General features: G+C 39.7%; 1 long non-coding RNA gene across 1 annotated transcript; it reads left to right on the top strand.

Annotated features, from left to right (window-relative positions):
• Positions 1–4783: 4783 nt before the first annotated feature.
• LOC146320685 (uncharacterized) lies at positions 4784–53460 on the top strand. Its single transcript, XR_014771508.1, has 3 exons — positions 4784–5180; positions 23508–23603; positions 52178–53460. It is a non-coding gene; the product is annotated as an uncharacterized LOC146320685 (long non-coding RNA).
• The last annotated feature ends 11987 nt before the right edge of the window (positions 53461–65447 follow it).

Here is a 65447-nt window from a genome sequence, read left to right as displayed (position 1 = left end):
CTGACGCACGACATGTCACCGTTTGAACCGGTGCCTTAAATCTGATCCAGCTCTGGTTAACCTCTACAGAAACGAAGGAAATAAAAAAATATATACATATATATGAGTCAGAAAATATGAGAAAACATGAAAGAATGAGCACAATAAAGCCTTAGTCTAAATCAAAATATACATATATAAAAACATCATTTTAAATGTATTAATAACCCCAAAATGCCTAAAAACTAACAGAAGTGCGTTTTCATAGGCTCAGATTTAGGCTACAACTGACGCATTTTCTAGGTCAAGTGTAACATCCTATCAAACTTGTCAGTGGCAGTTTAGCCTCAATAAATATATATATTTTTTCAAGTTAATTATACACGTCTATTAAATCTCACACGCAGTAATTTGTATGATTAGGGGTGGGTGGGGTGGTGCATGTGCTCCAGTGGCAGTGGAGGATGCATGGCCACGTTTTCACCATCGACATTCTACAAAACCACCACTAGATGTCACCGTTTAGTCGTCTAGTCGAGTCCCCCTCTAACCTTCACCCTCCTCATCCTCATCCTCATCTTCGGTCTCTCCAGAGCTGTTCATGTAGATCGAACAGACACAAATAAGCCTGTGTACTCATCGACCTGCTGCACGAACATTTTCTCATGGTCAGCGTCAGACTGAGACAGAAAATTCCTCTCTTTATCATTTAAATATGAACATTATTGTTTAAAATCAGATTATAAAAAGAGGGATACTTTGTAATGTAAAGAAAAATACATCAGTGGAATAATAATAATAATAATAATAATAATAATAATAATAATAATAATAATGGAAACTTTCACACATACTGTATAAAGAAGTACATGGACTTCTGTTTGTCCTCTAAAAGGACAAAACCTGTTCATTCACATCTTAACAACTAAAGGTACTGTTTAAAAAAAAAAAAAGCCTGTCTGCTTCTTTAACGTGAAGGTGTTTCATTACACCAATTTCAAAACACTGTTTCCAGTGTCAGACGAGGCTCGCCTTCTCCTATCACAAACTGCACCTCATAGGCTGATGCTGTCTGGTCTAAAAATGGAAAGAAATATCTATTTTAATATTTGATTTTTGCCTCAGTGAGGATTTCTGTAAAGAAAATGACGCCACACGCTTTATTTTGCTCGCCACATTTTAAATGAAATTGACTATTTTATTAAATCTGCAGCTGGTCGAATTATTGACTCACATTACATCTCCATAAGAGAGCATCTTGATAGTCTATAAGAATAAAAAAATATATATATAGCTAAATAAGAAATGTTGTCTTATTTTATTTGTCCCCGTTTCAAGGCAAGTTTTGAGTCTGTAAAACGTGTCTTTCTTGGACTCGAGGACGCGGCCTGATGGCTCCTTTATTATCACAAAAACGCCGTTAAATTAAAAACAACCAACCCCAAGTCAGTTAGTCAGCAGGAGCTGAGAGAATACACGGAGTCCATAAATTGTCTCTCCCATATGTGTATTCAAATGAGGCTGCTCTCCTCTCCAAACCCATCACAAACTCTGCTCCTGTACAGTCTATGTTCAACACCACAAACATGCGTTTTAAAGGATAAACTAAAAGACCTGATGTGTGTTTTAACCTGCTAAATGTTGAAGTTCTGCTTTCCCAAGAAAGGAGTGGTGTTCACGAATTATTCAACCTAAAAAAATCAACCCCATGGCAAAGAATAAGAGGTTACATTAGTTTTGTTATATCAGCTACAAATCACCTCCTTTTGCGACTCTTTCCTATATAAAACTCCTGTAACACCATTAAAAACAAAACAAAAAACGACTTCTTATTAGAGGAAACAGATTTTGTTTTTCTTTTAAAGCAAAAAACGTGAAACAAAACATACTATTAACTCTTATCTAATCGTTTACGAGCTTGCTTTTTTTTTTTTTAAGCTAAGCCAAGGAGTGTGTATTCTTATCCTTATGTATATGTTAGGAGGTGGCAGTGTGATGGAAATGTTGGCAACACAAGAGAGGATGATGAACGGATTATTTAAGCTCCCAGGGAGCAGCCTGAGTAACGTAATGTTCCAATATTTAAAGGTAGGATTTGTCGAGCTGCTCATAAACGCACCAGAAAGATACCAGGACGTCAAATGTCGACGTTTTGGGTTGATAAACGTCCCAAGCACAGCAAAAAATAATGAGAAAATAAGTTAATACATGCAGAGGGCAGCGTCTCTGCAGATACGTACACCACCACACACATTTAGTGCAGATGATGATTGAAAAGGATTCTGTTTATATGAGTCTATACCTTATGTTTTTAAGGAAAATGTTTTATCTTGTGCCTTCAAGAAAAAAGTATCCTAATGAGTGGCCTTAATGTGACTTTTCAGAGTGAGGAGTCCTGCCATCATAGGTGGGGTAACGGACTCCTGTGGCTTTGAATATCTTTACGTGAGCCAACCTGACCAGTGGTGTTGAGCCACGAGCAGTTTAAGAGCAGGGTTCAATGACGAGGGGAGTAGCCTGTAGGGGACTGGATGGATCTGCTGTCTGTGGCTGATAGCAGAAAGTTTGTCCTCTTAGAAAAACGTCCCAACAACTCAACCAAGATACACTGAGACACAGCAGCAGCGGCGGCACAAGTGGATTTTTGTTAATTGGAGGTAAGTTAAAACGTTTGATTTAGGTTGTGAAGATGCATTAAGTGCAATTTGGAAAAAGAGAGGAAATGACAAAGATAATAGAGATGCTTAAATGGAAATATCTGACTTCTACTTTATATTGTGAGGTAATTGTGGATATTTTTCTCTTAAGCGCACTGCACTTGCAGGCGCGTCCCTGGCACCGCTGTGTGCGCGCACGGACGCACCGAGGAGACAGCCTGAGCGATTGTAGCCTAAATGTCAGCGCTGCGTCACTGGATTTCTTACAAACTGGGCAGGAGACTTTTTGGTTATTAGTTTCCACACAAGTCTGTGTGTCATTTCTCTTGATCTGAGGCAGCCGCTCTCCATCTTTAAGTCTCACCTCTGAATCTGCTCTATTGTTTGCCCACCAGACAGCTCTTTGTTCATGCATGCTGGATTTGAGTATTCAAAGGCTTTCGGCGATTTACATTTAAAAAATCATAACTGTTAAGACCAAAATATCGCAGATTTCATGTCATTGCAATCAAAATCACATTAAAGTATAATTTTCATATAAAATGTGCCATTTTATGCAATATATATCATCGCTATAATAGGCTAAACACGGGGTTTACATCTATCTAAGCGCACAAACATGTAAAATAAAGACTGAGCTGTAAGTATGTAATGCAAATCTACCCACTGAATATGCATCAATATTAAAAATAATACGCACACCAGAGCCAACGGCGTCGGAGAATGTGAGAATGGCGGAGCGGGGTCGTCTCATTACGCATGGGCGGCTTTTCCACGCATGCAGGAGCCGCCGCGGTTCCCCTTCTCCTCTTCTTCATGTCTCCCCGTCTGTCCCGTCTGTCTCACATTAGCGAAGCCTCTTTTGGAAAAAACAAACAAGGGCTGTGTCGGCAATCAAACACCCAAAAGAACCTGGCTGCATGGCTGGGGGGGAATTACTCCGACTGCGGCCAGGCAGGACTATGTAGTAAGCGGGATTTGCATATTTTGATGCGCTAATTGCCTTGATGTATTTAAATATGGCTGCACGTAGCTGATATGCTTGTCTACGTCATTGAACGTGCCCTCGCTGTTAAACTAAAACGTGAATCCGGTTGAATCTAATGGATACGCCTGCAATTAGGCAAAGAAGGAGGAGGAGGGGGAGTAATATGAGAAAGGATGCTGTTTGCTGTCTTTTCAGTCACATGATGATTTTATGCCATTTTTGCAAAGAGATTCAGAAAAATAATTTGTGATCGGTGAAAATGAAAGAGAAGGTTTAGTCTGATGTTTTTGAACCAAACGCATAGAGGACTGGTGTTTTTGCAGAGCAAAGACGTTCTAACTCGTTTTTTTTTCTTGCAGAAAAAGTCGAGCTTTATAATAAATTCACAAAAACAAAAAAGTGTGTCATCACCAAGAGAATTAGCTGAGGCTACTGACAAGTAGGTCACCTCATTCTAACTTTTTTTTAGTGTGTGTGACAGATTTCTCTTATCTTTCTCCTCTTTCTCAAGGCTGTGTGTGTGTGTGTGTGTGTGTGTGTGTGTGTGTGTGTCCACTTTTAGGGGGGGCGGGAGTCTTATAAGATTATTAGGCTTCTGGGAGCTAGGTGAATTCATAAGTCCAGTGCAGGCCCGTACTGTACACACACAGATCCAATCAAAGCCTTTTGAGTGAAGTTTAAACTGCTGAGTGTTTTTTCCTCTTTTCTTTTTATTATGGAGCTGATTCCAGACTTAGTTTGGGAATTGCATGTAGCAAATCATTTCCCCCCTCTGTCTGCAAACCGGTAAATGCGTTCCGTTTGTCAAAGCGTGTTAGTGACGCGCCTGCAGCAAATTCATTACCACCCAACTGCGAGGCTCACTTCGTAACCTGGTCAGGGGAGAAGAAGAAGAAGAAGGAGGGGAGGAGAGGAGGAGAGGAGAGGGTCCAGCACGCCAAACCCCGCGAACAATGCTGCCTCAGTTCGTGCGTGCAACAAAAGAACCGAGGGAACTTGTTTGAATTTCAGAGCACGTCCTCTCCTCACACAGAAGGATGGACTTTACATTCCCTCCTCTCCCCCCATCGCATCCCACCTCCCCCCCTCCTCCTGATCATCATCATCACCCCCTCCCTTCTCACCACCACCAACAGGGGGAGAGAAGAAGAAAAAAAAACTTGCACACTCTGAGAGCTCAACTGTGCATGCACTTTTCTATTTGGTGCTTGTAGACGTTATGGGAAAGTTGTCTCTCTCCCTCTTCCCCCCATCCCTCCCCTCCCCTCCATCCCTCCCCTCCTTCTCCCTCTTCTCTTCGTCTATCATGTGCTCGGGATATGCTCATGCCTTGCACAGAGCAGCTGAAGCACGCCTAATGCAGGCTACTGAGTGTTAGCGGCAATTTTAAAGTGATGCTGCTGCCCCCCCACCAAATAATACGGGCTGGGATATTTGAGGGGAACGTATACCACATCACGGTACACACGGACCCAACTGAACGCCGCTCTTCTTCTGCTGCTGGCTGTTTGGGACGCTTTCTGATCGGCTGCAGTGATTTGACTCACCTTTAGGAAGTAAGTGCAACTTTTGTAGCTGCTTTAATAGGCTGCGTGGAGGCAATCGTGTGCGTAAAGGTTCCCCCTTGTGCGCAAAAGTTAAATATGACGATATTGACAAGAAATATGTAATATCTGTGGTTGTTTTGTTAAGGACTGATAATTTGTGGCAAGATTCCAAGTATTTAGGAGGAAATGTGGGGTTTGGAAGTGTGAATATTTCCTCACACACTTTGAAATCAGGGCGCACTGATTAGACTTTTGTGGCACCTTTAATAAGCAGCTCCAACTGACCGCTAACTTAGTAAAGTCTGCCTCAGCTTTATGATATATATTAATGCTGATTACTTTAATATCGTGCACTTTATGGCCTACCTCTCTCTAAATTTCTGCCTCCTTCAATTAAGTTCACTCGCTCGAGTTTATTCGGCAGCAGATGCGTCTCTAGTTATCTGCGTCTAGACCTCTACTTTTAGGGGGAAAAAAAGATCTTGTTAAAACTGGCGTTGCTTAATTTTTCATTATTATCAGGCCAACATACAAGGCATATTTCAATATAAGTGAAGACTTTAGTGTGATCTCGATAGGAAATGTGATTTCGTGAGCGAGGTGTTTCAGCTTGTTTCAGAAAAAAATTGACTAATTTACGCACAAAAGACACCAGCAAATCATAAGAAACTGCAAGATTATCATCCTGTTTTGCTTCAGAAATTTAGTTGTAATGTTGTGCTGAATTAAAAGTCAATAAGTTCGTTTTTACATTGAATGAAAAACGTCACCAAAATCGTCACACAAAGTATTGTAAACAAAGCGTTCATTGTGTTGTTTCTCCATGCGTTATTACGCACGAAAGCCTCAGTTTGTTCTTATAATAACAACTGATAATACGAATATTATTGCGCCCTTGTAATATATTTTTTGGCTTCTCAGCACTGTATCATTAACCTTCACGGAAATCCAGCTTATTATAATTTCAAGAGGATCAGCAGGTTGTAAGTTTAAAAAATGGTGTGCTGTGATTAAAGCGTGGCCTCTGTGTGGGAGGCCTATTCTGAAGCCTCCTTTACCCTAATGAGGTGCGCTTTATAATGTTGATCTTAATGATATCAAGTTGGCCTTGCAGTTTACTATTCATCAGAGGGACAGAATGGTTGTGGATGTGTTAAAATTGGCAAAGCAGAGAACTAAAGAGATGGACAATGTGTGCGTAAATTTGTGAATTTTGAATATTTTCCATAGACACATTTGGACAAATTGAGCCTGCTTGCATCATATACTGCAGATGGAGAGTATTATTTTAGAAGGGATGATAGAAGAAGATAGAAGATAGAAACAAGAATGCAGGAGCTTTGGCTGAACATTTAAGGGAACATTTAAAGTGCTGTTTATAGTAAGTAATCCCTCACTGAAATGCACACAGGCCCTGTGACTCATATTTGCTCATTAAAACACCTCTGCTTCGCCCCTCCCACCCACGAAGCGAGGAGAGTAAACTTGAGAGCAGATCTAAAACTGTAGCAAGTGAATGGGACACCTGAAGAAAAAAAAAAGCTGGTGATGCCACTGACAAATAATACGGCGTTAATTTAATCACCTGATAGTTCATCTCTCCTGCACACACACATATTCTAACTTTTCCCCCTTCGAACATGGGAGTGTTTTAAAATCAAACTTGTGCACATGAAGGTACTGACTCGGTCTAACCTGCAGTCGCATGCTCCTGCGCATGATCCATCACATGTTCCCCAGCCTGTTATTGTTGACTCACTTACAAAGATCCTATATATTGACCCATTTGTGCTGAGCTATCGGTTAACTACTTACATTTCTGTGGGGAAGAAAAGTGAGCGGGGTTAACGCGCGGACAGGGTACGGTGAAGCGCCTGGGCTTCATATATCTACCGCGGGAGGCGACTTCTTCTGCCTTCGCCAGCTTGAATCTCATCATTGTAGTGAAGTCGAGCCTTCGGATGCGACGATGACAAAAACACACGAGGCTGGTGTGGATTTCGACGCAAAAATCGAGACCGTGGGAGCAAATCTTACTCCTCCAGTGGAAATGAGAAGGAGAGCAGTGAGCAAGCAGCGAGCAGCGTGTTATTATTGCGAATAGAAAATATAGAGCCTTCATTGGAGAGACAAGAAGACGCTCAGGCAGCTCCAGGATGCTCTCTGGTTCATTTTTATTGTTTTATCTGCTCGCATCCTCTATTAAAAGCAGCTCTCAGTCTGTGTAAAACAAACATATGGTTTCCCTGTCATCCATTTTCATCCCTGAAGGCTGCTGCGATGCAAGGCGGACTTATTCCAGCGCGCTCTGTGTAATGGATGGAGATGCATGGATAGGAGGGGTGCATATGCGATTTTTTTCATGACATCATCGCAGTTACATTGTCGTGGTCCGAGGCCTTTGACCTCACCGGGGTTGGTCCATATTTTGGCCACCCCCAGCCCCCCTATCGGTTTGGGGATGGCCCTTATGATTCCCCCCACCACACACACACTCTTTTCTCAGACCGAGCGACCATGCAACCTGCAGAACGGACCCTTTTTGGCTCATCGGCTTTATCTCTTCCTTTCTTGGATGTTGAACTTGACACTCTCTTGCCCCCCTCCCTAAAAAAAACCAAAGCAAGCTCCTGTCTTTATAATCCGAAACATTTGCGTCGTAATTCCCTGCGCCGTTATTGCACTTCTTTCCACAGGAAACCGGATTTCCCCCCTCTTCTCTGCCGTGTTTCTTCTTCTCCGCCGGCCCTCACAGGATATCTATTGCTACTGCCACAACGACTTAATAGAGGCGAAAGAGCCTTTTGTGGGATTGGAGCTATTTGCATTGCAAATTAGGGCCCCTGTGCAAGGATGACTGCACCTTACCCGCGATTTTCAAGGCCTGTACTTCAACTCAGTAATATTGGTTAATGTCAAGTGAATATGACATTAACATTGGGATAATATATCATTTTTTTCTCCAAGAATTGCCGCCTTTTTACACCGGGTGTGTAACAGCTCGGGCTGTGCAATAGTGGCCCCTCAATGGCTAAAAGGGAATATATGAGGAATATTGTGACTTTAAAAAGGATCCTGATGACTTTTTGCTCAATAATTGTGACAAACGGAAACTTGGAGATCTCAGAAGAGGAAATGTTCATGTGGATTATTGCTGAAGATTTGGGAAGTGGGTTGTTATCTTTGGTTATCTAGCTGTATGAGTGTTCTGCTCGTCATAAAGCTAGATAACCGAAAGTAAAAACTACTTCCAGACTCGTCGAGGACTTCAGAATTTTCCCATGGACCACAGATTACAGATGCTGCTCATATAACTGACTTTATTTTGAAATTATTTGATTTATTTTGTCATTTGAAGTTTGACGGGGCAGCTTTTATTGTGCACTTAATTTAATTGAACTTTTTTCAGAGCTCATAATGTATGTTATTGTTGTACACACACACTCTCACACACACCAGACTGCTCACACACTCTGAACTTCCCTTCCAGGACAGGACATTGCATGTTAGTATTTATAGCCTTTAACATGAGGTGTGATTTTTACATTTATTTAATTTCAAAGAAATGTAAGATTGGACATTTCTTGGGATTGTGTGAGAGTGACATTTAGGGGACCCACGTGTGCGCCTCCATGCTTTTTTATTTCAGCATGATCGAGTCTGGCCAGGAAACGGCGCTGGCATCCCAAACAGTAATAATTAGGACGTATAGTGAAGTGACAAAAATGGAGAGAGAAGGAGGGAGAGGGAGAGAGGTGGGGGTTAGGAGGAGAAGGAGGGAGGTGGCAGAAGAGGGAGGAGAGGAGGGGATTGTGGGGATGTGTGTGTATGTGTGGGGGGGTCGGGCCTGCTTAATTGATTCCGTTAACCGCAGTGCAGGAGATGTGAACGACTGGACGATCCCATTCCCACGCTCGGTGGGGCAAGTGGCAATGCCATGCCCCGGCCCAATATGACAGACAGCGCCGTGAGGGCCTGGATGGGTGGGGGGGATGGAGGGGGGATGGGGAGAAGGAGTTGGATGGGGGGGGGCGACAGGGGTCATGAAAAGACGTCAAGTGCACCAGACTCATCTGCATCCCCAAAGAAAGAGGCGACGTTTTCCCAGCCCCAGCAGCCGACGCGCCGGGCGCTCCTAAAAACTTGGAGTAGTAACGGTCCTGAATGCGTAATGTCTCACCAATTGTACTGATAATGAGGACTTTGGGTCAATTATCTTAAAACTATGCGGGGTTTATGAATTTGAAAGGGATGTGCTGCAAGTATGTAATCCTGCGTGGCCCCCACTTGAGCGCTGAGAATTAGTAACAGCGCAGATAATGTTGCACAAAGAAAGTCTGGGGCCGTTTGAATAGGTGACATCTAGGTGCATTGTTTGCATTTGAACTTGAACATGAACAGAGAGTAATTTGAGATTAAAGTTGCAGGGAAAAAAAACATTTAGGAGGACATTAATAGTGGGATACATGCAGCAGAAAACATAAAAGTAGAATATTGTTGGATCATTAGTTTAAGTGGGCATCTAAACTCAATTTTAATAGGTTAAATGATTCCGCTCTCAAATATAAAAAAATATATAGTGTAGTTACACATCACGTAGGTTATGCGAGTTATTAAGATGGATATTAGGGTTTAGAGACTCTTATTTGGGAAAATTTACTTTAAAAATAACGTTTTAATAAGAAGTTTTGCACTGTACTGTGCTTATTTTTAATCATAAATAAGTGACGTTGTTCCCCCTGCCCATACACACAGTTTGAGGTAGCTGTATCTGTCAGATGATAGGCTGTTTCAGGCTAGACCACGTGTTTAAAACAGGCCCTGATCGTTTTAATGATGTGCTCTGACAACGCGAGAATAAATTCTCATTACGTTTAATTTCCAGTTTAAAAAAATATCCGATTATTAAGTCACAGTTCAAAGTTCAGCATATGTTCAGATGGCTATTTTGCACCAGGAGGATTATTCAAGTGCAGTGTGTTAAACAGAGTCATGCACAGTGGCTGCTGGATTCAACACCACCAGCCTTTTTTTTTTTTTTTTTTTTGCTTGAAATAAAAAGGTCTCTCGCCGACTTTCTCACACCGTCAGACAAAACTAGTGTCTCTTGTTCCCCGACCCCTGTCAAAGACATGCACACAATACCGGGTCGTTTACCCGAAAGAAAATTTGAGAACACAATTTGGGGCAGAGCAGCGCTGAATAAAACAAGTCTTATTGTCCCCAGTTAAGTCGATTGAAATCGTCGTCTAGCTTTATGAAAGGGAACACTGTTTTCAAGTCTGGGGGGGCCACACTAAATGTCAAACCAAAGAGGAGGGAGGAAAACGTAGGATCTCATATAATTCACAAATGTTTCCGCAACAGCACATTCAGGATGTCTCTTACAAAAACTAAACATAACAGAGTATTTTCTCTACTTATTTTTTTATGACAACAGTGGCCTGTTTTATAAGTTCTTCACACAAGCAATAAATTGCAACAAAATGTGCTCTTTTATGTTGATATTCAGATTATATTTATCAGATAAAGTATATTTTTAGAGGTTAAACAGTTTATACACAATCATCCCTCCAGAATACTAACCTGTAGGTCCATCCTCTAAAGGTAGAATCAGCACAATTTATCCAACTGTTTGTAAACACACCAGAAAGATAGATTGTTGATTGCTGATGAAGTATATTGTTGAATTTTATTCCCAGAAAGTCAGATACTGATGTTTTGGGTTGGTAAAACGTCCAGGACAGAGCAACATAAAGAGAGAATAAGGAAATACAGGCAGAGGGCAGGGCAGATACACACACATTGTATTTATGTAAGCTACACATTGTTTTCTTGAGGAAACTGTTGCATAATATACCTTTAAAGTACAAGTAAAAAGCACCATGGAAGGGCTGGGCAATATGGACAAAATACAGCAATAATTTATGACATATACATTGATATGCAATCATATTGTAGGGATGACTTTTGGTGCTTTTACAAAATATTAAATAATCATCAGTAATGTGGATAAAGTGACTAAAAGGGTTATTGCAAATAACAGAACACCTAAAACAATCTTGTAAGTGAAGAAAATTGCACCACTTTACTGTAATGCAGCCTTTAAAACCAAGAACAGACAACACTTATGCCATATCACAATATAACAATATCCAAAATCTAAGACGATTCCAGAGTCCACCCAGTCAATAGGAAATGCAATGCAATGCTGAGATGTAGTTACTGTTAACAAGAGAGAGCATCATCACATGTCTCAAACAGCTGCAAATCACACTTCATGCATACCCCCCCCCCTCTCTCAGCCACTTTCAGCATCTCTGGGCTGCATGGAGGAGAGGTGCAGTATGGGTTGGCAGCGGTTTGCATGTTTTTTTACTGCCTGTCTCTGGAGATTGAGTCAATCTCACCAATTTGGTCCACATTAGTGCTTTTTATGAACACTGACAACCACAGCTTCCTCGGGTCTTTAAAAATAATGAACTGGAGTCTCTATTTGTGATGATGACGTGGCCTCGATGCCTAAATTTCAAATAGTGTAAAGGCGCATTGCTATTCGTTCCTGTCTCTGTAAGTGAGACTAAATTATTGTGTCCTCTAGTGTGTGAGACGCCCAAAATTATGCTTTTACAGTATATTATTTACAGCACATTCCTGACATACATGCATGCATGTTGCAGAAAAAGAAGGCCCTCCCTGCCATTCATTTCCCAGCGCCCCATTTCCATATATTTATAAATACAGGCGTGTGATTTGACTATGCGTGTAGAAATGGGTGGTGACGGTCCCCCTTTCCTGTTACCCTTAGTAAATGGGGGCTACGTGCTCGGCTGTGTGCCCTCCTTCCATGCTCACACACACATACAGTGTGCTGCAGCCATTGTTGTCACGTGACGTGTTGAGTAACAAAACCATGGCGACCACGGAAGGTGTTTTCATATTCATTGGACGGGCAATCAGCATATTTTATGTGAGCGTGCCCGGGGTTTTTATGTGCTTCCCCTGTGCCTGTGTGCTGCTGTGTATAGCAGGTGCAGCAGCAGGTTTATAATATGTATCGGCCCAGGGTAATTTCTGGGCCAGACAAAGGATATGAATATAGTCGTCATACGGGTGCCATTTGTTAATATATGTGTTGCATGGCTTTGTTTTTTGGCGGCCTTCTCACAGATTGTTCTGCAATAAGAAAGTGGTGGATATGTGGCGTATTTTTCAGCAAGGAAACTAAAAAACATGGAAAGGTGCCAGTTCTATTGAAGCTTATGGGAGATGCAATGTCAATCATCACATTTGGAGACCTACAGCAAATAAATGAATGTGCACATTCGGCAAAATCACTCAGTATGCCATTCTCTGAAGTGTGTTCTTTCATTTCTTAGAAGCATTTCTTCATCGAAGGTCATACAAGGTAGATATTTTGGGTTTTAGTGTCCTTCTCCATGCATCTCCCATAAGCAAACAAAGCATAGTATGTTTGTTAGTAATGTGATGACCCTTTTTTCTTTTTTAGTTTCCTTGTTTTTCAGTAGGAAGAGTTACTGTATTCAGAGCGTCATCTGCGCAATTAGCCAGCTACTGTCAAAATTAATTATTCCGGGTTATCTGAGCAGAAATGCAGGGTTATTTTCATCTTCCTCAGGCTTGCAATGGTGCAAGAGGCTCCATGTGCATCTCCGTATTTGCATGCATGTCTGTGTTTGCATGTTTCCTGTGCATTTGTCTCCACGATTAACTGACCCATGCAGGCGTTTCAGCCAGCTAGTGAGGCCACTACATCATGTTGATGAAGGGGGGGAACAATGGCTGTGTCTCAGTCAACAACAACGTCTGTCTGTCTGGCTTGGGCCATGTCTCTCTCTTTCTGTCTCCTGGACATGAACTTGAACTTGAGACAGGCAGCCAGACACCATCTGTGCACCAGGGGTAATGAATTCAGTGCATTCATGGCTGTGGAGCAAGCCAGGCCACCGCCACCCCATTGATGAGCAGATGACCCCTATAGTCTGAGTTAGCTCTTCATCACTAATAGAATTCAACAATACCAGCTGGTAGTAGGGGAGTTTATTTTGGATGTTTGCCTAAAAGAGAAATAAGAGTAGTGGTGGCGCTCACATGCATGTGTGCAGAATGCGTGTTTGCATGCTTTGTGTGCTTGTCAGTGTTTGAGCGTGTATGCATGAAGCCCGGAGCTGGGCGATAAGGACAGAATTAAAAATGACAGTATTTTTGATCAGGGTTGGGTTAGGTCAATTTGAAATGTAGTTAGTTACTAAACACAAATAATTTTTTGTCAACCAATGTAATCCAATGTGAATACTTTGGGAGTACTTTTGGATTACTTCAAATTCCAATATGGAAAATACTGCACCCAAACACACAGACTTCCTCAAACAAATCCTCCAAAAATATAGTATATTTACAAAGGATGTGGGCAAATTCTTCACATCATAGGTGTTTGGCAGCAGAGAGTCTTATTTTGAGATGATAAGATGTTTCAGGCTAGATCATATAGACAAAATAAAATATCACAATATTTTTAACGAGGTTTGGGTGTACTTTGAAATGTCATCTGTTTCGGAATACAAATGACAATTTTTGTAATTTGTAATGTAATATGTTGGATTACAAAAAATGCAATGTAATCTAAATATCATGGAATTACTTTTGGATTACTTCAAAATCAAACACTGAAAATATTGCACCTTATACTAAAAATGGATGCAACTACAAAAATTTTAGTCTCAAAAATAATAAATATCTCAAAATATTTTTTTTTTCGCAAACCGGAGCTCTAATAGAGTCAAGTCATAGCAGCTTTATCTATATAGCACATTTCATACAGCAGGTGTAAACTCAGTGTGCCTCAAAATAAATGCAAAGACACACGACAAAAACATATAAAATAGCATGTAAGATTAGAAGATATTACATATATAAAAACATATAGGATAAGATAAAACATACAGGATAAGAAGGTATTATTATCAAACACACACACACACACACACACACACACACACACACACACACACACACACACACACACACACTTTAATCCTGACTAAAAGCTTATGATAACAGGTATGTTTTTAGTGTGCTTTTAAAAGAAGACACTGTAGTGCATTGGTTATCATGAAGAAAATGTCATAAATTTTAAATTGTCATCTTATAAAGTTGTAATCAAAAGTGTAATCAAGTAATCCCTGACAATGTAACTTTAATCTAAGTGTACATTTTTCAAATGTAATCTGGGTTGATTGTAGATCATAATATATTATTTGTAATTTGATTACGTAATCCCACTTACATGTCATTTATTGCTACCCAACCCTGTTTTTGACCAAATACCTCATTATAGATATTGCAATACTATTGTAAGGATGTCTGTTGAGAAATTTACACCACTTTACTGTAATTCAGCCTTTAAAATCAGGAGAGGACAACACTTATGCCATGTCAAGATGTAACGATATACCAAAATCTAAGACTATACCTGATCTCATGCCCAGCCCTACATATCGCCCTGCATGTTTTCCCTCCTGTTTATCCTCTTCTCACCATATAACTTATGCAAATTAATCGACATCTACCCTTTCCCTTCCATATACTGTCCCCTTTCCCCATTAAAGCACTGGCCTGCTATTTTAACGACAGCGCCATGTTGAATTTATTGCCCCGATAATTGAAAGGGCCGGTTCAGTATTCCCCCTGATAAAGGGTAGTAAGTGAATGAGGCATAAACGTTAAACAAGCCAGGCACAATGTTGAATTCCTACAGGCCCTCCTTCTCCTCCTCCTCCTCCTCCTCCTCCTCCTCTCCTTCTCTTCCTCCAGCTCGAGCTTCTGTCACAATCACAAGCACACACACGCATGCGCACACACAATAAGGCTTTTCCCTCTGGTTGGTGTCGCCACGGCAACGGTAGGTGAGATCACCGTGCGCATGGCAGCATCAGCCCCTGCCAATGCAGGACAGATTCCTGGTTTCTGTGAGTGTATGACGGTGTGTGTGTGTGTGTGTGTGTGCATGTGTGTGTAGAGTGCTCAAGAAACTAGAATGCCACCCACTCCCTGTCTCCACGGCTCAATGTAGATACATATGATAGGGTTTCCTGTCAGGTAACCAACCGTATATGCATTGGTTAATTGAAGTTTCTCTACTTTCTTCCAAATATTGAGGTCATGATGTTAATTTACCTGCTGAGAGTCAGAGGTTGAGGTCTGCATGAGGCAAAACAAAATCTGAGGTTCTACATTGGTCCTTTCCTCACATACTGACTCGCAAACATTCAAGAGGTGTCACTGGCTTCGTTAATGGTGTCACTGGCGATTAACAGCGATCCGATCGACCTCCCTCCATAACAGAGCAGCCAGCCATAACTTGCCAATAATCCACTGAGGAATGTCATGGTTGGGCCCTTTTTAATGACATCATGCATGGCCACTTGAGCGTCTTGTGGGGACCAGCGGGCATGCTGTGCTCTGCCACGCTGTATGGCCCTCCCCTTCAGCTAACTGTGTGGATATGCATGGCAGACATGTTAGACAGGCACCTTGGGATCATTTACGCACCATCAAAGATCTGTTCTATATGTAATATAATGTGATTGTGATTGAAAGGGAGTGAGTTGTGCAGATTTGTTGTTATTTGGCATGATGAGAGTATTCAGCTACTGTAGTATTGAAATTACCTCTTTGATACATAGTTACATACAGAATACTATGCAGTTATTAGGTGGGTGGTCAAACTTTTACAGTTTTACTACCAAGTTAAACTTAAAACTAAAACTGAGTCCCAGAAAATGCGTCAGTGCATCACTACTTTCATGACACAGATGCTCCAGGACAATTGTATGATTATCTCTATTATGTAAGGCCAAAGTGAAACCAGAATTTTGTCGTCCCAAAATTTATACCACTAATTGATACCTTAGTCTATATTTTTCCCAAACCTTATTAATATAATCTCTACATCAGTTTGCATGCTGAGTACTGAGTGACCAGTATTTGTCAAACAGGCTTAATCTAAAAGGCAAGAAAGTTCAAATGCTCATACAGTTCTGTAACTATTTTGATTTAAGAAGAATAGCAATTTTATTTTGTAAATGAATATATTCATAATCATCTGTAGACATTATTAAGATAACACAGCGGTTATTTTGTCTCAGTGTTTTTCTAATGTATACACATGTAAAATTGTTATAATAATTTGTTTAATTGCAATGTGCAGTGAAAACATTGGTATGTGAGCTGATAATAATGTTTGTAGTACCCCAAATTTTAACATAACTTGGAGTCTGCTTAGAAGTAGGGTTGTAACTAACAATTATCTTCATCATCGATCATTAATCAATTAGTTGTTCGGTCCTTTAAATGTCAGAAAATGGTGAAAGCTTTTAATCAGTGGTAGGTGGTATCCAAAAATGTCTTGTTTTGTCGACAACCCAAAGATATTTAGTTTACTGTCATAGAGGACTAAAGAGAATTTGGGCATTTCTTATTAAAAAATGACTCCAAACCATTAATGAATTGTCTAAAATAGGTTAATTCTTGCAGCTCTTGCAGCAACAATGATGATTCTTGCAGTCAACATACTGTATATCTACTGTCCACATTTTGATACAAAATCAAACCATAAAAGTTACAGGGCTCTAGGTAGAATATGAAACAAACGCCACATTACACACTGTCTACCTATATTTCCAATGATAATAATGCTACAAACCAGTATGATGCTCTTTCAGCTATGTAGCTGCATGATTAGATATCCAGACTGTGGCAGCAGCACTGCACAACAAGGCTGTGTGCATAAGTGCTATTTTTTGCTCTACATGTCTAAAGCTGGCTGCAGCCTGTCTTCTAGGATATCTGTGCTCGGCTGGCTTTTGATTATGCAAATACTATGCACCATAAATAAATTAGTATAATTGCATCTGAAATATGCTTTGAATCTCCCTCGAAGATGAAAGGGTGTAAATAATATATTTCGTGTCACTGCATTATTCATCCTCTATTAATTACAAACTTCGGGGCGCTCAGTCCCAACATGCCATATGCTATACTCTATATTTAAGTGGTGCATGTTGTTTTTTTTATATACAGTACACTGTATGTATGCCCACTATCTGTCAATATCAGGGCACTTGTTTCTAAATTATAATGCTAATTATCTCTCGTTGTATTTCCATTCGTAAACTCTTTACACTATTAGCATAATGTAGTTTCTAAATCTTAACTGGCTTTTATTGTTGAAATAATAATTAATGTTTAAACAAGCTCCAACTCACACAGCATACCTGCATTCATAATCTGAACATCCTGATTTTTTTTCATATTATGCATACGCACAGCTGCATTATGTGCCGTTTCATAAGAGGAGGGGCTTCAGAAAACATTAAATAAGCATAAATACTGTAGACGTACTGCCACCACAATTAAAATATGCCCGTCTTTCCGCTCTTTGTAAAGCATATGGTATTGAGGCCTAGATGCAATTTGAATACGGGGGAACCATTTGAAAAATATATGCTGTTCGGCAATTAAATTATATGGGCTCTCGGACTGGGGAGCCAGTACCAGTGCATATAGAATAGTGAGCAGTAGTTGCTACGCTCGCATTAGCATCTGGCCCTTTTATGTAAATTTGATGAGAAAGGACTCATGCATATACACCAGGGCTGGGGTGTACTCGCCTAATATCCTTATTAGAGAGGGGTGAATTAAATATTTATTAGGGGGGCGAAGGGTTAGGAAGGGGGGCCTGTCCTGTGTTGTCGTGAGGACCCGAGGTGGAAGAAGAAGGGGGGAAAGGGAGGAGGAGGAGGTTCTCTACGAGTGTCTCTCTCTGCCTCAAGGTGCCACCATCTTAAGGCGTTTGGCAGTAGTGAGAGTGTGAGGAGGGTAGACCTAAAATGTCCGCTGGCATAGACACGCGCACGCATACACATTAACGCATACAAATTCTCCGTGTGCTACGTGGACAGGAGCGCACAGCTCCTGAAAGTCAATTATTCAATTACTGTCGTCAGCTGCTCTGCATGCTGAGTGTTTCATTTGCATGTATTAATTCCCTCGATTACTGTCACCCACGAGATCGGCCTGTGTTTAGCTTTCTGTTGCCCGCCGTTTATTGGGTACGAGCGCTAATATTAGCAGCATGGTCGTCAGAGCCAAACAGGTTTTAGCTAATATTTAAAGAATTCCAATTTCTCAGTATTTTCAGGCCAAGAAACAATTACTAGGTTTATTTTTATTGAGTTCAGTTGGACAAATCATTGCAATAGGACACAAAAAGCAATGCAATTTTAAAATATTTCAAGTTACATATATTTGTGTTCATTCACAGTGTTAAACTGTTAATTAAATTATGTGATTACCACTTTTAAGTTCCCTACTACATCATAGAAATAAAAGTCAACATATTGCACATATCACACATGTATCAGTGTACTTAGCTTAAAGGATAAAGGTGCAGCATTTTACCTTTTTAGAACAGTTAGTGATAAAACTTTCACTTTAGTAAGAGTATAGATTAGGATTCACTTTTTGTCAAACTGTTACACTAAAAAATGAGAATTCAAACACTACAGAACAGAGAAAAAGAAAGGAAGTCGGTGACAATATTACCAATTTATGTTAATCAGCACTATAACTGTTCCCCCCTATCATTTTCTGTCTCCTTCTCTTTGGCTCACTCTCACTGTCACACACACACTGTAGCTGACCTCTCCTATCTGTTAATTATCATAAATGTGCTTAGTGAGGCGGCGTACACACTCTCACATACACATATACACACACACGTATTGCAGCGCACAAACACACATTGCTCAGTGAGATACAGACACGGCATTAGCATTCCCTTTCATCCTGAAGTGCTCCTGAGGCATAGCATGAGGAAGAATGTGCAGGAAATTATTCAAGATGAATTATAACACACATCATCGCCATTTTTCTGGCATCGACACACACACACAGACGCAGGCACACACACATATATGCAGTTAAACAGGATAGTATGTTATCGGAGGTTTGATACAATTAGGGTTTTGGTTTAAATAGGTTGTGATGTGTAAATTTCACATCTTTATTGCTTAAGATTCATCTGTATGGCATCATGTTCAAATATTAGAAGTGTGTTATGTGTGTGTGTGAATAGTGTGTCCTTGCGTAGTCACCTTGTTGTCCCTTTTTTACATGCATTAAGTATACATAGAATATCAGCTGTTCTACTTCCCTTACCTCCCTGCTTCCTCTGATGAGTGGTATGCCCCGGCGTGCTGCCAAAGAAGTGAGAATAATTAAGCGGCTGCGTGTTTGAGCCTGGCGTTGGCTAATGGATTGTTACCGGGAGGAAATGAGACAGGCAGCATGGGGGAGCTGGGTGGCAAAGCAAGACCTCGACTTTGGATAATGAAACACTGAAAGCCACCAGGGTGGAGAGTAGACACACACCTCTCGTAAAGGAAATGCTTTTGTTCTATGACTACTTCTTTTTGTCATATAGGTAGGTGCTGTCGGTGGGGAGTCGCACAGTGTGAGAAAAGGCACAGTTATGCATCACTTAAATCAAGATATAGGTAGCTTTTTCCAATCTTCCTTTATTTTATACAGCGTTTTGAATCAGTGCAGCTCACTGAAACATAATATTTCCACTCAGTGGAAATAATCAACTGTGCTTTATTTTACAGTACACTCACCAGCCATACTCTGCATCAAACTGGACAAAAAATAAAATGTTCTTTATTATACAGTGTTAGACCTTTTATAAGACCCTTATTAGACTTTATTAGAGGGTAATTAGGGACATATTACAACAGAGTTGTACTGTAAACTAAAGTGAAATCACATATCTGCTACTTGAGACACCTCTTCTTCGGCTGGTACTGTACAATTGGCTGAGTAGCCAAGACTGATGCCAACTTCTTTGATCAAGTCACATTATCTGCCTACAGTACAATAAACAAAACCTCTAAACAAAATAGTCCTCCACTTCTGTCATTTTGGCCTTTACTTTGTAAATCTGGTTCACATTTTTTTTTTAAATAGGGAAGTAGCAGATATGTGATTTCACTTTAGTTTACACTACAGTTCTGTTTCAATAAGTCCCTAATTACACTATAACGAAGGATTTGATACAAAACCTTCTTGTACTGTAAAATAAAGTGCCACCAAATAATCCTTGTAGGTCTTGTATATATTCCTCTTATCTTACATTGCCTGTGTGTGTGTGTGTGTGTGTGTCTGTGTGTGTGTGTGATATGTATACATATGCAATTTGCATCAGATTTAGCATCATCTGCATCAGCCCCTGTTTTAGAGAAAGCAGGGGTTGATTCTTGGCACTGTCGTCACCAATGTAACACCCACCACCCCCAACCCCTCACCCACCCTACACACACACACACGTAGGCTAGAAGCAGAGTAATGGTGGGGAAAGGGGGGGGGGGGGGGGGGGGGGGGTGGTAGAGAAGCAGGAAGGAGATGGGATGAGACAAGCCACACAAGCCGCAAAGGGAACAGGGTGAAGGTGGAGGGGGGAGTGCTGTATAGTTACCCTAAACCCTGCCGTAGGGCTCGAAACACACACACACCCACGCATGCATACACACACACACACATTGGTTTGCCACACAACCGCAAAACACACTCAGAACAGTGTAGAACATTGCAATAGGGACTATGAGAATATGCTCTGTATAAAGATATCCTAATTGTTCTTATTGGCTCTTCTTGAAGTGTTAATTGAATTTAAAGGTTATGGTTGTCTGACATGTATGTTTTTTTTTTCAGGATCCTTGATTTGAATGCATTTCTTCCATTTGTATTTGATGAAATAACAACATCAATAAAATGGAGAACTAAATCAGATGACTCTTGTGTGCTTGTATTATTGATTATTGCCACGTAGAGCCCAGTAGCATCCTGACATCGTGCGTGTCAGTGCACATGCAAGTGTGTGCGGTGTGTGTGCACTTTGATACGGAGCTCTAATAAAATGTGGCATCTGTCAGTTTGATATTGACATGCCAAAAGAGCCTCACGATCACTTGGGAACACAGCAGGAAAGAAATCCAGAAGAAAGAAACCACATAGAGTTACATACTGTACACTGTATTACTGTATACATCCTCCTAATGAGTCATAACTGCCATATGAAAAAAAAAAATCCTTTTTCTTCAATTGTATGACAGAAAGTGATACTTAAATACTGGAAACTCACTTATCCTGCTCCACTGCTACACTGCAAAAAGAAATGTCTTATTATTTAAATGCTGACAAGAGAATTGACCATTGGAAAGAATGAATTAAGTCAATTTGAAATCATAGGGGGAGAAATATTTCAATCATAGAGTGCATTAAAAGCAGTTTTTGTACTTGAACCTTTTTATGATCAAGTTTTTGGTTTATTTGTTTTGTTTTTGTTGTTTGGTGGCACAGGAACATAGCTACTGAGTGTTCACAATTTAAAAGATCGTCTCCTTGTTGAAGGCATATGTGATAGGCATATTAAATAGGTTGAAATCATATTTAATATATGATCTGTCATTGAAGCAAATTGATTCCCCTGGTCTCCACCTCCTCAGACTTGAGGAAGCTCATGCAGGCTGCAGGAACACTGCAGGAGCGCAGGATGAGTGCAACATTATAATTTCACAATAGCATTGATCAGCTTGTGATAACTGCCCTTTGTCAATGTAAATGCAGTTATCCTGAAAACACAATTCCACTGCTCTGAAAACACACACTCCAGAGTTTAAGTTCAGTCACTGCCTGTCTTCTGCCCGTGAGACTCAATTAACACATTGCTTAATTTAAGCATTAAAAACATCTCCTTCTTCTAAAAGATTATTAATGATTTTTTACAACTCATAAATGGACATTACTCATGTGACAAACATTCAGCATTAATTTGAACTCTAATTAATGTGAAAGTGACAAATTAAAATAGTGATTCCAGCCCAGAATGGAGAGGAAGACACAGTGTAGCTTTCTGGGCGTTACATTATATATGATACCATACATTCGTTTTAAACAGTAATTTGAAAATGTAAAAGACAGTTGTCAAGACATTAAACCAAAGATTTGTTGGTCTTTACAAAACAAGATTTAATCATCTTACAATGACAGAGCTGTCAGTGAAAAAAAAAAGAAATATCTAATCAGATCATGACCTTAAAATTGAAAGTAAAACAAAATTGTGGATTTGGAGAATTGTGACACCCTTCTTTATATGTATTTAACATATTTCATTTAAGTTGTTCAAATAAGATGTTGAGCTTGTGAGCTTATGTGGAGTATATATGTGTTGTTTTGTGTCTTGTTTTGCCATTGAGATCGTGGGTCTATGTTTTGTTGATGTGGAAAGTGTGTATTGTATATAATGAGAATTACACAATGAACTCTTACAGTCTTTGGATAAAAAACATAGTAAAAATAAATCTTTCTAAAGTCAAAAGAGCATTTTTTGCAATTATTGTTCAACTAAAAGAGGATTTTTAACATATGACCAGTTTTTGACTCCAAGAGAGAGAATGTCAACAGTCACATCTGTACAGGGTTAAAGGACAAAATTGAAAACAAAAAACTGAAACAAAAAATCCCCAATTGTTTAAGGATGCGTTCAAGTTCATCGGCATGTCGCTGTCTGAGGTCAAAAATCTCAAACATTTCAAACGCACCATTGCCTGTCGCCATCTATTATAGTCACCTTTGACCTCAAATGGACTTGTCCTTTGGCCTTGACATTTGACTTTTGACCTCCTCACTCCAGCGAGACGAGGCAGAGGTCAAGAGTGGTCGGGTTCAACAACATGGCTGCTGACATAGTGTTAGCATGCAACAGAATTAGCCTGACTGATTAGACTTTGCCACTTATATCAAAATTATCTTACATATTTAAGTATCTATAAATCAATGATGCAACTTCAGACATCTACGATAACATTTAAACAAGGTTTCATGTTAATATTTTGAAGGATGAAAAAATATCCTCCCATGACCTTCAAATGATCTGCAAACCTGCTGCTGCTCATGTGCCATTAAGGTCCCGGGTTTGACTTGCTATTTGTGGCAAACTGCAAAGGTTGAGACGACATTTGCACAAAGTTATTGCCAATTTGAATTCCTGCTGCAAGTAAACTTAGCTATGGTAAATGCTACCTCTGTTTCCTTCTTCTGCCATATAACTGTGCATTTGCTTTCATCTCCTCTCTTTTTACTGGAAACATGTTAATTGTGATTTGCTCAAGAGAAGTTATTCAACATGTAAAGGTTACCTCTTGGTAAATGTATTTACTGTGTGTGTGTGTGTGTGTGTGTGTGTCATTGCTACAGTGATGGAGAAAAGGAGCTGTGGAGAACTACAGGCAGACGGAAGTGGAGGGCCACACAAGATCTCTGGGATTTTGCTCTCCACTGGACCCACATGAGGTGAGCTTAGGTTAATAAACCAAAGTGTGTGTGTGTGTGTGTGTGCAGTATTAGACTATGGGCTAAATTATTGTTTGTGTATTTGCCTGATTTACGTTTTCGTATCCAGCAGACAGCCTAAATTTAGCCTAATCACACAAAAAACTGGGAGACTGGGGACATTTTTACGTCTACTTTCATAAATCACAAAATAACTGAAATTCTCGTGTCATCCTTTATATATCTATCTATCTATATATATATACATATATATATGTATGTATATATGTATACATACATATATATATTTACTAATACGGACATAACTACAATGGTTGTTGTGGCAAGATTTTAATTATTGGAATTGAGTTAAAGGTAATTTTACATTTAAATTTAGTGAAAGATGTTTATTTTCTAACAGAAAAAAATGCACAAACACACAAACATAGTTCTTACATTGGGCCATATTGCTCACCTGATTTTGCAGCCATCATTAAATCTTGTATGCAAGCTATATTAGCAGTTAGTTTGTTAATGTTAAGGTTTTTTTTTTTTTTGTCAACTAACTAAACTAAAAAACAGGGTTCAACATTAATGTCCTTTTCTTCTCCATGTTTGAAAGTCTGAAAATAGCATTTCTACATTTTTTCCTTTAAAAATTACTTTAATGATTACTCAGTTATCAAATGGCTTTACCATTTGCCTGGTCAGGCAAGTGAGTTGCCAGATTTACTAGCCCAACACACTTTCTTGCTGTGGTCAAGCAGGGAATCCTTATTGTTGAGCCTGGCAGAGTTTTTTTTTTTTTTGTTGTTGAAAACTTCCTGAGTGAGAGAACCCTACTGAGCATGTGTAGAGTAAGCGTCATCACTCTAGCTTGTTTCTGATCGGAGGAATTGAGTATTTTATGATTGCCCCTTGTTACAATTGCCCCAGGTCTCCCCCATTATTCCAAAATGTGGGTTTGCTGTGACCTCTGGTAATTCAAGGACAAACTGAGTGTGTGTTTTAAATGAAACCAACTCTAGGAATTTATCAAATCCCCAGAACACTCAACAGATACAATTTGTTTCCTTAGATTTATCTGACAAATGGAAAAAACTTGATTTTAAATGCTGAAAATGCTGCTAAAACAGCCAAAATTCTTTGTTGGCAGGAGTGTTTTTCCCTTCTGTGCCGATTTCTCTGCTGATGTGTGAGTCTGTGTCCGTGTGTGTCTGTTTGCCTGCAGCAAAGTTAGTCCATGTGTGTGTTGGATGAAGGCATAGATGTTAGTAGTGGTCCAGAGGACACAGTAAACAGAATAACAGCGGTTTGAAGGGAGCTCAGGCGATGTGATCGTGGGCAATATCAAATCCCATGACCCATTCTTTGCCCTGTGGTCCATACCAAAGACAAGAAGCACAGGGGAAACAGAGGTTACTGTTCACTGTTCATCATCACAACAACACAACACACACAGATACACACATAAACACCCCCCCCCACACACACACACACACCAACAGTAGCTGCAACCAGGAAGTGATTTCAAAAATTTCCTCTAGCCATTGAAATCCATGCGGTTACAGTAATTGCCCTCCGCCCCGGCATTGTTTGCGTTGCGTGCAGGACATCTTGTTCTATCAATTAGACCTCCAGCCGTTATTGCATGTGACATTTTACGTTATTGAAGAGACAAACATTTTAATGAGCCGGGCTTGCTCTCATGACAAGGAAATATTTATTAAATTAGCGAGCAGCAGCAGCTGATTACCATCTGTGCTTTCTTTATGCCAATTTTGACCCCATTTTTCATCCAAAGAGTTGAAATTATTGACATCTGTCAGTAGAAAATATACAGTGGTACTTAGGATACGCTTATGCTCTTGATGGCGAGAAACAACAGTGGCACCTTTGGTTTGAGCAAATTAAACCAAAGGAAAACACCCCAGTGACTCTACTGTACATGTTCTGTGTTGGGAGTTCGCGGAGTTAGACGTTTATTTCTTGGTGATGCTAAAAAGAATAAGTGGCTGAAGAGAAGAGGTGGTATGTCAGCGCCCATGGGCCTCAGTGTGCGGCGGTGTTACTCATCCTAATTACTCCCAATACTCACACACATTTGGTGGACTGCTCAGAAGGGCCAATTAGAAGGGCAGGGCAAGTCACTGGGTAGGAAAAGTCAGCGCTCAAGTCTGACTATACCACAGAGAGATGGCGTTTTACAGTAAAATCTTATAGCAGTACATTTCCGCAAAAGCTTTTTGTATAGAATCAAGTCTTTTGCTCCAATAGCACTGCTTCAAATGGAAGATCTTGGGGTTTTGTTTATGTCAACTCAACATTTATATATATATACAGTTCTTTTGTATGTGGTCAGGATCATTGTTGCTAGTGTTAATCAAGTTGACCAGAGATGTTAAAGGGGGTAAAGTGAAAACCAGTGGCCCTTTGTGAAAGAGGAAGTTGTTACCTGAGACTTCAGATTTGTATCACTGCATAATAGAGGTGGGTCAACAGCTTGAAATATCCAACACTTTGCTGAAAAAGCTCGCTTTTCAATTAGAAAAAATCTTGTTCAGTTTCAGATTGGTATCAGTGGCCATTCTTTTGCTATAAAATCCAATGAGATGCAGTGAACACCATATCTGTAGAGCATCTTTGCAAACATTTTCTATATATGCAGAACTATCACCTCACAGGCCTCACTCTTGCTGGTAAAAGCCTGGCCCTTAAAGTGTGTCAGGGTCATTAGACTCCTATATCTGACTTTGCATTATTTAGATACATAGGTAGGCTGTTTTTATGCATAACATCAACCCCCCCCACCATCAACCGCTGCCTGGGTGCAGAATATGGCAGGGTCACAGGTTTGGGGTTAAAGCAGAAAAACAGGACAGCTTTTCATCCTTGCAGATACACATGTGCTTTGACAACATCAGGAAATGTTCCCACTTGAAATGAGAATAACAATTTTTGTTGAAGGTTCGTCTTTGCCTTGCTAAATATTAAGATAAGCACCCATGAAAACACAGAGTGTTTGCCATACAGTATAGTTTGTTTACATTGCATCGCCTCATTTCCTATGCTATACTCATAATCATCTATCAGACATGCATATTTGGAGTACAGCTGCTCACTGTTAGGGTGCCAGCGGGGGTGAGTATTTATAATGTGGCGCCCGCGTTCGTGAATATAAACCCTCCAGTGTTGTAGGCCGGCTTCTGTATCATCAGTGCTAGCCCACAGCGATTAATGAAGTCGTCTGCATGTGCTTGCATGATTAAGGAGTGCTAGAGCGCCGGTGTATGAGTGTGTGTGCATGTTGTCTGCACAGATAAAACAACAACAGAGAACAAAAGATGTCAGCTTACAGGAATACTTTGCAATAAACATAAAAAATGATAAAAAAAAAAAAACAATTTTGCACAGTAAAGAAATCATAATAAATGCTTAATTCTTTATGATCAGGCAGGAAACAATTATAAATGATGACTAAAACCAGACAGGAATCCGAGAGAGAAAATTGTGCATTATTTATGAAAATATTGTAAAATATGTGAAAGGTGTTTTTTTCCTTTCAGTGATTTAGTTTCCATCTATAATTTTCCTATTTCCTATTTGTCAAGTAATTCCATATTTCATGCTTGGATGCAATCCTTCCCCCGTCCTATATATTGCAGATGCACATGCCTCTTAGCGATAGCACAATATGTCCTTTCCATGCTTGTTCAAAAATTCCACAAAACTAGAACATACTCATCTTTTTTCCCCCCTCATTCTGATGCACTACATTATCATCAGTGTAGCACGGAATGAGTCTGCCATTTGTGGAGATCTCCTCTTATCAATTTATAATTAAAACAGATCAAACTACAGTTTTTTTTATTTTTTTAAATTTAATATCCAAGTAGCTTTCAGCGGGCTGTGTAATCGCGCCGCGTAGTAGGGTGGGTTTTCTTCTGCATCATCATACAGTCAGAACAAAGGATATGCACATCGTAAAATCATGCAAATGAATGCAAATCGCTGGCAGCAAGCAATAGCGAGGTGGCAGGAGGGGAGTTTGTATAAGCAGAGGGATGCCAAGGACTTTGTATATACAACACTTGCTGGACAATCTTTCTCTAAGTTGTGGCAGATAACTAAAAATATATTGGTTTCAAATCTGATTCTCAATCTCTTCTGCACAGCAAGACTTTGTGGAGTTTCCTCTGCTTATAAATACTGGATAGATCTGTTTACCCACAATTCCTAAACAATATGTAGCTTTGTATTGTTTCCTTTTTGCTGCAAATTTATTTTTTATGATGCAACAAAATGCAGTTGTTCATTCAGGAGGCTGCTCTGAAACATAAATATGATACAATGTCTGCAAACAGCTTTGCAGTATGTGTGTGTTGGGATGATGCAATATTTTGACCGTAGCGCCTCAGAGAAATGCAGAGCAGCAGATTTTAGTAAAACCAGCACTAATGAATGCCTCCTCTCCACCTTGCCTCTCGCCCTTCCAGTAAAAACTTTATCAAACATGTGACATTTTCAAGTGTGTTCAGTAAATGGGGGGATTAGGTGATGACGAAGTAGGTCGGTCTCCATTTTACTTCTGCCATGAAAAGAAAATTATGTTCTCGCATTTATTTACCCGGATATTTGATTTGGTTCTCACCATTAATTACTGAAAAGACTTTGTTGTTGTTGTTCATGTGGTGTGTTAATGCTGTGAAATTCTTGTCATTGTCATTACTGAGGTCGGTTTATCATGAATATGTTCTGTCTTGCAATCGTGTTTTTATACTACTGTTAGTTTTTTCTTTTCTTTTCTTCCTTTTTTTCCTGTAGAGGTTTTTTTTTCTGCCCAGGGACTACAGATTAAAATTAGCTAATAGCTAACTCTGGTACAGCTGATGAGCTGTGCATTGTCCCTATCGAATAAACAACTAAAATAAAAAACTAGCAGGGTTACTGCATCAGGATAATATCACAAATGGATCAGTATAGAAAGTTCAAAAAGATTCATTTTTGTGCTTAAAAGTTAAAAATCAATTTTCTTTAGCCTAAATAACATCTTAATTAATGTAATACTATCACTGAAATGAATACCTTACTATAATCTATGGATGAATCATCTATTTTCATGCTCTGCATGGTTTTTCAGCACATTTGGAATTGTTTCATTGTATTGTTGTTATTTTTATGTTGTTAAATGTTTTGGCTTACTGTGTTTATATTACATTTCTGTTGTTAAGGACCCTATTGAAAATGAGACGTTTCATCTCGAGGGGTTACACCAATAAAGAATCTCAACCGAAAATTATATATCATCCTTTTTATAATTCATAATACAACTCAGTGTAGAGAGTGGAAGTGTGTGTGGGGTGTAAAGTATGCAAGTGTGTTTCACCACAATTAATTTGAATGTTTTATTCAATCCTAATTTTTACATAAATCCAAGAACTAAGTAACAAAATCACAACACAGAAATTTAAGCCATTTTAAAAGCAGGCATATTTTCCTCAAAAGTAATTCCTGCAGCATCAATTCCTTTGACAAAATGTTATTAACGTACACATGCTTTAACAATTTCACATTCAGAGGTTCTCATAGCCGTACAACAATCAGCAATTTGTTTCAACATGCATATGAAAAAAAAATCATATTTAAATAATTCTGTCTTTCAGACACACACACACACACACGTGGACGAACCCGCAGACACAATATGGTGGGGCACAAAAGGGGGAGGGCACAGACAGACATTCACAATTGTGCATAATGATGTTAACATTCCTGCATGTCTAATGCAGGGGATATTGAGACAGACACTAGCTGGTCGGCGGTCTTGCTGTGTGCTGTCTGTGTGTGTGTGTGTGTGTGTGTGTGTGTGTGTGTGTGTGTCTTCATGGGTGTAAACTCTAGCAGTAGCATAATGATGTATTAATTGTGGCCTGCTCTTGCTGGTGGTGTTTGGGCTCCTCGCCGAGGCTACTATGCGGCCTTTGATGCGATTGTTAATCTTATCAAGCATATGCAAGATCACACCGCACTTTATTTTCCAGTCTGCTAGCACAAAATCGTAGGTGAACTGTAATTTTTGTAGAAGGGACAATTCTTGTTTTTGCTTTGTGCAAAATTGCAACCAGTGGACATGTGTTTGTTATTTATTTTCTCAAATAATGGCTAATTTTTGAGTAATTAACCTAGATCTACACAGTACAAAGGGATATTAGTGTGTATCAGCAGGCAGGATTTTAGAAGATAAATGCTAAATTGGAAGAAATGGCATGGCAACAACAATTTAAGACCTCCTCAGTCTGAATTTTTGCATTCACGAGGAAAGGGTGTGCCTCAATTTCAAACGCATGCACCATCAAGCCATCCTCCAATACTGTTTTATGTTTTTTTTCAACTTCCTCCCAAATAAAGAGACACAAACTCGCAGGGAGGGGAAACGAATATGAAAATGGAGTGCCGGCATCATAAAAGATGGAAACAAAGAGGGACAGACAGCATACACTGAGAAGGACAGGCAAAAGATGAAGCTCATTTTTCCGTGGGCACCCAGTGGCGTCTGCATTGCAGATCGCTGAAATCCCCCTCGAATGCGTCCCTGGGCTTAAGGGGGGTGGGGTGGGGAAGGGTGAACAAGGGATGGGTTTATGCTATCTCTGCTTTAGTACACTTTGTTTTTTTTTTCTCCTCCTCCCCCCACCGAAATATATTTTTTCTGTCTGCATCAAATGTCAAGTTAATTTCCTGGGTGCTATGAGGGATGTGTCCTCCCCTTCGGTATGTGTGGCAGGGCGGTGGATTGTGGCAGGGTGGTGTGCGCGCTGGTGTGTGTGTGTGTGTGTGTGTGTGTGTGTGTGTGTGTGTGTGTGGGTGAATGGGGAAAGGGAAAGGGGCATGGCAAGGCAAAGAGAGAGGCGAGAGGTGGTGAGGGGGGTTCAGTACAGTATCTATAAATTGGCTCTCTCTGAAGAGCTAGAGAGGTGTGTTGAAAGTGCACACGCATATATATGTGTGTGTGTGTGTGTGTGTATGAGTGAGTGTGTGTGTGGTTGTGTAGGAATATGATCCAATTATTAATAGATGCTTTTGTCAGTGTACCTATGGCCATGTGCCTGTCCTTATTTGTCCACTCACATGTTCAGATCTTTTGAAAATGCATCCAGATTGAATACTAATGCAACAAAAGGGGGGGGGCACACCATATATTATAATACCTGCTCAGTAATTCAGCGTCGTCGTAAAAAAAAAGCAGAAAATCTACCTAGATTTCCGGGTATTTCTTGACACATAGTCGTTTCCTCATCGCTAACAACAACAAAGCTCATTACCAACTGATATACAGTCACATATTATATTAAAAATCCACGTGTATTAGTCCTCTTTTAACCTTGTTGCTTGGCAATAGCACTCGTTGTGTCCTTCTGCCTTCCAAGGCTGGACCATATTTTATTATTATTTTTTTTTTTATTCATTTCAGGTTTTCTCCATTATCATTGAGTAATTGTGTCCCTCTAATATCCTCATTTCTACTACTTTTAGAGAAAATCCAACCCCTTTCTCTTTTTCAGTGGTTAACACAAACGTAGTAAATGTTGTGGTGTTATTCGCAAACAGATCAAAAATCAAACAAACAAATTTTAAAGAGCACCTGTGATCTACTGTTTATATGTGAGTTCAAATGCACAGATGTCTTTTTGTGCCAGAAGCACAGTGCTTTTTCCAGGGTCTTTGTTGCATATGTTCCACTGTGTATGTCTATTACAGCTGCACAGAAACATAATTTGTATCTGTATCTGTTCAGCCAATAAAATTATCTGTATCTGTATTCAAATAGAAGAAACTAATACTATTGTTAGCATAATGCAAAAGTAAATAATGAAAAAAACAGAAACTTAACCTGCTGGGAATTGGAGGAATACACAGAGTGGAAACTAGGGCGAATGAAATTAGCGCAGATATCAATAAGCAGAATTGAAATTAAGTTGAAAAAAGAAGGAAAAAAAAAATCTGTATTCAGATAGGAGACCGGAAGTGGGCAAGACTTAGACCACACAGAGTCACAGTTAATAGTGTAAATGTTGTATTTTCTAACCTAATGTTCATTGGCAATGCAACTGTTGTGTCTACAAAGCATCAAAATGATTTAATATTGGCATATAATTAAATATTTTCACTTCTTCATACTTACTTTTCATGTACTTCTTTGTATTCTATTCTATTTCTCTCTTTTTATTTTGAACTAAACTAAGTTTTATGAATTGTCTGTAGACCACCACCACCTCCTCTTTAACTGAGGGATATTGAAAAATCAGATATACAAGTATATAAAAATGTTTTTCAGTTGATGGGAATAATCTTGGCGCTTTATATCAGTGATTGATTTAGGAAGATGCAATTTTTTTCTACTATGCTTACATAATCATGGAATGGACTTTTTCCAAATAATATTTAGCAGTATTCGGATAGATGAAATATCTGTTTCAATTGGATCATTTGTGCTTTCCTAATAAGTATGCAGATTCGGGTACATCCTAATGTCTATGCACGCTTACCTGAATGATTTTGTGCATTTTTTGCATATCGCCATTAAATGTGTGGATCCAAACTGTATATTCGGTGTTGCAAAGTGTAAAATGCCTTATTGCAGAGAAAGGGATTATGCATTTGTCAGTCGTGCTTACGCTGATGTATGCTCCTGCCCCACAAATGTCACATCCCATAACCCAGAAAAATTACACCAGTCCCACCTAATTACGCATATTCATGATGCTGCTTTGCATAGTGCTGGTAGCATACTTCTGTTACAAGCCACAGAGCTGAGGGATGTGGTTGAGTGAAAAGGCTTTCAATCCACTGATTCAGTGCGTCTCCGCCACAAGCATCAGCTTGATAACGCCAGCTCCATGCCAATTTTTTTTATGATCTGAGACCATTATGGGGAGAGAGTTTTCTCTCATTTCTTGCAGTCAGTCATATTGCCAGTTGCCTGCAGCATGTGCAAACCTAGTGGGAATTTTTAATAAAGAAATTAGCTTTGTCCTAGATTATGAAGGTCATTTTTGAAAATAGATCAGATTCGACTAATGGTTTTTGAAATACTTTGTCATTTACACACCATCTCTAGTCTGTTTCTCTTTTCTCTGTGTGTTTATTCCCCTCCTACTCTGGTGGTAAATGTGATTCTCCTGGTCAGTGGTGATGCACAATATGTAAATCAGAGGGTGTCAATGCAAGCAAGTGGAAGCAGGGACGGGCGGGAGAAAATCCAAATAAAGTTATGAAAGAAGAAAGACAGGAGGGAGAAGTGTTGGAGAAAAGACAGAGGAGAGTGGATGAGTCTGGCTCAGTGGCTTATTGTAGCACTTGCGGAACAGACTTAATCAGACTTGGCCCGGCTTTAATGAAGGAGAGGGTCCAGGCTGTGCCACTGCTTGGGTAAACAGCGATTGTTTCAGTCCAGGGTTCCCAAACACGGGCAACAATGGTACTATTGTCCCGCCAGCTCTTATTAAGAGGCAAACCAGAGATGGGGTGAAGAGCAGAAGCAGAGAAGGGGAGGTGGGTGAAAAGGGGGCAAGAGGGGAGAAAGGGGGGTAAAAAAAAAAAAAGAGGTGTGGGGGAGAGCAGGAGCGAGTGGGAACCTGACAGGAACAGAGGATGGAGTGGGAGGGGGGAGGAAGAGAGAGATGGAGGGAAGATGGCGAGAGGTGCTTCTCTGATCTTTTTATTTCCACTCTTGCATTATCGTCTTTTCCCACCATCTTCCTTTTGTTTCTTCTTCTATCTTCTCAGCCATCATCTCCCGTCCTTGTCTTTCCCTCTCGTGCTTTCATCCGTACTTCCTTTCTGCATCATCCTACCAGCCACCTACTCCATTCCTTCCATCTGTCCTTTGTTCCTCTTTGTTTTTTTTTTACATTTGGGATGGTGAGGGATGCTTTGCCTGTCATACCACCTTTGCATCACCTTTCCCATCCAGCGCGGGGGAGACGGAGAGAGGGGCAGAGAGAAGAGGACCGAGGAAAGAAAAAGAGGATTGGGTAGAGGGGGAGAGAAAAAGGGGGCCGGAGCGAGACAAAAAGAAAAGATCACGCTGCTTCCTGGCTTAATGAACATGGGCAAAGGATGATCACAATAGAATACATTATGCTCTTGTTAGTAGAGGCAATCAATTAGCAGAGAGCACACCACTGGCACACCATCGTTCCCCGCTTGGGCACTGACTCATTCACAGCCCAAACGAGTGGCCCGAGGAGCCCCCTCGCCTTGCTGTTTTTCCCACCCTCAATGCCCGGCAGCCACAAAAGCTTTGATTTAATTCCCCAATGTGAAAGGCGACAGCGTTGAATTTGCATTTCCGCCACATTCACTCCACGTTATTTGAAATATTGGTCAGGTTCCGCTGCAGTCAAAGGTCTTGGCTCAATGTAAAATGTTAGTGTGTGAGTGTTTGTACATGTAACAGCATTTATTAGCCAAAATGAATCCCCAAACCCTACATTCTTAGAAATAAGGGTTCCAAAGGGGCTCTTCCTGAAGGGCTCAGGTTCTACCCTGAACTATTTCCCTCTGAAGAACTTGGTTTTGGAGAAAGGGTTTGCCAAAGATTCTTTTTAAGACTAAGGGTTCTATTAAGAACCTTTTTTCATTCAAAGAACTGTTTGCGGAAGAAAAACTTTTTCAAGGATTGTTCACATCCTTGAAGAACTCTTTTGTCAAGGATTCATCAAGGGTTCTTATTTATATTATGCATAACCATAATATAAACATTTTGTGTGTTCTGAATACTTGAGTGTATTCTAGATAAAACCTCTGGAATATAAAAAGGTTCTTGGTAGAATCCCCTGAGTGTGTGCTAGATAAAACCCTTAGGGAGAGAAAGCTTCCTGGTGAAACTCCCTTGGTGAATTCTAAATAAAACTCTTGGAATTCACAAAGGCTCTTGCTAGAACCACTTAAGTGTGTTCTAGATAAAACCTTTGGAATATAAAAAGATTCTTGGTTGCACCTCCGTGGTGGGTTCTTGTTAGCATCCTTAGAAGATGGAAAGGTTCTGGATAGAACCCCCAGAGTTTTGGATGGAACAGGTACGCCATAGAAGGGTTCTCTGTAGACTCTTTCATAGGGGGCTTCTGGGTGAAACCTTTCTAGCTAGAACACTCTGAAAAGGCTCGGCGTGCACTACCAGGAACCAAAAAGGGTTCTCCTATATGGACAAAAACTGAAGAACCCTATATGGTTCTAGTTAGCACCTTTATTTTCAAGAGTATATTTAATCGCCATCAGCTGTACCAATAAGAGTGTTGTGATGCTGACTGGACTTCCTCGACGGGAAACAGTCCACTGACAGCACACTAGATCGGCTCCACAAGATGAAATCAGACATGACAACGTCTTTGTGACTGACACTGACAATTGCATACCAAATTGTCACTCAGGTCCCATCAGCAATTCATACAGCGGTTGGGTGAAATTCCTTCATCCTTTTCCCCCCGTGTTTTCTTCTTCTTTTTTGTGTCAGCTAGAGGAATAGCTCCAGATAATGGCAGCAATCTATATTGTGAAAGAGGCAAGGAGTAGTTCTGCCTTAACACAGGCACAAATCACCACTGTCTGGCTGAGGATCTGTAAAAGTGTCGGTGATGAGTAGAACACACTGCTTTCACTGAGGAACTTTGCTGTGATTCCAGGCAGAGGTTAGAAATGGAGGAAACAAAAGGAAATGAAGAAAAGGGGGAGAAAGGAGAAACTGTATTAAGAGTCAGGATGTAGGACTTGTTTTTTCTTTTCTTTTTTTCAGAAGAAGAAGATGGCCTTGGGTTTGGGTTCAGGGAATCTGTTGTTGCTGTGTTTGTCAGGGCATTTATACTCTATGGCCATCTGGAGTGTGTGTGTGTGTGTGTGAGTGTGTATTTCAATTACATTTCCCTTTATGCTGTGGAACATATTACTATAACATAACATAATTTGTTATTTCATCCGTTTCCTGCAAGAGTGATGTTAGATTTTTCATGATAATTCATAATTTAACTTTTTTCACCTAGAAGTTGAAATGCTGCATTTAAAACTGCAGTATGCAATATTATTTTATTATAATTTTGGTTGAAGTAAGTAATTTTGACAATTGCATGTCACTATTGTAACACACAAATACAGCTGCAAGACCATTCGCTACCTGGCCTGGCCCTTTAGGTGAATGGATACTGCAGCTGACTGTACTGGTAACGATAAGTCCCCAGTTCAATTCCCATTCTACAGTCTCTATCCCCTGACATTATGACCCTAACTATGCTCTGACATTACACGAACAATGTTTAATTAAAGGGTTGCTAAACAATGTGCATGTGTGAGCATCTGTCACTTAGTTTTGTTTTTTTCTTCTTTTAAATGTACCCGGTATGAATCAATTAGTCAATCAGGGTTAGTTAACACATAACCAGCCAATCGCAGCATCTTTGCATAAATCAAGATCATCAGAGTTACATGTATCTTGGTGTCTGTCTTACCCCCGAGTAAGACATAACTAGCCAGTTAGAACAGGCGTTAATTTTCTAGCTACTTACAACAGTTGACAATTTCGACATTCTGCTTTAAGCCCAGCAAATTGTGCATGCAGGTTTGGTGAGAGGGGCTTAGTAGGGTGATACGAGGCAGCAGGTTTTGGATGACGGTTTTGCATTGTGTATGTGCCTACCGAAGCTTTAAAGTCTCAAGTGATGTGTTCAGCTAAAGTAGCTGGTAATGTTGACAGTATATTTTCAAATGTAAAGGATATTGTGTTCGTTTTGGAGGACCCTGTGAACAAAAGTGGAAGTGTTTCCAAAACCATAACTACAAAATATAATCCAAAAAGTAAAATTATCTAAAGAGAGATCTCCACCTGCCTCTTTTTAACTGGTGACCTTAAATTAACCTAAGTTAACCTCCGGGTCTGTATGCCATAAAAAGTTTCATCTGCGCTCAAGAAGAATCCTACTTGGTGTGGTAGGCATTAAGAATAACTACACTGTATTAATAGCTGACCTTCTAGCTGATGGTTTCGTTTGCTTGGGTCATATAGAAGCATCAGTGTTAAACTGAGATAGTTAAAACTTCCTGGTAGTACATTTAAGCAAGCTGACAAAAAAGCAGCATGACTATAAGTAGTTTTGTAGCACTACATGTAGTTATGCTAATATTTTGTAGCACTGAAGTTATGCTAATATTTTGTAGCTCTTTCAGTGTAATGTAATGCTTTTGTATTTATCTTATCTTATTTTAACTTTAATATATTTTATTTATTGAAATGTCCGATTTTGCCCCTCTATTGTCCTCTGTGATCCAGACTTCTATTGTTACCTTTTTTGTCTGTTGGTCTGTGTGTAACCTTGTGACTGTGTTAGAGTTTGTGTGTCTTGTGCATGTGTGTTTGTATTTCCAGTTTTCAAATGAAATCCCACTACGCTTGTGTGGTTTGTACCTACACAAAAAACCCCACACGTGTTGATTACATTGTACATGAAATACAAGGCTCCTGCTTACAGTTCACACACACTGTCTATAAGAGCCTCTTCACTAATGCATGGATGAAAAGGAAATGCATCACAATGTACATACTTTCTGTTGTTACCTGAGGAGCTGTAAAGTGGATTTTATCTCTTTTAACATTGAGTGCATGTGTAGAAGTGTTTTGTTGGTCTTCAAAGTGCTTCAGAATAGTGCAGGATTGTGTTTTGACCTTTAAAAGAGAGAAAAAAACACCACATTGCATTTTCCTCAGAATCTCAGTGTATACTGTATGCGTGCTTGTTTGTTTGTATCTGCTGGAATATTAAAGTGCAAGTGCAAAATGCTTATAATGTATTCAGTGTTTTTAGGCTGCAGAGGGCATTGTGTTCGCTCTCCACTTTGAAAGTTGAAATGTTCAACATCTAATGGATGGGGAGCAGGAATGGTAACATAGGGCATGAGAGGGAGGGGTGCACACAGTATTGCATCTGTTTAAGTAATGCATCTGACTGAGATTTTGGAATAATACCTCATGTGCTGATGTTGCAAAGAGCGTTGCTTTAATTAGAAAACACATTAAAAAATAATGGGTTTAAATTTACCCAGTGTGAGTTCAATATATCATCGATGCAATACTGGGTTGATTTTACCCAGCACCAGTTGGTAGAAACTCACCAATCATAACCCAACCACAATAATAATAACACTGTAACATCTAGGTCACAGGTACAAGCAGCTTATTCTGTTTTGTGGGTATAAGTATAGTATATTTCCTACTAACCGTTGTTTGCTAGTTGCTATAACTTCTGGGAAAAAAACAGGATATGCTGGAGATGTCAGAGAGTGAGAAAGAAAGTTACTACATGCGAGTAAACATAATGTGAATAAAAACGTTAATACCTTGTCTATGAACACGAGTCCTGTCAGATAGATTTTCATCAGCTACGGTGGTTGTTTAACAGTTCCCATGGTCCCACATCACTTCACAACGTCATCAAACTATATCTTTTGTTGTCCTTTTAACGTGTGAGAGACCCCTTTACATATTGTACGTTTAAATCTGGAATCATTTAAGGTTTAAGGTAACATCACTTTCTTAAAACCTGGTCTTAGGGTTAGGTGAAGGCCTTAGGGTCTTCACATCGCTCTACTTTATGCACGTCCTTTGCTTCAGTATTAATGTCTGTTCCCCTCTGCTTTATCTGTTTCTTCTTGATTATCTGCTGTGCTCTCTCACCACTGGGATTCCATGTACAGGTAGTCATGCTGCTGACATTTGTGTCCAAGCTGGGCCCAGTGACATGGCCTTTACCACCCCTCGCTGGGTCTCCCTTCGCCATCTCTACCCCCTACCGCCATTCTTAACCCACCAAGTCCTCTTCATCAGCGTGCATGTGAATGTGTGTCTGTTTGTGTGTGTGTATTTGTGTGCTTTGGGACCATCCTGTGTGTACAGTGTCTGTGTGTTTAAGCCATGTCCAGATCAGCAGCGTTCATACTTGCCTGTAGCCTGTGTGCACAGTAGGGGACATGGTATGGAGCAGGCCTCTTTCTCTGCTGGAAGCAGGGCGAGCAAATACAGTCACTGTGGGCTGGGAGGATAGTGGCATGCACATGTGAAAGTGGTGTAATAATGCGATAAATATCTTAAAATGTCTTTAAAGGGACAGTCAGCCAAAAAATAAAAAAAGACTACATATTTTTTTCCTCTGGCCTGTAGTGCTGTTTATCCATCTAGTTTGTTCTGATGTGAATTGCAGAGGTTTTGAGATACTGACCATAGAGATGTCTGCCTTAATGGAAGTAAATGGCACTCCGCTTGTGGTGTTCAAAATGGCAAAAACATAGATTTGAAAAACTCAAAAGCAATTCACCATTTTCACACAGCCGCCATTTTCCTCTGACATCACACTCCCACAAGGTGGGAAACTCAAAAAGCATTTTACTGTTTCCTTATTGTCCAGCGACTGAAAAAAGCTAGTGTAAAGGAGGGACATCCAGCCATATTCCAAGCTAAAAAATATTTGATCATCCATTAGCTATAGATTAGCATTAAACCCATTCCTAGCTTATTGTAATCTTTGATACAATACAGAAAAGCTTAACATACTGCTTCATTTTCAAATGAAAAGACTGGAAAGGGAAAATCTGGAGGGACATTGGGCCATATTTTAGGCTAAAACAACATATATGATAACCAATTAGTTACTGTTGTTAGCACACAACCACTGCCTTGCTAATTACCATTTGATAGAATTACACAATATAATACAAAAAGCATCAATTCATTCTGAAATATCAACACAAATCTTGGACACATTTATTTAACGCCAAGTTTGAGAGTAAAATGCATGGGATGTAACCAAGCTTGCAAGCTAACATTAATGCTAACTCTTAAACAGTGTTTTCACTCAACCTCGGAAGTGACATTATGCACACTGGAACACATATTTTTGTGTAGTGAATACAGATTGAATCCAACACAAAAGTGTGAGACCAGAATTATTATTTTTTTTTTCAAATCTAATAGACCTCTAACCCTGTTTTAGCTGCTTTGCATACTTTGACAAGAGACAACAAAGTTTGATAACATCCAGTCTATTTTACTTGCCAGCTTAATTGAATGTGTCCAAGATAAGCATTGATATTTCAGAATTAATTTATGCTTTTCATGTCGTTGTCTTACAGCAGCTAATGGGTTATCAAATATGTTGTTTTATCTTAAAATATGGCCTAATGTCCCTCCAGATTTTCACCATCCATTGTCTTTTTATTTGATGATTAATTGGTAAGTGGTAATATAATGATTTGTCAGACTCTTCATTCTACACAATACGACATTTGAGCTTCCCACCCTGAGTGTGATGTCAGATGAAAATGGGCACCATATGAATATGGTAAAAGACCTGGTTATTTAAGTTTCATGTATGAATTACTTTATTTTTATATTATTCTTATATTTATTTTTACTGCTTATTATTTCTTTGGTATAAGGAAAGTGCCTACATGAAACTGCTCACAAGGCCTGTGGATTATTGTGAGTAACCAGGTCGTAACTTTTGGAAAGACTCCTTGCTGTTGAGTTTTTCAAATGTATTTTTTGGTGCTTTGAGCACCACAAGCCAAGTGCCAGACATCGCTTTGGCTGGCAACTCATCTCAAAACACACTCGATGGAGAAATAATAATATAATCCAAATGAAAAATATGTATTTTGGATTCGGAGGTGAAATATCCATTTGAAATGTTTAAAAATTCCACTTTTGTAGAGAGCAACACTAATTTCTTCATAGATTCAGTGGCCATAAAATCTCACCTCTATTATTCACTATAGTTTTTTTGTTTTTTTTTTAAATATTTTGACTCTGACCATCTATGTTATACAAAATTTTGGAAGAGCTATTATGTGCAGAGACAAAGTGCAAAGCCTCATTGTTCTTCTTCTTCTTCTACTACTCAAACACACACATGCACAAACATACAGACATGCTCACCGTCCCTGCAGCCATGGGAATGGAGAATGCTGAGGTTCAAGGTCATTTCAAGTATTCAGCAGCCTGGGGCTCTCCATTGTCAGTGCACCACATCCTTTTTGCTCACAAATGCACGCACAAACACACGCACACACAAGGCATTGTTGGTGGTAGGAGGTGTATGTCCTACACACTCACATCCCACCAACAATCGCATCTGAGACGGCAAAGTGCCTGTCAGGTGAGAACATGACACTTCGAAGGTCCATTCACGTACACACAAACAGTCGCAGGTGTGACTCTTGAGTAAAAACACAATCATACATTTTTGTTTCTGCTGAAACACAAAAAAATGAAATCTATGACTATTGGACAATTGCTATATTCTGTCATCATTGCCGTGATTGTTTATTTTTCATGCTCAATGCTCAAAAGATTGCGCTGTATTGTCTAAATTTTGGTTAACAGTTACCATTGTTTGGCACTGACTGATTACTTATATGTGGTTTCTATTCTGATTGAGACTGTGTAGAGATATGGAGTTTTTTGAAACGGAGCGGAGGTGATGGAGGGAGGGAGAGGGAGCAGCAGTGGGTGTGATTAGCTCCTTTGTTGGAGGTCTGTTGAGCTTCATTGGCTCCAGAGAATAGGTTCCTAATGAACCCAGCCAAGCTTGGACCAAACTTTGTGCTGAAGACAAACTAAGTTATGGTGGTCTGGCAGAGCGCTGAGGGCGAGCCGACTGATATACAACGCCTGGACATATGGTCCCCCCATCAGGGCCTCTCCCTGCCACTTTCTCATGTCCTGGCTTCTGTGTGTGTGTGTGTGTGTGTGTGTGTGTGTGTGTGTGGCTTTTGTGTGTTTCAGAGGGGATACACACACAAGAAGAATATTTATAGCGTGATTTTTTTTTTTATATTTGTTTGATAACTCATTGGAACAGAGATACAGAGAACAGGAAAAGAAACACAGGGAGTAAGGGGTGGGGGGCAGAGGCGCGAGGGGGGGAGAGAGAGGCTGGTTGATGCTTACTGAAAGCGACAGAGGAGAGAGGGCTGCAGGCTTTGTCTTTCCAGCTGACCCCAATACAGAATCCTTTCTGACACGTCCTACAAGACATGGAGTAACTGAGTAAATCAGGCCAACCTGGCTGTGTTGTAGCAGTGAGTGCACCACAACAGATGTGATATGCAAGAGAACCACAAGGTATTTTGATGAACTCATAACATAGATAGGAATATGGAAGAAAGCAGTTTAAGGTCCTCACACATGTTGCTACTTAAAAATATTATTTATTTGCTGAGAAGCAGCTGGTTACACGGGGTCAGACTAAATACCTCATATTCACCCCACCCGAGAATCAGCCCACAGTTGGTACAAATGTTCAGCCCACATTATCTGGTAAGAGGAGGGGTCCATAGATCCAGTCTTAAATCTGCTGAACTGCTCACGACATAAACAATTTCCAGGCATATTTAATATTTACAAGTAAAATCTTTTATGATTACACCAGTACTTTATGAGTTAAACTAAAATAGGATCTCAAGAATAGACACGCCGTGTTGACCGTGTCTCTCCAACATTTTCTTTACTCCATCTGCTTTTGTTTTTGTTCTCCAAATATAAGTTGTTGCACCATGTCAGTCTCCACTTTGTTTACATCTGTTTCTCTTTGAGATCACATGAGATTGTGCTCCCTCTGGCGTGATAATCTTAACAATATCTCGTAGTGTGTGATGCACCATTATTTTTAATTCTTGTGTGGATGTTTCTAATTAGACAGAAGTAAATCAGTGAAGTTTTCTTTTTATGTGTGTGATGCAACACGATTTCTCAACCTGATAAGTCTGAGCCCAGCATTTGTAAACAGGGGCCGTATTATCTTAGGGCTTAAAATAGGACAATATAGGATTTTTACCGATTTGGTATTACAGCAGCAAATCCTACCTAACTTCAGTAAATCTTATCTAATCTTACTTCATCTTATCTTATCTCAAGGTAAGACATCCTAAATATTAAATCCAACATCACTTATCAACTTGCATTTCTGTTACCTAGCAGCCAACACGACTTTTCTCATCTCACCAGCTGAACAACTGTGAAACTGTTGTTTTTTATAAATATGCTGGAACATACATTGAAACTAACAAAAAATGGAGCAAAAATGACAGACACTTAACTTTAAGACAGATATGTTGTTAACATCTGTGGGGAAATCCAAAGATGTTCTTTTGGGAACTTGGAGGATAAAAAAAAGAGAGTGGGTTAAGAAAGCAGTCTTTGCTGTGTCCAGTATCTATTGTGTAAAAGCAAAGCATATTTGGTTAATACTCACATTTCATATCCTAAGTTAGTGTAGAAACATTGACTTAGGAACTGTTCATCTGTTTTTTTTTCTTAGATGAGGTCCTAACCCTAATTACCATGGTTACCAAACAGTTAGGATAGGATCTGCAGCTTAGGAAGTTTCTGTAATACAGCCCTTTTGGGTATTTGTGTATGCATTTGTCCGTGCATGTGTGGCAGTATGTAAAGAGCAGGCGCAGGTGAGCCTAAGTGTGGTTTGAGGCTAATTGTTTGGGTCAGGGTGGGAGCGTGGGGACGGATGGCTTCCGTGTCCCACCAACAAGGCTCTCGGTAACTGAGCCGGCGAGGGGGAGAATGGGCCCACTACAGGGCCACACAGCAGGCTCAAACAACACTTATTCTACTGGCCAAACTGTCAGCCAGAACAACTTCATTGTGCCCAAAATTGGAGTTGAAAGCAAGGCAGAGATTTGGGAGGGGTGGGGATGAGGGGCAGTGGGAAGGTAGGGAGAAAGAAGGGGAGGATGCAAAGAGTGAGAGAGGGGGTCTGTGGGAAACCGGGGGACTGGAAAAGGGGGAGTCCCAGAGAAAGTGCCGTCTTGGGGATGAATAGGGTCAGACGGTGTGAGTTCATTTCAGTGAGGAGAATTCCCATAGATCCTGCACCAGGGGCAGACAGCCAGGAGCAAGGCAGTGGCTCGAATGGAAATTTATTAAAATGCATTCTGAGAAGAGGGGATGAACTGCAGTGTTTTTGTATACTAGTGTCTGTATCACATTTTGTTCACACTATTCAGCCATGATACACAGACAATGGTAACAAAACCAGCTGATAGTGCTACATACAGTCTTCAACTGATTTGTATCCAGCGTGTGCTCACACAACTGCTGACCTTAATATTTTAAAACTTGTTTTGTAGACCTGAGTACAATTGACCTTCTCTAAGTCCCACCCCTTTTCCTCTGTGTACCAATGACAGTTGAGTAAGCTTGGTACCTCGGTCAACATTTTTTGTACTTGCTATGTGTTAGGCTTGTCTATACTGAAAAGAAAACCAAACTTTGCAGATGCTTAAAAGACACTGACGGGGATCTGTAAAAACAACACATCTTCAATTAGCTAATGTTACCAAAAATCTAAATACTAGCTAGCTAACTTACATCAATCATTAGCTCCCTAGTTAGCTTGCATTTTGCTAACATTAGCTAACTGAAGATGTGACCCTGCATATAGCTTTTATAGCAAAAAGAGAAAGTTACTGTCTGCCATTACTTCATGCCAATATTGGATCTCATATATTTTCAAGCCTATGTAATAAATAACTGTGCCACACACGCAGGCTACCCACAAGTATTAGCCAGTTCCCTGCAGGATTTCCCTGCCTCAGACCCCAGGAGGGAACCCAGCCACAGGCTTTGAACTTGTGATTTGTATATAGTACAACAGAAAGCCCCTTTAGACTGACACTAAACCAGTCTAAATCAGTCCAACACTGATTTACGTCACCATTCACCTCTTTGTCTCTTCTCTCTTCTCCTGCTGGCTATTTCAAATTCATCTTCCTGCCCTCGGTAACTACTGCAAAAGGGTGAAGAAGTTTACTTAGTCACACTGAGTTTAGGGAGATGAGGAAAGTCTGTGATTCTGTGTGGGTGAAGGTGTGTGTGTGTTCGCCCTCGCGTGTCAGTGTGGTTTGCCCGTGTATATGTGTGTGTGTGCGCGCGTGTGTGAGATACAGAAATGTACACACACACACACCCCTGTTTGATCCAGAGCTAGCCCTGCAGCTCCCAGAGACTCAACAAAAGGCCTCCTCTATCCATTGTATGAGCTGTGTGTTTCCCAGGAGAGCTCGGGCTCAGTGAGAGAAGGGCCCCAGATCGCTTTCTCCTGACATGGATGTTTATTCGCTCTATGGTCCAGCAGAACACCCTCAAAAGGACTGGCCTTAGCATTTTGACGTGCATGACACATAGATTTTTGGAAAAAGAGACGAGGGGCTAGAGGGTGTGAGAAAGAAAAAGAAGAGAGTGAGCATCTTGACAGATGAACAGACACGCAAGACAGACAGACAGATGGAGAAAGGGCCTGTCTATGAAGGTGTTCTCAGTGCACTCATATGAAAAAGAATATTCATGGTGTTCTCCACCATTTTATTTGCTCCTTGTCTTTACACTAGTCAGCTTTCTTGTCAACCTTGTTCATGAATGTAGATCCGCCCGGTGGGTGGGTAGAGATTTCGCCCTGATCTTGACAAGCTCTCCCATCCCTGACTGCATACTAATTTCTCCAGAACTACTGAACCAGTGCAAAACAAATACAAATTGCCAGAGCTGCTCTTCATTGCTTGAGAAGCAGGGTCTTAGGAGGAGGTTAGCAGATAGTAGCTGTCTATTGAGGGTCGGTGATTAATCAGATTGTCTTCTGTGGACAGAGAAGCTTACAGGGTTGGCTGTTGTAGTTGGCTATATGATCATGTGGTTACACTTTATTTTACAGAACACTAATAAGGCAGAACAAGCTGTACTTTGTATTAAATTAGACAAAAAATAGAAATACTGTGTGCTTTATTAGACAGTAGTAGGCTCTTCATTTGAACCTTACTAGACTTTATTGGAGGTCAAGTAGGGGCACATTACAACAAAACTCAACCGTAAACTAAAGTTTATAGTTGGACAGGTTTCGATATGTGTCTGTCCTTTGATAGACAATGATTTGTCTTCAGCTGCTCTCTCCTCACCAGCTGTCTTTATCTAAGAGTCATGAATGCTATCTATCAGAGTATACTTCACTTTCTCAGACAATATCTAAAAGTTTCCTTGAGATTGAGAGTGCCTGCGGAGTTGACCATAGATCTCAGTAAAGCTTTAGAAGCCGACAGTTGAAAACAAACATGGTAGGCTGATACCATCTAATCTGTTGAACACCATTATCGTCTAAGATATCGCCATACTCCCCTCTGTATACCCGCACAACGCACCCACCCACCCCTCCAAACCAGACTTACTCTCTCCCTCTACACTCTTTGAGGTAAAAGCTTGTGTGTTGAGGCTGAGAGTGAATGTAAGCCATTGTTACGGTGTAACTGGACTCCACAGCAGGTTGTTTGATCCTGTTTTGGGCCTGAAAAGCCTTTTTTTTTTTTTTTTAAAGTTGAACGACCACATCAGCTGAGAGGGTCAGACAACAGACTCTATTTGTAGAGTCCTGTGTCTGTCTGCTTTTTTCCTCCTTTTTCATCCTCACTTTGTCTCTCTTTGTCAGTCTAAATCTCTCATCCAGATTTAGGTTTGAGTCCAGATCTTTAATTACCATAAAGAGGAACAGCGATGGCCAAAGTATTCTTTTCTGTTCATTCTGTCCTCAAGTAGAAGTACAGATACTTGTAAAAAAAAAAAAAAGACTGTTTACCAGTTCAGCTTCACTCAAGTAAAAGTACAGGCTCAGGAACAGGAAATGTACTTGAACGTCATTCTTAGTCTTGTTGTGCCTTTGATGTCGTTTTTCATCTTGTTACGTTTTTTACATAGTTTTTGTCTTATTACTTCTTCTTCGTTTTGTTATGCCCTTAATGTCGTTTTTCATCTTGCTACCTTTTTTACGTCATTTTCGTCTTGTAACATCTTCTTCGTCTTGTTATGTCTTTTATGACTTTTATAGTCTTATTATGTTTTTTTTAGGTCATGTTCCTCTTGTTATGTGTTTTTCATGTTGTTATGCCTTTAACATTGTTTTTCACCTTGTTACTTCTTGTCATGTCTTCTTCACCTTTTATGTCTCATGTCTTCTTCATCTTGTTATGTCTTTTGCATCATTTTTCATGTTACATTGTTACATTTAGACTGGTAAAAGTGGAAGTAGTGAATGACATCTTCTTGTTACACTTTGAGTGCTGTTTTTAGTCTTGTTACATTTTTTTTTACCTTGTTTTCATCTTATTACATTCTGTTGTTATGTCTTCTTCATCTTGTTATGTCTTTTATGCCGTTTTTTTTGTCTTGTTATATTGTGTTTCATGTTATGTCTTACACGCTGTTCTTTGTCATGTGAAATCTTTTTCATCTCGTTACGTCGTTTTTGTCTTATTGCATATTTTACGTTGTTTTCGTCTTGTTATGTCTTCTACATCATTTTCATTTTTAGTCTTGTTACATCTTTTTTTTTATCTTGTTATGTCTGTTGTAGTTTTGTTATATCCTGTCTAACATGCATGACATGCACTGATGGATGCACTGAGGAATCATCTTGTGTTAGTGTCCCATCTATTCTGTTGGGAAGGGGGTGCACAATGATGTAAAATAAAAATAAGCCACAATTTTCCTAAAACACATTAAGTGTCGAGCCTGTTTTGAAAAAGTAAGGAGGAGACAGTAGAGATAATTATGTTAAAAATGTAGGGAGTAAAGGTAAAATGTTGTCAGAAAAATATAGTACAGATACCTGAAAAATCTACTAAAGTACAATAACAAAGGATTTGTACTTAGTTACTTCCCACCTCTGAAGCGGAGTGTGCAGTCATTCAGATACTGTACTTTGACAGAAACGTATGCTTTTAGGCACAGTCTGTCACTCTCAATTTCTCCCTCGTTCTCTCTCCGTTTTCCTTTAAACAGGATCTTCTTGTACAACAGACTGGGATTATATTTCTTGCACCTCTGGTATGGCAATAGCAAAAAGGGGATGTTGCTGGGAAGTGTTTAAATGACAAAAGCTTTAGTAAATTGTTTTGTTCACCCACAATACTCCCCGTGATACATCCGAGCTATTGTTTTGTTCCTGTTTACCCAACATCTTTTCATTATTTAGATTACAACATAGAACCACGCCAGCGCATTGTCGAATGTTTTGGGTGCTGACTTGCACTTCTACGCCTTTGTTAGTGTTTTGGCATTGTATTCTCAATTTATGATCTGTTTGGCGTTCAGTGTGGACAATGTGCATGCAAATATCCTCCTCCCATTATGCCGGCTGTCTTTGTATGTCAGCTTTCTTCCCTAAGAGGTATAGATGAAAAGTTGGAAGGGGGGATGGAATAGTGCTGTATGTTTTTTTTTTTTTTTAGGAGGGAGATTTGTGCACACACACACACACACACACACACAAACGCGCCCATCTGTGCCCCCCAACCACATTTCAGACGTGAGAAACTGTACCTTCATTTGCATAAGAATAATTGACACTTCAAATTAGCCTTCCAATCAAAGAGGATTCTTTTTTCCAGCATATGTGCAGGCACTGAGCACTGCCATACTGGAGAATATGAAAGGGAGGGCAAAAGAGAGCACAGATGGGAGGGGACGCGTCATAAAAGATTAACCCTTTCATTTCCTCATCCGAGAGAGGAGGATTTGATGAGCCTTTTTTATAGGAAATATAACTTGATGTACAGTAAAACAGACTTTTGTAGGGGGATAATAAATGATTTCTTCTCTAAATCAAGGGATCCTATGACTGCATGGTTGGAAAAAATCTTATTTCTGATTGATAGGTATTTACCTTTGAAAGCTTTAGGTGCACTGACTGTGTTATGTGCACGTTTACACATCTATATTCACCTCAGTGGCATTGGGTGCAGGCCAAGAGAGTGAGTGCTATTAAGTAGAGTGAGTGCGTGCGTGTCATGTGGATGTGTGCGGTTTGAGGGTTTGCCCACATTAAACCATTAAAGCAAGTGCGATGTTGAATTATTGATAATGGCTAATGAAAAGGATCAGTTCAGGATAAACTACAGGCTTAACCACAGCCCTGAGGGCTAACACACACACACACACACACACACATGCACACACATAAAACGTCATTCATCTCCCCTGTTCAACATCTTTTTTAGGTTTTCTGAGACAAGATTTAAATTAGCACTAGATCTCTCTGTATCTCACTCTACATTGTTCTGTCCATGTTCCAGTTACATTACAACCCATTCAAGTTAAAGGACCAATATGTAACACTCTCATTCAAAACTGAGTACTGCAGTTCATACAGTATATTTAATAGGTTGAAGCCCTATTTAATGTATGGTTGGCCTATGGTTGGCTCGACTTGTCTCACCGTGCGCCCTCCTACCCAGGTTGCCTGCAGGCTCAGCCTTGTTTCCTAGAAATTATGTTCATATTCAACAAATTTGCAACATTTTGAGGGAAACCTAATGCCAACTGAATCAGTAAAAAGGTATTTAATTTGTTTTCAAAATCAGCAATGTTGCACAACACTATCCACTCATTGTAACTATAGAATTATTTAAAAGTCAGCAGTGTGTGACACGAGTTTTATATATATGTACATATATATATGTATATATATATACACACACATATATATATGTTGCAAAACCGAGGTGCTTCTGATGCCAAAAACTGCCCAAAGTTAAGATATTTTCTCAAAGTTACTACAATATTTTGCTGATTTTGGCACATTGGTAGTGTTTCCACTGTAATAACCACAAAATATAGCATCAAAAATCTATCTAAAATAAAACAAAAATCTTATTTTTAACTGGCTCACTCCAACATTTCCTGGGAAAAACACAGGCTCGTTTCATCTGAATCTGACCCATCAGCTGTTTATGACTGTCAATTGGCTGTCGATGTGAAGCTCTGGAGTTTGAGTTCAGTGACTGTCAGCCTCACTGCCTGCCAGACTCCATGAACATTTTGCTCAATTTAACCTTTAAACATCTATTCCTTTTAAAATATTAGTAATGATTTTTATGACTCATAAACAGACACTAATTCTGTGAACATTTAGTATTAATTTGAACTCTAATAAATGTGAAACAGATTAAAGAAAACAGTTGTTCTGTACTGGAATGGAAATTTAAAAGGCGAGCATGCTGGCTCTGGCCTTTATTAGCAGGCTTTCCTCACACCTCTGATCACATATCATGGTCATTTCATGATTTAATACAGTAAATATTTTAAACATTTCTCCTTTAAGAGCAGTGAAGGCCCCAACACTGGGACAAGATAGCTGTGTTTCCAGGCCTGCAGCTGACAAACAGCGAGCCTCTTTGAGGCTGAGCCGGTTTTCGGAGAGAATAAGGGACAGGGATTCAGTTTTTTTGGGGGGAAGGGGATAGAGAATGGGGGTTGTTGAGGGTTTGAGGGAGGAAGAGGGGGGGTGCTCGGCGCCAGCCCCTCTGAAGCGCTCAGCATCCCCCCGCTTATAGGATGGCGGATGTGTCTGGGGGTATCCATGACAACACTGCTGCATGCCAGGGACATACCACGGCAACATGGCCAAGTAGAGTAGTGGTGTCTGTGTGAGTGTGTGTGCAGATCCATTAAGGCCCACATATCTTGGTGACATTAATATTCACCCAGACAGACAGGAGAGCTGCTGCAGCCTCAGTCAGGTTGGTGTTAGACAGACACCTTTATTTCAGCCTTTGACTCACAGGTAACATCAATATACCAACTGTACACATGAATATAAGCCAGTTTCTGTAGTTTGACACAGTTGTCGAGGAAAACACCCTCTTGCTAATGGTTCAGCATGGTACAGTTTTATGCCTGTTCTATATATTCTATACTTTCACAGACACAGGGGTGTGCCCTCACATTCACACAGGTCATGAAGCACAGGTCAGGACTCACTTACTCCTCAACAAACACACACACACACTAACAGACTCACACAATCGCACATGTAGCTCTTGCACAGATCAAGCTGTGTTATAATAATCCCATCTGGGACAGCCTGGATTCTCACTCAGAAAGTACCCACATAATGATGCTCTGATGAGTTCCTGAGTGTGTGTGTGTGTGTGTGTGTGTGTGTGTGTGTGTGTGTGTGTGTGTGTGTGTGTGTGTGTGTGTGTGTGTGTATGTCTGTGTGTGTGGGAGTGTGTCTGTAACATAGAGAGACAGAGTGAGGAAGGTGCTTTATGTGTCATGGGTTATATACGGTTTTATATTTTAAACCCATATCCCAGCCCACACATGCACACGCTCACACACACACACACACACACATGCATGTAGAGTCAAACTCAGATCCAGTGGGAGTGTATTTTTAACCCCGACTGCCTGTGCATTTGCTGAGGGGTTAAAGGCCCAAATGGTGAATCAAGTAAATAATTCACAATAGTTGAAACTCTTTCGATGTAACCTCAGAATGAATGGGGGGAGGGAGACCAAAGAGACTTAGTTACGTAGTGGCACACAACAGTCCAGTCCAGTCCTACTTAGTGTGTTGACTGTGTACAAAGTATAGCGAAACAAGTAGGTCATATAGGACTCTCGTCATCTAATGAAGCCTGATTCCAAAATGTGTCCAGTGATATGAATAAAGCTGCAAAAATTTAGGGATGAATCGATTAGTTGATCGAAAGAAAATTTGTTGCCAACTATTCTGATGATTGTTTCAATCATTTTTCAAGCAAAAATGTCAAACATCTCCGTCTTAAATGAGCAATATGTGACAATTGTTCATCCAGCAAGAATGGACAGTTCAGAGGAAGACAGCTGTAGCACTGTAGCGAGTATTTAAACCCAGAGTAGCGAGTATTTCAAATTAGCATGTTTCGTTAATTTCTGATGACATATTGTGGTCATTTTATTATTTATTACAGTAAATATACTACAGATTTCTCCTTTAAATGTAAGATTTGCTACTGCGCACAGCAGAAGTGCAGATTTTATTTTATTTTTCCTATATGTGTATTTGATTTGTAGATATCGTGCACAATTTTATATTAGTCTTATGTTTTATCTGCATGATTTTGTCATGTTTAATGGTTTTTAGTGCTTATCATTAATGTATTGTTCCCACAATGCCACCAAAGGAAGAGCCAAGGACTCCTAATTTGGTTTGTTTTATGGGAATGAGCAGTTTTACCCAAAGAGGACACAGACTCTGAGAAATAGTTAAATAATTCATTACAAATAATTAAAATAATAACGCACAGTCAATATAGTTAGTCCTTGTTTTTATGGTAGTTTTAAGTAACAAAATTATTTGTAATAAATTATTTGACTTTTTGCCTCTTTGGGTAAAACCCCACTCCTCACCCCTGTAAAAAGAACCAAATTAGGAGTCCTAGACTCACTTTGTTGGAATTGTTGGAACAACGCATTAATTATAAACCTCCCCTGAACACAGTTCTTCTCGTGTATGATAGTAGATGGGAAGTCTTTGGGTTTTGGACTGCTAGTTGGACAAAAAAAGCATTTTGAAGACGCCACTTTAGGATGAGCATTTTACACAACTTTTTGACATTTTATAGACTAAATGATTGATCATGTTGCAGCCCTAGATATGAATAACTTGCCTGTTTATATTGTTTTATGTACTTCTACAGCACTAACCATTACATCTGTCCTGTGGTTTTAGGTTGCATGAAGACCTCAATGTACATCATGACCTAGAAACCAATGGCACAATGACTGGAGGCAAAAGACGTCAAGGATATCCAGCTGATTTCAGAGGTGACTACGCTCTCTCCTTTTTTCTGCTCTCTTGTTATATGGGTTATATTTTACCCCGCTCTGGATCAGCAGTCTGTCTCTGCATCCTTTTCTGTATGAAAGTGTCTGTAAGACATTTTGAGTGACATTGCTTCTGTCAAATGGCTGATTGAAGGAGACACGGAGAGAAATGCTGCGCTAATGAAATCGTCTGACCCACATCCTTTAGTGCTATCCATTTCTCCAAAGACACAGAAAGGGCATTTATACAGGTAAACCATGACTGGTCCCTGAAGTGAAAGAGGGGTTTTTCAGAAGGAAGAGGAGCATCCATTATTTACTATACTGGGGTTGCTAGACACTTAGGAGATAATGCAGTGCTTCAAGCATACAAAACATAGAGCCTCCTTGGTGCTGGGGAGGCCATTGTTGTGTGTTTTGAACATGTCTGTTTCCATCCATACTGACAGATGAAAAAGAATATGTCTCCCTAAGGTTCAGAAGCATGGACAGAGATAGATAGAGAAAGAAGGAGAGGGAGAGAATGGGAGGGTGGTGAGGTGTGTTTTTTTGTGTGTCAGTCATATCTTGCTGCATGTTTGGTATTCATGTCTGTGCATTTGAGTACATGTGTGACTATATATTCCCCCTAGTCTGGTTTTTGGCATCTGTATGTACAGTAGTGTGTGTCCAAACCCACTCCAGTCCTAGATTATGGCCTATATAATGTAAATGAAGTAGTCTTAGACATTGTAAGCACGTCTGTACTTGTATGCATGCCTATATGTGTATGCATCATGTTCCTCCTGCACTGAGTCTGTATAAGTAGTGTCTTCCAGCTCTGATAGGCTTCAGTCGAGTGTTATTCTCTGCAGATCAGCAGCAGCATCAGTTGCCTCCTCATGGAGAGTGGAGGCATCTGACTGCAGTCCACTGGGAGTAGTTAGCAGAAGGAGAGCACGGCATACAACTCCTCCACCCTGTTATCAGACTTGGGGCAACACCAGGCACTACTTTCTGCCTTTGTCAATTTCCCAAGAGACACTTTGACATGAAATCCTTTTTTGTGGATGAGGGGAGACCACTCCCAAAAATTCCTGTATTTTTCCGCATAAATGCGCATTGTGATGGAGAGCATGGCAGCTATCCATGTTTGCAGATCTGGTCTGGGGAAATCTGCGTCTACTGACATTAAAAATTAGAATGACAAAAGAATTATATATATATATATTTTTTTTTTTTTCTACATTACACATAAATGTTAGATGTCTTACTTAGTCACAAAAAAAACACAAAAATCCTTGTGCTTCATTTTACATGTCTTGGCTATTTCTCCAAGTGGCTAAGACATTAGCATGTATCTTCACCAGTTTCACTGCAAGGACATTGTTAGAGACAGTTTGAGGAGAAATGTAAAAATGGATGATCAGAGAGTGTTTATGGAAGTAAATTTATAACAAGTCTTTGCTTCATTTAATTTCTAAATAGTGTTTGGATCACTAAGGAGAAACACTCGATCAAACTGTTAGCTGTCTCAAATTTCTGTCTCTACAGTAGACGCATGATAGATAGATACAAATAACTGTACACATGCATTTGTTGTGATTAGACCTACATTACTTATGTTCAAAAACTAACAAGTCAATAACTTTGCTAAAACACCCAAACATCACGCAATTTCAACAACACAAGACACTGCAAGCGAGCTAAGGCCTAACAGTCCAACAGCAAGAAGACCAGCCAGGCACCTGTCTTGCAGCATTTCACAAAGCTCTCGCCAACAACTCAGTCTATTTTTCTTGACTTCCTCCATCAGCATCGTCTTTGGTCTCTTTGTCTGTGTCACAATGTCTGTAAAGGCTGCTGAGTCCAGTTATTTCGCCCACTCACCAAGCTCTGATGCTGGCATGACTCTGGCGCTGCTCCCTGCCAGCATTATGTGTGCTGCAGGCCTGAGAACCTCCTACTCCCAGTGGCCAAAAGCTCCTGCTGCTATGAACACTATGTCCCAGCAGTACAGCTAACTGAGCTAAAAGCTAATAGCTAACAAGCTGACAGCAACTAGATGTAGCAGCAGTTTACTTCACTGTCCATCATGAAACTCTGTAAAACTCTGAGAGTTGAGGCAGAGCAGTCTGAGGAAATAAAATCCAGTTTCATCAAAATAGTGACAAATTCGATGATGTGTGACTTTGTGCCGTAAAGCCGTAAAACTAATTTGTTGCGGCCCGGCCACCAAACTGAAAGTGGATAGTGAATAGTGAATAGTGCAAAACAGTGGGAATGATAGAGGCACCATTCACCCTTTTACAAGTCTGTGTAGCATTTAAAATGATTTTGAAACTGTTATTTTAAGGTAGAATAGTTTAAATATTTCTTTAACTTGATACCTATTACCCTGTTTTGTCATGTGTAAGGCATTTTGTTTATACCAACAATTCTTTGGAAGTTCTTTAAATTACTGTGTGCAAGTCAGAAGTAGTGAGTATGTTACATTTCCAGGCACAGCCCAATCATGGTGACAGCTGTTAAAAACAATCATGTTTACATGTAAACAGTGAATGTGGATATGTTTGAGTGTAGGAAGAATGTAGGATAATGTCATTTTACCCAGGCATGCAAAACATCTGTGCTGATAACACCGACTGATCAAACGCCACAAATGCCACACGTTTAAAAGCTGATCAACTCAACTAGCTCAATTTACCTTATAAAAAGCAAGCTCTTGTCTCTCTTGTCAGTTCATGTTTTGTTTGATGTAACCAAAGTATCAGAAATTCTGAGAACCATCAGCAAAGACACACACACACACACACACACACACTGCGGACATCATCCTTATATATAGGCATTAAACTGCAGTGTCAGCAGAGCAGATGAGGAGGATGCAGAGAGAGGCACATGTAGCTTTGACTAAGATCAGCTGCCACAGACAGACAGGCAGACCAGGCAGGCAGCGTGTGCCCTTGAGGTGCTGTGAGCAGGCAGAGTGGTGTGCTTGAGTTGTCTGAATCCACCTCCCTTCATCTTTTTTTGGAGTTGGGTTGAGTTTGGCTGTTGATGGCCCTGGGACCCTCTGCCAACCCCAAACTGTTCTGTACTGTCAAGCAAACATCAGAGAAATTTGTTGAAGGAGACAGCCTGGCCAAAAAAGTACTTTTGTACACTCTGAATCTTGGAAAAAACTGAGGGGAGTTGCTGACTTATAGCAACTTGCAGGGGACGCATCCACTTTCAAGAGATTTGAAGTATCTGACAAGATAAATCAGCAAATACATTTAGAGTAAACCTTTAGGAAACACCTCTGTTGAAGTCATGGGATCCTAAAATGACGTGTTACTCTGCCTTTGTTGTCTGAAAATGACACCATACAATGAAGATTTAACTGAGCCAGTCAGGCCTCCTTACTGCCTCAAATGACCCCAGCTGTTCTGTGTAGCCTATACATTCATATCGGGCTCCAGAATACCTCTCATGCTTGTCAACATGCTCTATAGTTTCGGGGAAATGTAATACCATAATGTCTTTCTAGAGGAAGGGAGTGTCAGGTATGGCAAGAGTAATTGAGGAAGGGCTGGAGGTGCAGGTAACCCAGGTTAGGCAGGGTGTAAAGGGGATCCGATAAGGCGTTCCCCAGACCCTACAGTCTCCCAGTCTCCTCTATGAGAGAATAATAAGCAGCTGTAACCCTGAGACACTCCCAGGCCTGTGTCCTCAGCTACAAAAACCTTCGCCGGGCGTCTTATCAGGTTCTAAGGATATCACGTAAGACAATACATGTGAGAAGTGCAGGGGGAACAATGGGAGGAAAGTGCAGTGTGATATGAGGGGGACTAATGTCAGCGGCTATTGTTGAGGCCTTTGTCACCGTCAAGTACACCGGGAACTCACAGCTCACTGAACTCCTTTCATTCAGGGATCTCGCTTTGGGATGTGATGAAACTCTACAGCAAGTGCTGTCCCTCATGCTTTAGCAATAGAAAAGTGTACTCACAGCAGTTATGTGTTTGTTACAGGTAAACTGTAACTATACAGGGTAAGATCCAGTCTGGCAGGGAATGAAAACTAGGTTTGAAATAAGTAAATCTAGATTTAAAATTAAGCTGAGCTCTGTTGCACAATTAAAAACTAATATGTCTAGTAAATCCAAGTTGATTGGTGTTAGCTGTAATTAAATAGTACTTGATAAAGATATGCTTGGCTACCAAAATTTAAATGAAAAAAAAAATGAATGATAAGCTTTCAGCTTTCAGCTTCTTTGTATTCCTACACACAACAATATACTGTTTGCTAGTTAGCTAAAAAGTTAGTTAGCCAGCTCTAATTTTTCCTGAGAAAAATTTCTTTTCCAGTTAATGGTGCAATATGGCCCAGTAATTGAATCCCACTGGAGTGAAAGAAATGATTTTTGTTGCTGTCTGTCACTTAACTTTGTTTAAGGAACTTGATTATTTTGTTCAGTCCATCTAAAAAGGGACCAATTTTAAAAGTAAATATCTTTAGATGTAAGATTTAAGATAAAAACTCAAATCAGAGTTAAATGTTTTGGTGCAACAGAATTATATTTAAGGCAGGTGCTATTAGCACCCAGGGGGCTGCAGCCAACAATACTATTTGCACCTGGAATGTTAATAGCTAATTTACTACTCCTGCATGGCAGCGACAAACCACAATCTTTCTCTAATCCTAACCAAGTAGTTTTGTTATCTAAACCTCACCAAACTGCAACTGAAAACTGAAAATAAAGTGAAAATAAGAAAGTCTAAAAATGGAAAAAACAACAACACTTATGTCTACTTTTGCATGGGAAGCTAGTCTCCAGAGTTGAGACTTCCAAGGGAGAGTCCTCCTTGTTCAATCCTTTCATTCACCACAGCCTCTTCTCTACAGAGACTTTGTTTTTGTTGTTCTTCATAGCTAAAATATGGGGCTGGGTGTAAAAAGCTAGTGTGTGAATATTCTTACCCGGGTGCAAGTAGACACACAGGATTTTGAATATAATCTTTCTCAACTTCAAGGTTGTTTTAAAGCTGTTGTAGCAATATGAAATAGATGGTAAATGACTAACTGAGATTTTAAACATGTCTTGAATTGTTTTAATCATTTTCATATTTATCTTTTTTTAGGTAAGGAGTCCTCTTGATCAAATGGAGAGGAGCCTGAATTTGGTCAAGACGGGAGCTTCAGGATGTTCACTCACATGGTCTCTGTGCTTCATGTTGCTCTCGACAACACTTGGACCTGTACTGTACTCTTTATTTCTGTATTTCTATCATTTCTGGTTTGTTGACAAAACTGACAAATACTGCAACTTTGCACTAATATACTGAGTTATTTATTTTTTTTAATTCATTTCTATGGGAGAACATTACGGGAGAAAAGAGGATGAAAATTTTCTACACATTCAAACTTGTATTTATTTCATGTAATTGATTGAGTCTAACAAGTATATTTTTGACAGATAAATAAAGGAGTTTTTTTCCTTTAAGTGATGTTTCAGTTGAGTTATTTCCTCCTTTCTGTGTAGTACTTTGGCACTCCAGGTAAAAGAACAATGTGCTTGACATAATTGGGTCCTATTTGGTTATGAAAAGAGCATGTGTGCTGATAAAAGCTGGCAGGGTGATCAAAGCGCCGTGCGGCCTGATCAAAATCGTACACCTGACACAGTTGTAGTTTATCCAGACAGACTTACGAAATGTGGGGAAACAGATCTCAGACAGTACCAAGAAGAAGCCTCCCTGTTTAAAATCAGCTCCATTCCAGATTGTGTGCTGTCAAACCAAATGTATGTGTGCAAAACATGGAACAACAATTAAAAACTAGAATGAAGTCTGTGCTTCTACATAACCCCAATTCCCAAAAAGTTGTAATGCTATGAAAAATGTAAATAGTAACAGAATGTAATGATTTGCAAAAAATTGGCACATATTCAATCAAATACAGCAAACAGACACAATATTTAATGTTCAAACTGATAAACCTTATTGTTTCTTGTAATTATACTCTAATTTTGAATTTGATGCCTGCAACATGTTCCAAAACATTACAGTCACAAGGACCTTTCTCAAGACACAGCAACTATAAAGTGACGTAGTGCTTTAATACAGCCCATAATTGCACGATAGTTTTTTGTTTTTTTTTTGTTTTTTTTGAAGGGTGCCACAAAGACATATTAGTAGGCTGGGGATTTAAATGGGTCAGGTGAATCAAAGTGATCTAAATATATAATACGTATATATATATATTTCCCTATTTTTTCATTTATTTAGGTCAGTCCAGTACCTGAAATCTTTTACAAAGAGGCCATGCTGTTGAACACATGCAGAATGTGTCCTGGCATTGTCTCACTGAAATACTGTACTGGATGTCTGGGTGGCAGTATATGATGCTCCAAAACCTGAATGTACCTTTCAGTATCAGTGTGGCTTTCATAGACATGACTATTACCCATGATGCCATGGGCACTAACACACCTCCATACCATCACAGATACTTCTGAAGTCAGTGCTGGTAACAATTTGGATGGTCATTCTCCTCTTTAGGTGTTTTTTGAAAATTCCACCACTTTCCCAGTCTGTTGTTGCCCCTGTCCCAACTTTTTTTCAAACATGTTGCAAGCATCGAATTCAGAATGGGTGCATATTTACAAAAAACACTCAAGTTAAACAGGTTTAACCTGAAACATTTTGTCTTTTTAATATGTGTATTCAACTGAATACAAGTCAAAAGGTTTTTGCAAATCATTGCATTCTGTTTTCATTCATGTCATACACAAGGTTCTAACTTTATTGGAATTGCGGTTGTACTTTTCCTCTTCATGCATGTCAGGTTTAAAGAAAAATAGAACAATCTGACTTTTGTCTCCCTGTCAAAGTTTCCCTAAAATTTTATTCACTCTACAACAAGAGGGCTCAAAAGTAGGATCCATAAAATCTCTGACAAATTGTTTCTTATGGGAAAGAAGCCCAATTTTTCTCCCTTTTCTATCTTTCATTACTCCACATTCATCTTTATGTGCCTTTCCATTTTCTCCTTTCTCCTTCCTAATCATATTAATTCTCTCTGTCCCTCCCTACTTAACATTCATCCTCACTATTTTTCTCACGCTTGCCCCATCTTCATTTCCTTTACCAGCATTACTCTTCCCCTCTTTCCTACGACCGTCTTTCAGTCCCGTCTGTCCCCCCTCGTCTTCCCCCGCCCTTACCCATTCTCTTGCTACCTCTCTCCCTTGTCTTTCTCTTCCTCTCAGATGTCAGATCACAGTCTAGTCTTCCGCTTGCCCTGTCATCACATTTTTCACACAACCCCATCCCTTAATTGGGCCTGTATCATCATATCATATCATGTAGAATATCTGATCACAGCAAGAGATGAAAGATGGCCTCCACCTATCCCCTCACAGACAGACAGACACACACGTACTGAAGACTCCACACCAACAACACGCAGCCACGCTCACACAGACACACATGTCAGTGGTCGTATGGGACAGGAATCTGAGCTGATGGCTGTGTCTGTGTACATTTTTACACCTCATGTTTGCACCGAGTTGTCGATGTGATTGTTACAGCCTGACAGGTGAGATGGTGTGTATTCCAAGAGTGTCCAATGATGTTTGTATCAACTGCTAGTGGCTTTTGTGATGAGACAAAGGATGCCCCGGAGCCAGCAGTGTCACATCTACAGGTAACTAGCAAAATAAAGGAAATATCAACGAAAAGTGTCTCAGGAGTGTTAAAATAGCTCCAACATGTCTTGGCGTCAGCTTGAAGGATGCAATACGAAATCGTGTGCAAGATATGCAGTCATTCCCTCTGCTGAGAGGAAATGGTTCACTTCAGAAATACACTGTAACAATTAGCTATATCATGAAATACACTGCAATGGGTTTCTGGTTTAGGATATAATGTGTTCATGTTTTTCAATGGCTATTTCCATCCAGAGAGGTAAAACTGGCAAGGACACAGATAAAGCCACACCTGCAAAACCCCCATTGACAAGCACATGGTGTGAGTATTTCCTGCAGGTCTTCATGACTGCCAAAGTTGCATAATCTTGATTTCTCCCTGGATGGTTTGTATAGAAACAGATAGACAGATAGATCTGTGACTTTGTTTGTGTTGTTGTGTGACTTCAGTGGGGGTGCAGTGAGGGGTGTGTGGATGACCAGGGGAGGAAAAATAGAGTGAAAAGAAATTAAATCAATATGCTATCATGCATATCTTTTTTCACTAAAATTCAACCTGAATTCTTTTTTAATCAGTTGCTTCCCCAAATATTGTTGAGAATTGATTATAATTGTGGGGTGGGGTGGCTGAACTTTGTTCAGCTTCTGAGGGGGCATGCCAAAAGAAGTTTGGGAACCACTGGCTTATCTGTGCTGGTGTCCCTATTTGATTCTCCAAACTGGAGGCGTGCTGACCAGCATCCACACTGACTATCCATAAGTACCTCACACAACCCTAAATCAGTTAATCTAAACTATTCCTTTCAAACAACATTATGTAAGATTTGTTTTTTGCATTTTCTCGTGATTTGGTGTCCCCCAGTTTTAAAGTGCAATTCACGGATACACCACTGCTGTGAATATGGAGAGCTGCACACATGCATTTGTTAGGATTACATTACTTTTGATCAAAAACTAGCAAGTCGACAACTTTCTTAACACAGCCAAACATCAAGCAAGTGCAACAACACAATATATATCAAGCCAGCTATTTCATAGTCTAACAGGAAAAAGGCCAACTCAGTGTCTGTCTTGCAGCCTTTTACACTTTACTAATTCACACTCCTGTGTGGGCAAAAGACTTAATATAGATGAAGGTGTTTTGTGATTGTGGAGACATGTCTGTGCTTCAAACAGGTTTTAGCCAGTCTAAGGCGCAAGAGGTTTTTACTCCAATGTGCCGAGCACAAGACAGCAACAATATGCCCAGCCATGCCTTCATTTTGTTGTCATTTTAGACCTCCCACCCATGGCCACACACAGACCAGGCACAAGTCCATTTGCTACAAATTATTATGTAAGCACATCCAGAAACTGTTCATATCCATCGGTTCTTGCACCACAGTTTGCAGGCCTGGCCTGAGGCACATGCATAATGGGTAAATTTTAGTTTCAGAGATGCTTCAGCAGATGCTTCTGTTGTAGTAGCGCAGTGGTTATCCAACCTGAGTTATGAGCAGTTTTACCAAAAACTGACTGGCTCCAGTGAATCCTGTTTGGAGGCCTAAAGATGTAAAAACATCTACTTTGTGATGTCTCAGATTTATCTTGCTACTCCTTGAGGGATCAGCCATACATTGGGAACCACATGGATTGTGACATAATTTTACATTGTTTATCCCATTATTGTTGTTCACACAATCTTGTTATATCAGTGGAACCTAAAATCTGTACACAGATGTATAGGGAGAAACACTTGTGTGCAAACTACATACACTCCTATGCAACCCAGTGCAATTCTGCCATGAAGTCGACTTTTATGATGCATTTACGTTCAGCTTTTTGTTCACACTGTCAGAAAGGTTTTAATTCAGTTATTTGTATGTGAATAGGAAGGACAAAAATTAAAAACACCCTTCAGTATGTTGTTGTCCAGTAAAACCTTTATCTATGACCTGAATAATAAACATTAATAAACACATAATTGAAAACATGTTTCCAACAATGTCACCAAAAACTAAACATTAGGAACTTTGTAAAGATGGATGTCATGGCAGGGCTGTTATTGCATTAGATTGCACAGTACTTAATGAAGTAGCCACTGAGTGTATCACTGTGTGCATGTGAAATCTTGAAAAAAAGACCTCAGCTGAGAAAACTGATCATAGTGTGTGCAGGTGCGCCATGATTTGTATGTTATTTCTATAAAGGTTGAATGGAGTTCTGAATAAACCTGTTTTCTCAAGTACTTCAATACTTCTTTTACTGTATATCCATAAGACTGAACTGGTGAAATGGTGACAAACAATCTTTCTATAAAAGCACAGTACACCATTGCAAAGCCATTGTTTTCATTGTGTCTCATATTTTCCCTGGAGTACAGTATTATATGTGCAACCAGGTGCATCACATGCTGGTTAACACAATGACCAAGATTTGAGGTTAACAGGCCTGTTGTGTCCATTGAAATAAATATCCACACATTTCAAGATATTAATAGAGATAATTAATTACATTAATTCATTTATATAATTAATGTAACTCAACATTTTTTTGCTATCTTCTAAGCAGCTAGAACTTGTTAAGATCATGGTTTGTTAAATTCTTAGAGAGACAGTTTACCCCCAAATCAAAATTGCATATTTTCCCTCTTTATCATATAGCGCTATCCATCTGGACTGTTTGGACTGTTTACAATGCTAGCTAGCTCAGTGGTGCTAATGATACAGCTCAACTGAGGAGGACACCATTAATGTTTACACACTACACTATCACGAGCATGAGCCTGTTGTCCATTTGTAGATGCATGCTTCTGTCTGCCCGCTGCAGGCCCTAAGAAAAACATGTTCTTTTGATTTGGGGGTGGATTGGCCCTCTAATCAGACCTTAAAATAAGTTGCAATCCCATTTCTGTTTTCTGAGAATAATAATAATAATATGTTTTAAACAGACTAGGTTCAAGCATTGGAATACTGTTCTCATTAAGATCCGGAGATGGAATACATACAAAACTGTTTATATGGTGTTCCCTATACTGAACAACATGATTTTGTACCTTGACGAATACTTCAACAATAAAGTGGCTTTATCCATGAAAGAAAATGTTCACCACAGATCATACTGTATTGTACTGGCTGGAGGATGAATGTGAAGTGAAATCCAATAGAGACAGATTCAAACATGTGAAGACATGGATCACAGTTTAAATAGGTCTTCCTGGAATCATAATGCAGCTGTCTACATCTTTCAGTACAATTGAATTGAGCCGAGAGCATTTGGGAACCACAAAGATCTCACATGGCACTTACTTAAGATTGATCCCCTGAAGGCAGTGAAAAATAAATGCAAAGATTCTACTATTGACGCAGAGCTTTGAAAAAAGAAAAAAATCTTTTTATATATGAACGTGTTGTTTTGGCCCGGGAACATGACCTTGGTAGCTGCTGGCGAGGAAAAGTAAAGAATAAAACTTCTAAACTCCATTATGTGATAGAACTTTTTTGCTCCTTCCTTTGTCTCCCTCCTCTTTTTTTCCACTAGACGGCACAGTATTTCACTTTTATCTACAGATAGCAGGACTTTGTGTTATCTTATTTTGTTTGGGAGAAGATTCACAAGTACTATCCGCCCCATGATCCCAACAGACGACAAGATACAGAACTCCAAGTCTGGAAACTTCACAGTGAGAAAAATGAGGTCTTACTGAAACTACCTTTGGTGTGTGTTTAACTCTCTGGTTATTCCCTTGGAATAGCTGGAGACCAAAGAGGCTGCTGGCTGCATAGTGTTACAGTACTATAAAATGTACCATATAAGATGTGTGTAGATGTTAAAAAGCAGCTTGTTTAAGATCACAGCTGAAATCTGCTGTGCTGGAAACTGGAGTTTGATTGGATTGTTCAAGGTTGGCGGGGGTTAAAGGGACCTTACTGGAAAAGCAGAAGTTTTCAAATGAAAATGTTGTCATAAATTAACTGGGTTTGATTGCCCTTTCAGTCCTTATCATATACAACAACCTTCAACTACAACCTTCAACCTGCATTCTTTGTAATTGCCGCCAGGAGACAACTCTACTACTGGCTACAAAAAGAAGTCAGATTGTATAGAAGTCTGCAGGAAAATGGCTCTAATTCTCACTTGATTTATCACCTCAGTAAACATAAAGTTTCTTTATGACTTCACAATCTCAATTGCTAGTTTCAAGTCTTGTTCAATACCGCATGATGTTCATTTTGTAAATTATTGTCGTATTTAAAGCAAAATAGACAATAAAGCAGGGTGGTTGCTACCACGATGACCTGTCAATCCGGATAGAGGCATATCAATGCATATCAATGGCACTATTTACTTTTAAATAACCATGAAATCATTTTTAGGTGGTGTCCCTGTTTTTGTCTCAGAACTTTGACCCTTTTGTAATGTCTTTTCAATTCATGATAGGTAATTTCATTGCCTAAAAACAGCTTGTGCAGCAGTTGTATGAAAAGACACTCTAAGTCAGTTCCTTTTTTACCAGGAAGTAGGCCTACTTTTTGTGGTAACCAAGCTAGCTAAGTAGCACTAAGGTTACCTGATAATTTTACTATGCCAATGGTACCTGGCCAGGCTGGCAGAGTGTGCTAACTCTAGACAACCCCTCACTACCCCCCCACCTCCACCCTCTCATTCAAATATGGTCCAATATGAGCCAAGATGGTGACAGTCAAAATGCATACCTTGCGTGTCCCCAAAACATTTGTCCACAAACCAGTGGGTGACATCACAGTGGCTAAGCCAACTTTTTAAAATAGAGTGTATGGCTGTACATCCACGGCCATCTTAGATGATCTCAAACACCTCTTCACTGACACCACCTGTCAAGTTCCAAAAATGCAAATTTAAATTTGCCTTCTAATAAATGTTCTTAAAAGCTATTATGGAAAAGTGGATATTGTTTAAATACTTCTTTCATACAATTGAGCTATAAAAGATTGGGTCAGTTTGGTCAAATTTGCTTTCATACTGCTACACTTGAAGTGGCAGAGACAGCAATTTTCAATCATTTATACGTGACTCTTAGCTTTTTTTTTTTTTTTACAATTCTTCCAACACTTTTAGCTATCTCTTTCAAATGTTTAACTATTAATTTTAGCTTTCTTTTTCAACAGTGCCTTAAATGGGCCAGAACTCATCAGTAATGAATATGGGAATGTCTGATATTTGTCCACTTGAGTACCATTACTTCTTAGTGGCTGACTGAATCTGCAAGGCAAATGATGGACTCATTGTGAAAGATAAGAAGCTTGGATGCTGGATTGCAGAGCTGTTAAATATTACAAAAAACAGTAAGGCATGTAGTATATATGCAATCAAATAGGAGTACAATTTGATTTGCGTCAATAGCTACATAAAAGCTTATTATACATATACACAAACTGTGGAAATGTATGTTGAATGTAATGAAATGCATACAAAATACATTTAAGCAGGATATATTACAAAAATATACATAGAAATATAAAAATATCAAAGACACATGCAATGA

This window comes from Lutjanus erythropterus, chromosome 10 (assembly GCF_056507025.1).
Source record: "Lutjanus erythropterus isolate fLutEry1 chromosome 10, fLutEry1.hap2, whole genome shotgun sequence".
NCBI lineage: Eukaryota > Metazoa > Chordata > Actinopteri > Lutjaniformes > Lutjanidae > Lutjanus > Lutjanus erythropterus.
This window is presented reverse-complemented; position numbering and strand designations above follow the sequence as displayed.